The sequence below is a fragment of the Camellia sinensis genome, chromosome 11 (assembly GCF_055761805.1).
Source record: "Camellia sinensis isolate YWXY chromosome 11, ASM5576180v1, whole genome shotgun sequence".
In the NCBI taxonomy this organism is placed as follows: domain Eukaryota; kingdom Viridiplantae; phylum Streptophyta; class Magnoliopsida; order Ericales; family Theaceae; genus Camellia; species Camellia sinensis.
Genome location: NC_138971.1, coordinates 121887925 through 121960013, shown reverse-complemented (window position 1 = coordinate 121960013; position 72089 = coordinate 121887925). Strand labels below are relative to the sequence as shown.

The 72089-nt window shown below is 36.2% G+C and overlaps 4 protein-coding genes across 5 annotated transcripts; 1 reads left to right on the top strand and 3 right to left on the bottom strand.

Moving 5' to 3' along the window:
• The first annotated feature begins 40148 nt into the window (after window positions 1-40148).
• LOC114308089 (Ubiquitin-like superfamily protein) lies at window positions 40149-44376 on the top strand. Its single transcript, XM_028253582.2, has 5 exons — window positions 40149-40777; window positions 41029-41128; window positions 41953-42052; window positions 43037-43125; window positions 43882-44376. Exons 1-5 carry the CDS (start codon window positions 40534-40536, stop codon window positions 44174-44176), a joined length of 828 nt encoding a protein of 275 aa, XP_028109383.2. The 5' UTR covers window positions 40149-40533; the 3' UTR covers window positions 44177-44376.
• A 2481-nt stretch (window positions 44377-46857) lies between these two features.
• On the bottom strand, window positions 46858-52688 carry LOC114308095 (Myosin heavy chain-related protein). Of its 2 annotated transcripts, none has more exons than XM_028253588.2 (2): window positions 52326-52688; window positions 46858-49312 (listed from the first exon to the last, which is right to left on the bottom strand). In XM_028253588.2, the coding sequence occupies exons 1-2, from the start codon at window positions 52374-52376 to the stop codon at window positions 47063-47065; spliced, it is 2301 nt and encodes a 766-aa protein (XP_028109389.2). In that variant the 5' UTR covers window positions 52377-52688; the 3' UTR covers window positions 46858-47062. The 2 variants fall into 2 exon arrangements, with proteins under 2 accessions (XP_028109389.2, XP_082750739.1); XM_082894613.1 differs by having other exon boundaries at window positions 51985-52566.
• Window positions 52689-60846: 8158 nt separating this feature from the next.
• Window positions 60847-61302, bottom strand: LOC145802595 (uncharacterized). The gene has a single exon (XM_082895331.1). The coding sequence runs from the start codon at window positions 61300-61302 to the stop codon at window positions 60847-60849; it is 456 nt and encodes a 151-aa protein (XP_082751457.1).
• Window positions 61303-61441: 139 nt separating this feature from the next.
• On the bottom strand, window positions 61442-62783 carry LOC114308100 (uncharacterized). Its single transcript, XM_082895330.1, has 3 exons — window positions 62228-62783; window positions 61947-62036; window positions 61442-61539 (listed from the first exon to the last, which is right to left on the bottom strand). The coding sequence occupies exons 1-3, from the start codon at window positions 62781-62783 to the stop codon at window positions 61442-61444; spliced, it is 744 nt and encodes a 247-aa protein (XP_082751456.1).
• Window positions 62784-72089: the final 9306 nt, after the last annotated feature.

The window sequence follows — 72089 nt, the reverse complement described above, 5'->3', positions numbered from 1 at the left end:
TGTATTTCGTATACGCCGGCTTGAGAAACCTTTTGATCAAGATGTGTGTTTTGTATGCATGTTACGTCGGCAACGAGGATGTCGGCAATCTGGCAGACTATGTTCCTTGACCTGTAGTTCGTGCATTTTGTTTATGTCGGCTTGTGAAGCCCTTTGGTTGAAATGTAATATGTATTTTGGACCTTACTTTAATTGCATTCGAGTTGTAAAGCTATGTAAAGATGTATGCCATTCCATTTGTCTTATGCACTGCTCTTATGGACCACTTGTATTTTATATTATTGTTTCCTCACTTGGGAGCCCCATATATTTATACTCTGATTGTGTGTGAATTTTGAAAGTTGGCCTTCGGTAATCTCGGATTACTGGCCATCATGGCACCAAACTACTAGGGGCAGTTTGGGGTCGTGACAAAAACAGCCCTTTGTTTGGTACTTCTCTTCATTAGTGGACTCGATCTTCATTATTAATTGACTAATGAATGGAAAGGTAATTAAAATGAAGTAATAAAATTGGGACTAAAATGGAATGAGATAATAATATGGTTTAGGGTTCAACCGGACGTTAGTTGAACCCATTGAGTCTTAGGCCATTTCATACTTATTAGTGATGATAATGGTTTGAGAATCAAATATCAATCGCTTCCCTTGATCCATCTCATGATAAGGAGGAGGTTTTGTTGGTCATTTGGTTTCCCTCATTGAGCTTTTATCTAATCGAGCCATAGATCATCATGCAACAACTTTGCAATTGTTGATGATTTGTGAGTCGATTCTACCCCTCCTTTGAGCAATTTCATGATAGGGAGAGGTAGAGAGAATGAATATCCCCTGGGAACACCCTGTTTCTGTTGTTCATTTTCTGTTGCAGTAGGGCCATATTTACATTAGTGGCCAACCGGCCACTATTTGTAGTTGGTCATCCACTACTTCTGGCCGGTCGGCCACTTTTGTGTTAGCAGGCAGTGTTGTTTTCTTGCAAGGCAAAGCAGAAGCAAGGGCAAGACATGAGCTTTTTTTGCAGGCAGAACAATCCTGGTAGCAAAACAGAAGTGTTTCCGGGAGGATGTTCGCGTTGGCATGCACAGTTCACTACCCCACTCGAGTTCAATTAGTTGTTAATTTGTTAATTAAATTAGTTGATCCTACGTGTAATAATTAGTGAATTCCCATTTGTAACTAATTAGTTAGTGTAATTAATTAGTGTAGACCGCCCGAACTCTCTCCGTGCGCCCCCCTTTCGGAGAGGGCGCAGATTTGGTTCTAGCTACTACAGTTCGGACTCCTGTCACGGTTCTGAATCTAATCTCACAAAGTGCAATGTAAGACTGATAAATCACCAAAGAGTCCAAATCCGGCAAATCATTTTGGAAAATCGATTTTAATCAAAAAGCGCCAAACATGGACTGCTTTGCCAGATTTCAGAGTCGCCACCTAAATATTTTATTTTGGGAAATTTAGGAAACCCTGACTCGTGCCTAAGGCCACATGTCTGTTATCACCAAAGTTACCTTGGCTCGAGAATTTGGGCATGAGAGGGGAAGGTCTTGAAATGAGCACCCCCGCTCGCCCGACCAAAGGATCGGCCTCTACTAAGCATGATATGTTGTTTTTGAAAACACATGTGTTCTTATTCTAATTGTTAGCTAACTTACTATGTGATGCGCACAACACACATGTATAGACTAAATCACTCAATTTGAAACAAAACATCTCATGTTTGTTTTTTGAAAATGGTTTGAAAGTGCTACCCTCGAGTAGGCTAAAGTGTGGATTTGCCACCCTCAAGTGGGCTTAAAACATGATGATTTGCCATTTCACAAAGTAGGCTTAAAACTCACATTTTGATGAATTGTTCCAATTCAAGCAATGAAGCCTTCATCCACAGGCATTCATGCAGTTATAGTAATTAAGCAAATAGCCTCATGGCAAGCATGTTAACATGGCAACACTCACACTCATGCAAGATGCTAAAGCATAAACACTTACAGTGTACTCCGAGCCAAAACAGAAAACTAGTTAGAAATCATGCATGATCCTAGTTATGTCAAGATGCCTAATGCAACGCATGCAAAAATGCAACTAAGTGGGCTCGGCTATCTAAGATGGCATAAGAATGCAACACTCGATAATATGCTTTGAAACACGTATTCAAGTAAGCGGATTGAAATACGATGCAGTTTGAATGATGCGCCGAGCCCGGTGCATGCAAGACAAATGAATGATGCACGCATGCAAGCATAAGGTATGCTAATTGAAAATATGCCCTAAACTAACCATCAAAAGCTGGTAAATAAAATGGAGAAAGACGTGGGGTTGGAAGAAATTCACACACTCACGCACACTTATTACAACATTTGCCCTTTCGACGGAGGGTTCGAATGAATTTAGCTAACTAGCTACGCTAATTAAACTAATTAACTATGCTAAGCTAATTAATTATTACAAAACTTTGACTAATTAATCAAATTAATTAAGTTACAAAACTAACTAAGTATGAAAAGCATCTAAATTAGGCTGCCACAACTCTGCCTTAAACAATGAAGGATGCATGCTCGGTTTCCGCCCCGAAAAGCTCTCTAGTTTGCTCTTTAGAGGCTCTGTTTGCAGGGTTTCTCCAAGAACTTGCTGCTGAACCTTACCAAATCATTGTTGGGGAATGCACCAGTGGCCTGCCGGCCATGAATGGTGATTGCCGACCCTTCTGCTGGCCAAGAATGTGCAGTGCCAGCCATGGATGAAGAGGTGCCAGCCATCAATAAGGCACTGTTGGCCACTGATGTACTGAAACTCTATTCTGCAACAGAGCTCAAAAGAGAGGAAATTGAGGGTCTCCCAAGGACATGTATGTACCATACCCCTCCATATCACCTCAAAACACCAAGGGAGAGGCACCGTTGGATCCAAAACCATCAATCAAGTATCTCAATGCATGATGGCCAAAGATCCAACATGTACAAATTCAATAAATGCATGACAAACAAGACACTTAGACCATCTCCTTATCATGAGAGATCAAAGGCAATGGAGACCAAGGGAGATTGGCTCACTTCATCACTTCAAGTATGAAATGAACTAATCCACCTTGTGTTCAACACAACATCCAATTGAACACAATGCAAAGCAAGCAACATGACATGCAAACAACATGCTAATCTTGGCATGAAATGAAAGACTCTAACATGCAAACACTCATGCACAACATACTAGAACACTTAAGCATTAAAAGCTAGTGAAGGACACAACACTAGAATCATGCAAAGCAGTGCTCGATGGACTAAACCAACACCAAACAGACCCCATGCATGCCAAAACAGTGGCCAAATCCTGCTGGAAATGAAGCACCAAAAGCTACAACAACATGCTCATGCATTGGCTCGCAAGCTAGGCATTAAACACAACTCTCAAAAGCTCTCAAGGAATGAAAGAAATAAGAACATGACACACGTATACGCTCTAAAATAACATGTTAAACAATGCCCAAACATGCAATCATCACAAACATAGCATACTACGGTGCTCAAAACTCAAGACTAGCTAAGGTACTTTCACCATAGCCATATCAAGCAAGCCCCGAAGGACCAAGATTACTCAAAGTAGTCCTAAGGCAGGCCAAAAAAATGTTATAAACATGATGAAGTGTAGCCAAAACAAGCTAGAATGGGAGGCATGAAGCATGATGCATGCAAGGCCAATGAGTGGGATTACACTCCACATTCCAAAACCAAGTAAGAGGTGACTCTACCAACAAAAATCAGAGTTGTAACATGGCAAAGTAACACCAAAAACATGCTGAGATGGTAGCCCCAAAGCTTAGGCAAGCATGCATACATATTGGCTTATAAGTGAAGCATAAGGCTCAACCATAAAGCATAACAAAAGGGTGATAAATGCAAGAATATGGTAGAGGTATATGATCTGAAATAACATGCCAAATGATGCCATGCCATGCCAAATGATGCCATGCCATGCCATGCAAAAAGCTCAAATATGACATACTAGAGGTCTCAAAGCTTAAGGCTAGCAAGGCCAATCACACTAGAGCCATACAAAGCAAGGCATGCACGACCAAAACCATTCAAATCAGACCTAAAGCATGTTAAATCAAAGTCAAAAATGTGCTGGAGTAGAGCATACACATGCTAGATCAATAGGCTAAAACACCAAACATGCTAGGCTAGTAAACAAGATTGCACTACAAGTACATGAGGCATGCAAGTGGCAACCAAATCAACCCAAAATAGAGTTATAACATGTTAAAATAAGGCCTAAAACATGCTGAGATAAAGCCTCAAGAAGGTAGAAAAACATGCCAAAGTGTTGAGCCAACAACACATGCAAACAAAGCACAAAAGAGGGGGACCACCCCCATCCATTTTGGGTCTCAAAACCCACTTTCCACCACTGAAATTTCTCTTGAATTCAGTGATGGAAAGGCTAAACAAAGGTGAACTCAAGGGCCTAAAGGGATGGCACCAAACCTAAGCAAATAAGGCACATAAGAGGGTAGAACATCCTTAACACCAAAGAGGCCTCAAACTACCATTCTAAGCACTTAAAAATAGAACTTTTTGTAGTTAACAACCAAGCCTAAAACAGCATGCAAGGAGGGCTAACATGGTATACAAAAATATGCCTAAAAGAGGAACGTGCTCACCCTTGAAGTACAACAGCAAGACAGGTCTTTTTCTAAGCCAAAACCAACCTTTTGAGTTCCAAACACACCTCCAAAAGTCTCAGCTCCAAGGTAATGGTGTTTGACTAGGTGTTCCTTTGCAAAAATGTGAAGAAAACACACTTTAAGGCACTATTGCGCACAATATAGAGAGAAAGAGTGAGAATTCTAGAGAGAAAGAGATTTTGTCTCTAAAAATCTGAACCTCTGGAAATGGGGAGGAGCCTCCCCTTATATAGAGCAATGCAATGCAAAGCTTGCTTGAAAAGCTTGAAATGGCCTTCATCCCTCCATACACGCATGGAGGATGGCTCTGTGAAAAACAACTGGCTCAAAAGATCAAAAATAATATCTGCTGAAACAAGGTGTCCTACCGGCCATCAGTGGTGGCCGGCAGTGCCTCATTGATGGCCGACAGGCCTTATCAATGGCCGGTAGGGCCAAATCCATGGTCGTCCGCCCCTTCCCCATGGCCGGTAGGCCATCACAAACATCAATATGGAGGGACCAAGGCATGGTCCAAAAATGAGACATAATGGAAATAGGGTTTAGAAAGAGCAAACCTGGCATTCTGTCGCGAAAGTTGAGCGCTCAACGAGCAATCAAACTTGTAATTGGATGTACCTGCAAGCACATCCAAGTCTTGAGGACGGTCAAAAATGAGGTGTCTACAATTAGTTAATTTCAATTTGTAATAGTTAGCTAGCGTAATTAGTTTATTTCATTTGGTTTTTAATAGCTAGTTAATTAGCTTAGCTAGACTACTTATTCGGACCCTCCTGCGCGGGGGTAAACTTGTAATAATGTGTATGTCTTCTAACCCCACGTCTTTCTCCCTTTTATTTACCCGCTTATGATAGATAGTTTAGAGCATCACATTTCGTTTAGTATTTTCCATGATTTGCATCCATGTGTCTTACATGCATTACACTCGGTTCATCATGCTAGCAAGCATTGTCATTTAAATACTTCTTTGAAAATGTGCTTAAGCCGCATGCTATCAAATTGATTAACATGCTATATTTGTAGTCGAGCCTATCAATTGCATTTTGCATGTTTTACATTAGTCATTTTGCATCATTAGGATCATGCATTTTTCTTAACTATTTTATCTCTTTTTGGCTTGCCATGGAGTACTAGGTGAGCACTTATTGCTTTAGCATATTCCATGAGTGTTAGTGTTGCCATGTCAAGCATAATTACCATGAGGCTAAGTGCTTAAGTGATATATCTCTTGAATGTCTGTGGCTGAAGGCTAATTGCTTAAATTGGGATGATTTGATCAAATGTACATATGAGATCACTTTTTCCAAGTGGTACATATTCGAAACAATTTTCAAACAAACATGAAATCAAAGTGTTCCAATTTTTCCAAATTAGTCTATACTTGTGTGTGTCACATAGTAATGCTAACCTAAAAAATCGGAACAAGAGCATATATTGTAAATAAGAATCACATCATGATTAGTAGAGGCCGATCTATGATTGAGCGAGTGGGGTGCTCCATTCATGACCTTTCCCTCTTGTACCTAAGTTCTAGAGCCAAGACACTTCGGTGATGACGGATAAGTGGCCTTTGGCACGAGTCTTGGGTTTCCTAAATTTTTCAAAAATATTTAGATGGCGACTCTGTATTTGGAAAAGCAATCTATTTTTGACATTTTGATTCAAAATAGATTTTTCAAAAGATTTGTCTGATTTGGACTCTTTTGTGTTTATCTATTTCACATTGCACTTGTGAGATCAAATTTAGAACCATGGGAGTTTGAACAGTAGGGCTACAGGCATGAAGCGGGATGTCGCCTTATTTACATCGAAATGCCTTACTTGTCAACAAGTGAAAGCCGAACACCAAAAGCCAGCGGGTTTGCTATAACCCTTACCAATAGCCGAGTGGAAATGGGAGCATGTTACCATGGATTTTGTAGTAGGGCTTCCTAGAACTCAGCAGGGCAATGATGCCGTTTGGGTGATTATTGATAGGTTAACTAAGTCTGCACATTTCATCTTGATGCACACCGATGACTCAGTTGAGCATTTGGCAAAGTTGTACATTAGAGAGATAGTTTGACTTCATGGGATCCCTGTGACCATTGTATCGGATAGAGATCCTCGTTTTACCGCCCGATTATGGCAAAGCCTTCAAGCGGCGTTGGTAAGTTGACCTGTGGCACCGCTTACCACTCTCAAACCGATGGGCAGTCGAAGCGTACCATTCAAATTTTGGAGAACATACTTAGAGTTTGCGTCCTTGATTTCAAAGGGTCTTAGGAGAGACGCCAACCATTGATTAAGTTTGCTTATAATAATAGTTATCAAGCTAGCATTAAGATGGCACCCTTTAAGGCCTTGTATGGCAGACCTTGTAGATCACCGGTTTGCTGGGCCGAGGTGGGTGATGCACCGTTGTTGGGTCCAGAGATTGTTAGAGAGACAACCGAGAAAGTTTCTCTCATTCAAAAGAGGTTAGCTACGGTTCAAAGCTGACAGAAAAGTTATGCTGATAGGAAGAGACGACCCTTAGCTTTCGGGGTTGGTGACCATGTGTTCCTTAGAATCTCACCAAGAGAGGGGTTTGATGAGATTTGGTGAGAGTAGTAAGTTGCCTCCAAGGTTCATTGGGCCTTTTGAGATATTAGAGAAAATTAGGGAAGTGATATACCGGTTAGCTTTACCGCCACAGTTTTCAAGGGTTCATAACGTGTTTCATGTACCCATGCTTAGAAAGTATGAGCCCGACCCTTCTCATGTATTTGATTGGGTTGATTTGGAAGTAGTCGAGGATGCCTCATGCAAAGAGTGACCGGTTCAAATTTTAGACACCCAGGAACAAGTGTTGAGGGAAAAAACTATACCATTGGTAAAGGTGTTGTGGAGACACCATCGGGTTTTGGAAGCAACTTGGGAACAAAAGGCGATGGTCTGCTCCAAGTATCCAGATTTGTTTGAAAATGCTTAGTTGTCTTAATTGTAATGTTTCCTTGCATTTGAGTGAAATGTGTTAAATTGTTAACCACGTGTTGTTATGTGTATTGTTATTTTAAGCATGAGGTTACTATGAATTGCCATTATTGTTGTTGGAAAGGTTCATGCATATATGGTATCACGAACCGTTGTTGTTAACATTGTGACTGAGGCACTTGGAAACCATGATGATAATGGTGAATTTTGGTTGAGAATTGATATTGTGATTTGAAATTATGATAGTGTGGTTTTGATCGCTTGAAGCCCCTTTTGTTTGAGTAGTTTGATTTAATTTCGGGGACGAAATTTCCTATGGTGGGGAGGTTGTGATGCCAAGGTAGTTAACTCATCTCTTTCTCCTTGAATTTTGTTTATCTTGCTTGTAGTAGAAGTGTCGAGAATTAATCTAAGGTCTCGTCCACCGTTTAGGTTTATCGTTCTTGAAAACCCTCTTCGGATTCTCTTTTCTTGGTCCTATTTTTCCCAGGGTTGAGTTCTACTTGTCTCAGAGGGCGTGAAATTTGATCTGGGGTGTCCGGGACTCACTGGCATAGTTTTGGGGGCAAAAAGGCAAAATTGCACATACGGGGGGCAAGTGCGGAAATGGGGCTGCATGTGCGGGAAGTGAGGCCATAAGTTCGATGAGGTGAGGCTGGTGATGAGTAGAGGCTTCTTAAATTGCACGTGCGGAAGGAGGTGAGAGAGAGAGTGCCGCGCGTGTGGGGGTGAGTGCTGCACGTGTGCAAAACGGGGTGCATGTGCGGGAAAGCACTAAGTCTGAATTTTTTTTCTTTTCTTCTTCTTAGGCAGAGTGTATCTCACTTTTACACATCTCTCTCTCTCTCTCTCTTTAAAAACAATTTTCTCTTCCTTCTCTCTACACTTCCTGCACCAAACTAGATTAAATCTTTGATTTCTTCAAATCCATTAGAGTTTTGGTCCTAGTCCCCTTATCAAAGTTGGAGAGCTTCTCGAGGGCTACGTTTTGTGCAGTGGAGATCAAGTTTCAACACCATTGATTTTGGGGGTTTCATCTCACTTCTTCTTCAAAATTTGAGGCAGGGATTTTCTTAAAGGTATATATATCTATTTTTGCAAGATTATGTTGATTTGGAACTCTTTTGGGTAGTATAGAAAATTTTATTTTGGCTCATGTGTGTTGATGATTTTAAAAGTAGGTTTACACCTTGTTTTAAATATATATAAAAAAAATAAAAAAATAAAAAAACTTTCTTGAGAGCTTAAACTACATTGTGAGGAAAGATACTTTGGAGAGATTCTTTCAAAAAGATGACTATAGACACCCCATTTTTTACTGCCCTTATGACCTGGACGTCATCGCTTGCACACTCGATGATGAGTGTATGTGCTTGTCAAGTGCTTAAAGTCCTCAGCAGAATGCCACAGTTTTGAACCTTTCAAACCCTGCACCCCTGTTGCCTTGTTTTGGACCAAACCTAGAGATCTTCAAGCCTGCAACCTTTGGTGGCCTGCCGGTTACCTCTATGGGCTGTCGGCCATCACTTTTGGTTGTTAGCCACTAATGTCTTTTGTAGATATTTTGTGACAGCTATGCTAGCTGTTTGCACAAATGCATGCATCTGCTCCCACATGTATGGTTTGATGTTTTTGAGGGAGTGGCTTGGTTTTCTATATATAGATGACCTCCCTCTCATGTTTAGAGGTTAGAAAAATTTTGGAGCAAAATTTTTCCTCTCTCTCTCTACAATTCCCTTTCTCTCTTGTAAATTTCTTAACCTTTGCCTACATATCCTTCACCTTTGCCTATACACTCTCAACCAAACCTCTCCATCTTTGAGTTAAGGTACCTTTGAACCTTGTTTGAGCTCATGAGGGTGTGTTTGCTTTGGTTTATTGCTTGAAATTGGGTCTTCTTTTCAAGAGGCATAAAGCTTTGCCTCTTTACTTGTTGTATTCACTATTTTTATTACTATTTTCCAACTCTTTTTGGGCTGTAAAAACTCTATATTTTTTTGTTGAAACTTGGATTTTAAGGCCAATAAAGGTTGAGGGGTGGTTCACCCTTCTTTACCCCTTTGTTTTAAGGCATTTACCCTTGTATTACCCACATTTGCACTATCTTTTTTTGAGCTTTTAAACACTGATTTTCAGAGTTATTTTAGTGGCTAAAATCATGTTTTGAAGTCCAAAATTTGAGAAATTAGCCTCTCCTCCTTGTGTTTTCTTTATTAGCCTAGCATGCTCTATGTTTTAGCCTATTATTGTAGCTTTTGTTAGCTTAATTACAACATGCTTTAGGATTGTATTAGACTTGTGTTAGCACTATTTTTAAGTTTTTATTACATTTGAGCTTTGTTTTGCATGCTTGTAGTGTAATTGTCCTCATGAGTTTGGTGTTTTAGGCATTAGACACCATCTTATTTGAGTTGATAGTGTTTATTTATGACTTTCCATACTTGTGATCACTCTTACTCACCTCTGCAACCTCCCTCCTTTCTTGGCTTTTGTTTTACTTTGAAAGTGGTTTCAAACTACTTGTTTGTTTAAGCATGAGATTGAAATGGCATGCTAAATGGTTTAATCCCTTTGGGGGTTCATTACCAACGGTATGATGTCTCTTTCATGCCCAAAGCAACTCTTGGTTTGAGCCCTCTTTCCATTAGAGGACTTAAATTCACCCTTTAGACTCAATTGATTAAAAGAATGGATGGTAATCTAAAATGAAGTAATAAAATTGAGGCTAAAAAAAAGTGCAAGATAATAACTTGTTTTTGGTTTAAATCAGACGTTAATTGAACCCTTGAGTCTTGAGTCATTTCATACTCTTTAGTGATGAAAACGATTTAAGATTCATTGTCAACTACTTCCCTTGATCTTTCATGATAGGGAGGTGGTTTTGAGAGTCTTTTTTTGTTGCATTTATTGAATTTGCACACTTGGTTCACAAGTCGTCATGTAATGAAATTGCATCCATTGGTGGTTTGTCAATCAAAATTACTACTCCTTTGAGCTGTTCAAATGATAAGGAGAGGTGAATTGTGCAAACAAACCCTTGAGAATACACTGTCTTTGCTCTATTTGCTCTCTGTTGCAGTAGGGAAGCCCAGTCATCAGTGGCCAACAGGCCACTATTGGTGGCCAACAGGCCATCATCAGTGGACGGCAGGTCCTCTGCCGGCCACCAATACAAAATCAAGCAGTGTACTCCCCTAGCAGAACAGAGCTAGTCTAGAGGCGGAAATCAGTGCAAGTGTCCTACTGGGTAACAGAGACATTCAGCAGTAAAAACAGTGCCTTTTCTGGGTGGAAACCGCATTCATGCATGAGCCCTCCATCGATCCTCAGAATTTGTATTGTACATATTAGCGTTGTGATTAAAATAGTGGCTTTATACTTAATTAGTTAGAATAGCTAATTCATCTTGTGTTGTAATTATTTTAATTAGTTAATTAATTAGTTCATTCGGTTTGTAATAAATTAGTTAAGTAGTTTAGCTAAATTATTCATTTGTTGTTGTAATAGTTAATTAATTAGCTTAGCTTTAATTAGTTAGTTAGATAGTTCATTCGGACCCTCATGTGTGAGGGCCTAAATGTTGTAATAACGTGTATGTCTTCTAACCCCACGTCTTTCTCATTTTTATTTACTAGCTTATGATGGTTAGTTTAGGGACATCATGTTTTGTTTAGCATTACTCATGCTTGCATCCATTTGTATTACGCGCACCGAGGCTCGGTTCATCATTCTTACTTGCATTGTTAGTTTAATATTCTTTGAAATACGTTCTTAGACTGCATGCTATCAAATCAATTCGCATGATATGTTAAGTAGCCGAGCCTATTTAGATTGCATATCGCATGTGTTGCATTAGTCATATCACATAGTTAGGAGTCATGCATTTTTCTAACTCATTTCTCTTTTGGCTTGGAGTACTAGGTGAGCCTTTACTCGCTTTAGCATATCACGTGTTGATGTTGCCATGTCTAGCATGCTTGCCATGAGGCTAAGTGCTTAAATGCTATAACTATTTGAATGCCTACTGTGAGACCATGAAATATCCCCTCACATGGATGTTGTAGAGATCCAACGAAGAGATGAACTTTGTCCATGTATGTCTGCAAAGATAAGCACAATCAACGCCACCCAACCAAGGTTGCCGGCCGGAGACACTCCGATGCTAAAGTTAGTCATTTGATTGAAAGAATAAAGTTAAGGAAATCAAGAGTGTTTATGTGTAATGTAGGGAGAGAGCACCTGCCTTTCCTTCTAGGATGCCCTCCTTTATACAGATAGGGGGGTGTGATATTTGTTTGGGCTGGACCCATTGTAGGCCTTGTTTGGGTTAGCCCCAATAAGCGGATATATATTTTTTTTCTGGCTCCCACAATTGCCCCAAAACTTTCATTGTCTGCAGTAGAAGGAATGAGAGTTTTTCTTGCCAAGTTATGCTGTTCAAATAGCTGTTAGGTTTTTTGATAAAGAACACTTTGGATAAATGAATAAAATGTATGAATGAATGACTGCATGTATGCTTGAATGTATGCATAAATGTACGTATGTCTTGAATGTATGTATAAATATACATATGTCTATCATAAGATGAAATTATATCACATGAGTTCCAAACAAATCATAATGATAGGCCACGGTATTGTTACCTCCAGGCAAGGGCTGTAGGCCGCGGTACTATGACCGTCGAGCGAGGGTGTAGTATATTGTCAAGTGCAAAGAGCACTTCAAAATATGGACTTTCATGCCGAGCTAGTGATATTTCTATGTACCAAGCACGGAAATAATCGCCTAAACCAAATAATGTAGATTAAATAAGGTAGATATATCAGCCAAAAAATGGACCATGGTATAATTACCCCCGCGCGAGGGTGTAGACCTGCGGTATTCTAACCCCCGGGGATGAGTGTAGGCCTGTGGTATTTTAACCCTCGGGCATGGATGTAGGCGCCTGTGGTATTCTAACCCCTGGGCATGGGTGTAGGCCTTGGCTGATGGCGCTCCGTGCCGAGTGCGAAGATTAAGCTGTACTCAGAGACTTTTGCTGATTTTACGTTGTACTTGGGCCAACTATTTAATTGCCGAGTTGCTTAGTCTAAGGTAGACTTGCTCCATTGCTTTTGAATGACAGGTGTTAGTCGGAAGGAATGCAGATTCCCATTGCCCTATGTTGTAGGGAAAATTTGGCTTTGGTAAAATGACGGAGCACAAAAATATGCAAACTGCCAACTGCCAAGTGCTAACGGCCGACTACCAAGTGTGTAATGTATTGCCCCAAAACTGGCGCTTGCATAGAGCAGTGTGAAAAGGAGCGAGAGTGTGTAACTCAAGTAAATGTCGTTGCAATGTTTGTACCAAGTTGGCCGAGTATGCATACATATCAGAGGTGCCAATAAGATGATTGGCTGATGTGCCCCAATTAGAAAGCGAAAAATTGACTAAGATGTCCCAGTGGGCAATTGTTTTGCCGAATAATGTTGTTAGGCGAATAAAGTTACCGAATACTGTGGCCAATGTTGCTTCATAAAGTTGACAATGCATAAAGTTGACAAATAATGTTAGTTAGCTGAATAAAGTTGATGCACGGCCGAATAATGATCATGCATAATGTTGAATTAATAATGGTGCCGAATAATCTTGCCGAGTAAAGTTGATGCACTGCCGAGTAACTAGTGTCAAAACATTGGTGTCCATTTTATATATAATGTGATTTTGCCGAAAAGTTGGCCAGCTACACTTGGGTTGGTGATTGTGCCGATCATTTGGTCGGCAATTTTTTTTAGCTTCACGGTGTGTCGGGATCCCTTCGGAGTTGGATTTGCTAAGAAATTGGTTGGCAATGGTTGCCAATTTATTGAAGTTAAGTTTCTTGTCCAACGTATATTTGCCCCCATTGCTTCTGAATAAGATTTGTGATTCGAAAGGAATAAAATTGACTTGGGCCAAAATTGCCGAGTAGGCCGATAACAATTTGAAACTGATTCCGTGACCCTATTCGGTGCCGTGGCGATATCGAAATGGAGCCAAGACAAAGTAGGGTGCATGGTGATATGCGAAGTGAGAGCCATTGCGCTCGATGCTTTGAATAAAATTTGCATTCTTTCTTTCTTTTTTTTTTTGAAGTTGAATTTGAAAATTTTGTCCGTATGAATGGGCCCAGAATGCATCAAATAGCTAGAAACGAATATCGGATCATTGGAATCGGACCCCTGAGGGCATAGTTTTATCCAAAACGGATATGAGGGTTCAGATTAACAGGGTGTAAGGCAACTGGGAAGCACAGGATTATTTCTTCATTGCTTGCTGGGTTGTCTTCTCCAGCGAAAGAATTCATTTTCTGGGCAAACTTTGATCGGCCCGTACGACTTCGTTTTAGCACTGATTTTGATGCGGTTTGTTGCGTTGGATTCGTCTCAATGAGTACTTCACATTAGGATCGTTGGGTAGCTTTGTAGCTTTGCCGAGCAGTGTGCTATGAGTCGCAGCAGTGCCGAAATGCAAATATATGGTCTCACTGTAACACTGTCGTGCAACCTCGTTGAATTGCCGAACAGCTCTATTATTCATGAACTTATGATCAGCAAGTCCGTAATGGCATTTGTGCGAATTCAACATGTTGGTAGCTGTTCAGCATGACCGTGGCATTGCCGAATAACCAATGAGTTGCCGAGGGCGATAGTGTTGTGGAGCGGTTGCACATTCAAGGTGGTAGCTACTCAGCATTACCGCGACATTGCCGACTGACCGGTGCTGGTGTGGCCAAGTAATGATGTTTCGCTGAATAATGATGTTGCCGAATTGTGGGTTATATTGCTAAATAATATGAATTAATAGTGGCCCAAATGGTACAAAGCCGAATTCTTCGTGCTACAGGTCATGAAATGCAGAATTTTCGATTCAAACTCCTAACTTTGAGCCCTTGTATCTCCCTTGTTTGAAGTCCGATTGGCCTCATTATTGCAGCGTTGGATTCACCATTCGACCTAGTGTTCATTCCACTATTCATACGCATCATTCCGCCTCAAATTAGATGCCGTTGGACCTCCGAAAGTTGACCAAAAATAAGATTGGTCTACTCTTCTTTTTTTTTCTTTTTTTTTTTTTTTTGTGTGTTCGACTCTTCAATGTTGCGGAGTAAGTAGTGAGCATGGCTGCGCAATGAAAGTAACTCAGCAAACTCCAAATCTAACTCGGCTCCTTGGTTGGCAGCGTTTTTATTTTATTTTATTTATTTATTATTATTATTATTATTATTATTATTATTATTATTATTAGCTTGCCAATTTGTGATCGGCGCCAAGAAGAGGCTAGCTTGTTATAGGTGCTAAAGGGTTGTCGAGATTTTGATCGGCATCAACATGAGCCATTCATGACAATTGAAGTTGCCTCCATATCAGACTGTTTGAATTTATATGCAAAGATATATATATATATGGCCAGCCGACTACCACAATTAATTAAATAAGAATAATAATTTGTTTTTATCATAACTTATGGTCCATTCTAGAGAGAGGAAAATTGAAGACCCAGCCTTGGATTCTACAGAAAGCTTTAGCATAGGTACATGTGCACACATGTTAAGAATCAACTTTAAGCTAAGTTTTGAGAAACAAAGAATAAATAAATAAATGGACAAACCCACGTATGAATTTAGCCGAGCAACTTTATTGAATTGCCGAAAAGATGTTTGCACCAAGAAAGGTGTGAAACCAATTTTTAGAGAGAGAAAACAGCTACTAACTTCATTTTGTTTTGACAACCTTTCTAAGCAATATTAATATTCAACAAGGGTTTGATCAAATCTGTGAGCATAAATAGATACATACATAGACGTGTATATATATATATATATGTATACCTGAACTTTAGCAAAAAACAAAATCAGAATGAAAGAAGCCAAAAACCCAACTATGGGTCTCCTTTTTTAGAAAGAGAATGGTTAACCTTAGTGCTCACTAGTCCGAGTACCTTGGGTGTCGTATTGATTCTTTTCTTCGTTGAATTCTTTAGCTCTTTCCCACAAACGGCGCCAATTGTGAGACCATGAAATATCCTCTCACGTGATGTCGTAGAGATCCAACGAAGAGATGAACTTTGTCCCTGTACGTCTGCAAAGATGAGCACGATCGGCGCCACCCAACCGAGGTTGCCGGCCGGAGACACTCCGATGCTAAAGTTAGTCCTTTGATTGAAAGAATAAAGCTAAGGAAATCAAGAGTATTTCTGTGTAATGTAGGGAGAGAGCACCTGCCTTTCCTTTTGGGATGCCCCCTTTATATAGATGGGGGGTGTGATATTTGTTTGGGCTGGACCCATTGTAGGACTTGTTTGGGTTAACCCCAATAAGCATATATATATATATATAATTTTTTTTTCTAGCTCCCACACCTGCGGATGAAGGCTAATTGCTTGAATTGGAATAATTTGAGTAGTGTTCATATGCGATCACTTTTTCAAGTGGTACATATTTGAAACAATTTTCAAAACAAACATGAATCGAAATGTTCCAATTCTTGCAAGTTAGTCTATACTTGTGTTTGTGCACATCACAGAGTAATGCTAGCCTGATAAACCAGAACAAGAGCATATAATGTAAATAAGATTCATATCATGATTAGTAGAGGCCGATATTTGATCGAGCGAGCAGGGGTGCTCAATTCATGACCTTCCCCTCTCGTACCTAAGTTCTCGAGCCAAGACAATCTTGGTGATGACGGACACATGGCCTTTCGCACGAGTCATGGGTTTCCTAAATTTCTCAAAAATATTTAGGTGGCGACTTTGTATCTGGCAAGGCAGTCCATTTTTGGCATTTTTTGTTTAAAATTGATTTTCTAAAAGATTTTCCGGATTAGAACTCTTTGGTGTTTATCTATTTCACATTGCACTTGTGAGATCAGATTTAAAACTGCGGGAGTCCGATACTATAGGGCTTATTCATCTCCCGAAAGGGGGCGCAAAAAAGCAGAGCTACAATGAGGAAATGTCTAGTTTGGTGAATACCTAGAAATTTGGAAATTCTTGATAGAAATTGAAAACTTATAAATTTTTGCTGTATAAAGTGTTAAAATGAATAGATGATTGGGAAATTCTTATTGTTGTATATAAATGACAAATTCTATTGAATGTGTGAAATGGTTAGTGTTGAGATGTGTTGTTCAAAATGTTAATATAGTCATGAAATGATAAAGTTGATGAAAATGCATGAAATGTGGAAATATTGTTGCTCCTCGATAGAGGTTGAAGAGTATATGTTTATCTTGTGAAATTGCATTGGAAACAGAGATAAGAATTGTGATCACAATAGAAAAATTGTGTGGAAGAATATTATAATGCATTGATATATGTTGCATTGACATTTTAATTCATTTGGTTACTACAAGTTTTGAATTGAGAATTGAAAATTTGCTTTGAAAAGGGCAATGTTTGTGAAACAAGTTTTCATTGAATTGTTTTGGGGTAAATACGTTGGTAAGTCCGGATAGGGGGTATAGATGAAATTGATTAAGTTAGCCTGAGTGTCCAGAGTGAAAGACTGAAAACACGCGCGGAGAAGGTACCACGTGCCTTTCGGTTAGCTACCGGTAAAGTAGGGTTTTGATAGTGCTAGTTATGCCTATTTGCAGACACCAACCTAGGGATTACCTGATTCGTATTTACCGCCCCTCGAATTTGATTTAAAATTATTAAGTTGTTGAATTTTCAAGATTTCATTGTGCATGATAGTTTTCAAAAAGATGAAGGTGCGATCTTCTTTTAAAAGCATGGCATGACATATGCGTTTCATCTTATGAGAATTGTATAAAATGTATATACTTTGTTAAAAAATTCCTACTGGGTTTTATGCTCACCCCATGAGATTTTGTGCAGGAAAAGATGTGGTGATCCCGCCTTACTAAGGGCGTGGATGTGTGTGTTGAGAGCACAAGGCTCTTGTTTTGTTGTGACTATATATATTTTTGCAAGCTAAAGGCTATATTTGTATGGGTTCGAGCAACCATTTTGTGTAACCGGACTTAAGCCTTGGACTTTGTAGCTCTTGAGGGTATTTATTTATGTTGGATTGGATGTTTTACATGCTATAGATTCATGTACTAAAGTCGTTGAATGTATATTCGCATGTGGAACTATTTTGTAAATCTCATATGTTTATGTATGCAAGTGTTGGGGATTTATTTCGGTTTACCGTAAGGAGCAGTGGTTAGTATACTTTTATTATAAAACCAAACATATTTTTAAATTATTTATATTTATATATATAAATATACATAAATTATTTACCTAAAAATTATAAAATATTGGCCATGTTTGGTTTGTATTTTATAATAATAAAAATTCAATTTTTTTGAAAAATTAGAAATTAATTTGATAAAAATAAATATCAAAAAAATAATTTTTAATTTGTAAACATTATTTCTAACCTCCCAAAAGATAAAATTATATAAAAATGATAAATATTTTTTTATTTTTTTTTATTTCTTTCACCAAATTAATTTTTAATTTTTTAAAAATAAAATTTTTAAAAACCAAATCAACATGGCCATTATTTTTTTAAAGAAATTATTCACTGCTTAACGTACCAAACTTGTTACAATATTTCTCTTACACTAACTCTCTTAAAATTTAGAAAAAATAAAAATAAGACCTACAATTTTAGCATAATTATATTAATTTCTTTTTTAGTATAATCGAATAAGCTGAAATCAATACGAATGGTATGAAAATATAAAATTGTATAAGAAAAAAATTATACATTTCAGTATAAAGGAGATAGCATCATTTTTTTTTTTAAATCCATTTGGCTGACGAATTATAGATGAAAATGGACTAAGTACTAAATAAATTAAAACCTTAATATTGTGTTTGGAATATGAATTTAGATAAGAATTTAAAACATAAAATAAAATAATAAGAGAAATGTACATGAAATATAAATTAATTGTTTTTGAATAAATTACAAATCAGTAAAACAATGAAAAAGTAATGGCACGCTATAGATGGAATCTTTTACACCATAGGAAAATATACACCACCATAAAAATGCAAATATTCTTTTACTAGCCCATTGATTTGCAATTTCTCCAAATTTTTTCTTCATTTTCTAATTCACTGCCAAATCTTTAGCCAAATTCATGATCTACAAAGAATAAATTATACTAAAGTCCTTCAAGATTTGAAAAAAAATATAATAAGGTACCGCTTGGCAACATTCACAATTTATTTTTTTAGTTCTCATTTGGGAGCAGGCTTTCTTAGTAACTTTTTGAATTTTTAGCTAAAATATGATGTAAAAAAAAACTAGTATATTTGTGATAACTTCTTGATTTTTTATGAAAAGATGTGTAAAAAGTAAAAAAAAAAATGCAATCTTTGACTTTTTAGTATATATTGTTGACTTTTTAATTTTTTTAGTGATTTTTTGACTTTTAGGCTAAAAAATAATGTTGCCAAACAAGGAGGTAATGTTGGCTTTTAGGTAACTTATATTCATTTATATTTCAATTTTGTATGTGTATTTCTTTCCAAATCTATAATGCGAGGACAAGCACACATAGGCCATGTTTGTTTACCAACGTGGGAGGGAGGATTGGAGTCCTATGACTGTGGATCCTACTTATAATTTGTTTGGTAGTGTTTTGGGAGAGGAGTAATAGTCCGACGGGCTTAGTAATTTCCTAAGTAGGGATTAGCTTAGCTAGATTTTGAATGGAATTAAAAAAATAGTGAGCAGATTGAGTCTATTTTATATAAAAAAATTTATTTTCATTTTTATTTTTATTTTAAGTTCACTTGTTTGTTTTGGTTTTTTTTTTTTATATAGAAATAATTTTTTTATTTATTTCATATAAAAATAATTTAACAATCTCATCACTAATCATCTCTCACACTATCATCATAATAAACACACTTTTACTTAATCCTCTCACCAACAATCCTCACATTAACAATCTCTTCACTAACCATCCTCTCACTAACAATCTCATCTAACCTAATCTGCCAAACAAACATGGCTTCAGTGTTTTAATGGAAATTTTTTGTTTTCTATCAAATTATTGATCGATCCGGAGAATGACTAAATCGATGTCCAGCTGATCAATCGATTTTGTATAAATTGACCAGAACCTAAACGACAATTTTCTAAGAAAGATGTTGTCTAAGAGAACAATCGGCCGATCATCCAGTGTACCATTGAAGGCATTCTCAATTTGATAAAAAAACTCAAGACATTTTCAATTTAATATGGCTTCGTTTGGGATGTGGGTTGGCTTTTTGGTTTTGTGATTCTTTTAGTTTAGGACTAAAAAGTATCGTTTGAGATAGATTTTTTGACTTTTATAGGAGAAAAAATGAAATAATTATGATTTGGATGTGACATTTTTTAGTCTGGGACTAAAAAATTTATTTTGACTTTTTATAACTATTTTAGCCCCAATCCAACTTCCCAACCTAGTGCCGTAAATTTGATGTCATGATTAGAATAGCAAATGTCAATTTATTTCATCAAATTTAAATTTACTGCCGTAAATTTGATGTCATGATTAGAATAGCAAATGTCAATTTATTTCATCAAATTTAAATTTACTAAAAAGAAATAATAAGCGTTTGGAGATGGTCTTAAAAAGATAAAATAGTTTTATTAAACCTATTTTGTTTAATTTGTTGTTAGTGCATCACCAGTTATTTTAATAATTCTTTATTATTTAGTAGTTACAAAAAGTTTTCTTACACATATAATCATTAAAATTTATAAGCGAATTACACTAACAGTTCCTATAATTTGGAACTTGTGTCACTTTGGTCCCTAACTTTTCAATTGTGACACATTTGACCCTGAACTTTGAATCTTTTTTAGAATAAGGACAATAGAAAATATCATTGCTTAATTTCAAGGAAAAAATTGTCAATTTGATAAAATATAAACTAATTTGACAAAAATAAATGTCAAAAAAATATTTTTGAATTTTTAAAAATTAATTCTACCTACTAAAGATAAAATTATGTAAACAATAAAAAAGACTGGGTTTTGGACTTTTAGTATAATATAAAATTAATAAATTTGGTGCTTTATTTTGGGCCAAAATTTGGGGGCCCTAGGCACAAGTCTTAGTGGCCTTAGCCCAAGGTCAACCCTGATTATAAGTCATTTTAATGGTCTTATGGTTTAAATTGATAAAATTAATACTTGCCACATCATTTTGTAATGATTTTATATATGGGTATATATTTTTGGAGAAATTTCAATTCAAGTTAAATTCTAAAAATTAATAGAGATAAATAGTAAATTTTATAAATATTAATTAGGGCAAAATCTATTTTATCTCCTTGTGTTATTGCCTTGGAGCACTTCAACCCCCTCACATTTAAAAATAGCCAAGAACCTCTCTTATGATTTTAGCCATTTTGCACCTCAACTCTCCGCGGTCTTAAATTCCATTTAATTTAATATAGAGTAGGTCTCATCTCTCTCATTTGAGAGTTGGCTTGAAAAAAAATTCAAAGTAAAGTCAAAATATATAATGTGAAATAACAAATGTGCCCTTGTCTTCATCTTCTTTCCCAAACTAATATGAAAACTCTAATCCTAACCCTTTTTCCTCTCTTCCCTTCCGGATACCTACATTGCTCAACAAACAACATAAATATTCACTATTTTAAGTGGTAATTTTTGCAAAAAAAAAAAAATTTAAAAAAAATTGTGAACCATGCCTTATTTTCTATTTGTTTTATCTAAACCAGTAGCATTTTGTGAGGCAATAAAGCAATCACCTTTATGCATCTAAACATCCCAGTGATTTGCTTGGAAGCAAAACCCTGTACTGGTTTGTTAAAATAACAAAATATATATGTGTATATATATATATATATATATGTTAAGTTAGAAATCTACATTATATATATAAATATAAAGTTATATATGTATCAATTTTTAAAATGTAATACTTTAAGATCTTTGTGCAAATTCAAAGGGCATGGAAGGACAATCGACAATCATTATCGATTTCATTTTCATTCCTACTGTTTCTATTGTTAATTGGTTGAGATGCTTCTACTACCCTTGAGCTTTCATTTCTATATGCCTTCTCATTTTTGGTTCAGAATTTCTATATAACTATTCTTTCCACTTGATACATGTATGTCTATGTATATATGTATGTATATATGCGTATATATAACCACATATGTATACAAAGCAGATGTAACGCCCCCAAAATACACAATAGATATAACACAAAACATATATTAATAATCGCATAAATCAGAGTAAATAGTCCTTTCATAACATGAAGTTAACGATACAAAAGAGTTTGACAAAAAAATAAACGCCCTATTGGCTTACACTTTTCCAAGCCTTGACTCGGTTACAACAAAAGTGAGCTTCGCTCATTACATCTTAAGCCCTTGGCTTTACAAAAATATACAATCAAAATAAGAAGCTCTTGCTCCCTAAAATCTCTCCCACGCTATTGCCTTGGTGGAGGCATTCCATTATTACCTGAAAATATTTTCCCAAATAGGGTGAGCCATGGCCCAGTAGGAAACATCTAACACAATATATGAGGTTTAGCAGAGATATAAGTACAATGTGCATATACAATACTTGGGATAAAACTTTAACGAATGTATATACTCATAAGATATCAAATTTGAGTCTTAATCCACTTTCTTTAAATTCATTTGCCGATCAATTACCTTTCTCAATTCATGAGTCAATCTCATTATTTCTCAACAACCAAACCGAGGTTACAACTCAATGGTTCTCAAATCATACAACACATACACATAAACACTTCAAACTTTCATTTCACGGATATTTCGTCCGCGTGCAGCCGTCAAACGGGACCCATGTAAACGCAGGCTATACAAGCACTACAATTGCCATTTTACAGATATTTTGTCCGCAGGCTAGGCACCCATGTATAATTTTGGGACTTTCACCCAGGACACTCCGGCCAACTTAATTATAATGGAGTCCATTCTCTTTCTCCTCCCAAACAATCATTCATACATATGCAATGTATATAAACACAAAATCAAACAATGGAGTACATCCTCTTTCCACTCCCAAATAATCATACATGTACAATGTATATAGACATGACCATATTCAATGACAATCACCAAAAGATTAGTTTCAATTCGCCTAATCCACATGCCATTTCTACAACAATCAAAGCTATCCTCCACCAATAGCCTAATACAGTTATCTCTAAACAGATATTCAATCTCAAACAAATAGTTTATTCAAAACTTCCAAAGGTGTGAAATAATACATGTTCCATTCTATAGCGATCCCGGTTTTTCCTTCCTTTGTATACTGTATTCTGGACTTGGTTCTGTGGACTTGTTTTTGTATCATTATCACTTCTAGCCTTTCCTCTTTGTATTTGAATCTTGGGTTGTGATGGGCATGTTTGAAACAGGTTGGTTGCACTTTGAAACCAAAAGGTGATGTCCAGATTTTGGCCTTCACGCTCGAGCGAAAGTTTTAACGCTCAAGCGGGCTCTTCGTTGTTGCTTATCCGCTCGAGCGGGAGTTTTGACGCTCGAGCGTGTTTTTCCATCTCCCAGTACTTTACTCTGTAGTCCCTCCGCTCGAGCGGAGAGTTTGGCGCTCGAGCGGGTACCATCGCCTGCAAAACTTCTGGAAGTGTGCAATCGACGCTCGAGCGGCTCTTTTCACGCTCAAGTGTGAGTCTGTGTCTGACGCTCGAGCGGGGATTTTCACGCTCGAGCGGGGAGTCGACTACATCAGTCCGAGATTTCACTTTTTGGATCACTTTTTGACCTACTTTTCTTTCTTAACTTTTAGAAAACCGCCCCTTGAGAGTCTCTCTCTCTTTCTCTCTCTCTAAACCTGCCTTCTCTCTAAAAATTGATCTACCTAGGGTGAGTATCTAACCTTGGTCCTTTATTAAAAAGATAGAGTGAGTCAAGGGCTTTCATTCAATCTGAACGTTTGGTGGTTTGGAGCACTTTGGAATTTGGGTATTCATCTTCGTCTTCTCCATTCAGGTTATTTTCTTCGAGGTAGGGATTTCCTACTCCATCCTATAAGTTTTGTTCTAAGTTTTGGTATTTTGATATGTTGGGAGTACTTTGGTAATTTTGGGAAAAACCCTAGTTGTATTAATAAATTAATTTGTATAATTAATTTAAGGAAATTGGGGAAATTGGTTAAATGCATGAAATTGAGGAATTCATTGATTAAATGGTGTAGTTGGATAATTAAAATCACTCGCCTATTGAATTGTTGATATATTTATTTCCAGTCTAGAAATAACTGTTTTGGGCTATCGGTGGAGGATAGTCGTGTTTGTTGTAGACATTGCATGTGGATTAGGGAAAATTGAAACTAATCAATTTGCTTAAGTCATAAATTTAGACTATTGAATTAATACAGAAAATACATGTATTGATTGAGCATTGCATATGCATATTGTTTGGGAGGAGATAGGGGATGTACTCCACGGTTTAGGGGAAGATAGGGGATGGACCTCTAAACCGGATTTTTTGTTTGGGAGGAGATAGGGGATGGACTCCATTAGCATCACTATTATGTGTGCTTATTATATTGAAGTGTTTTTACATGTTATTGATACAGCACTAAAATGTGTATCAAATGAGAAGTACGAAGTGTTTTGATATGAGCCTGAGTCTCATCTGTGTTGTTGATATTGGAAGTAATGTGAATGTGATATATAGTTCACTGTTGTAAGTTTGGCCAGGTTCTGAGTCATATTGATAATAATGGGAATTGAAACATGTCATAGACATTAGTGTCATGAGACAGTATCAAGTTATAATTGATTATCTTGGTTAACCATCTATTGAATGCTATAGCTTTATCCAATGCTTATATTTGGTTTAGTATTTTTCTACTGGGCTGTGGCTCACCCTTTATGGGAACATCATTTTCAGGTTCAGGTGATAAGCTACCTCCAAGGACTTAGCTTGGAAGGAATTGGAGTTGAAGACTCTGTTTAGTTTAGTTGTTATTTATTTATTTGATATTACATGTAAACATTCAAGCCTAGGGCTTTGTTTGTATTTGAGTTAGAACTCATATTCTGTGTCCAAGTGTTGGCTTGGAAAGATGTTAGCCCGTAGGGCATTTAATTTGATGTTACATGTAACGCTTTTATTTAATAATACTCTGATGAATGAATTAATGAATTGTTTTCTTTAAATATTGCATGTCAATGATATATATATATAATGGATTAATTTTGAGGGCGTTACACATTCCACCATTTACATCAAAGATCGTCCAATTTCACATTTTCAATGAAAAATTCAATTATTTAAACAAAATAACAATTTGACCCAATCAGGGCAAAAACCTCTTTTTCCAACTATCAACCCATGTATCAAAATCTGCCATTTAGACACAGCATGAACATGTTTTCAATCCCTAAGCTCATTTACTTCATATTCACCAAAAACCCCTCTTTTTTTTCTTTTTTCTTTTTTTTTCATTTCACCCCCCAAACCTAGGTTTGATCAAATTACTCCCAAAAATCCCAACATTGTTACACAATCACAAATAACTAAGCTAAAAATCATATGAGAATGTAGAAAAATCCCTACCTCAAAGGAAGAAGATGAGTCAAGCAAGAATGAGACTCCAAGAAAGACGAAACCCACTTTTAATCGGATCAAAATGAAGATCTTGATGCACTCTATCTTTTTCTCAAAGTCATTTAGGTGGAAATCCCAACGGATCTAGATGAAATCTTAGAGAGAATGTGAGTTTTAGAGAGAGAATGTGTAGATCTAGGTTTTTGGAAAGTTTTAGAGCGAGAGAGAGAAGAAAAAGTGATTCAAAATGTCATCTTTACGTACTGATATACACGCAGTCCACTCAAGCGTGGAAAGTGACGCTCGAGTGTCAGACACAAACATCCGCTCGAGTGCAAGAAGCGAAACTCGAGCGTAGAATACACATTTCCAAAAGTTTTGCAGATAAAGGACCCCGCTCGAGCGTGAGCATGGACGCTTGAGTGTCCAATGCACTCTCTCAGTATTTACAGAACTGCAAAAATACTGAAAGTTGATGACTTCCGCTCGAGTGCAAGAATGGCCGCTCAAGCGAAGGAGCAAAATTTGTGAGGCCCGCTCGAGCGCAAGAATTCTCGCTGGAACAAAGCAACCAAAGTCTGGGCAACAAAGGTTTGAAAAAAACAAACAACCAACCTGTTCCAAATGTACTACTATAACCCGATAACCAAAATATAGGAGAAATAAGGGAAGCAATATATGAATAACTATTCTAAATCATACCAACCCGAGTCTAGAATACAATAGATAACGGGTCAAAACCGGAATTGTTATAGCAGAGAGAATGAAAATAAAGAAGGTAAATAGGCATTAACGTCATTTTACATTTATTATTTACGACGTTAGTATTACTTTTTAGTCTAAACGTAAGAGAGGTTTTAGCTATTTTTAAATGTAAGGGAGGTTAAATACTCCAAGACAATACTACAATAAGGTAAAATAGATTTTACCCTGTTAATTATTAAAATTATAATTTTTAAGGAAATTGTAATCATTTTTTAAAAGTATCACCGTGTGACAATTTTGTTTATATATATATATATATATATTTGTATGGTATTACTCAAACTAATAGCTTTCCATTTGTCTATATAAAAAATTTTCTTCATAACATCACCTAAGTTGGAATTCTATTTTTTTTATTTTTTCTCAATCAATTAGAGATTAACTATTAATATTGACAAGAAAAATACACTATACTGAATAACCAACAATATGTACCCGCAATAATCTTAACACCAACAGCTACTATCTATCTTAAAGTGTGTGGATATTATCTGTGTAAATCCTAATCCTCTCCATACTCCTAGAGTACAATCACTTGGTGTTTCAGAATATTATGATTGGTGGAGAAGGTGAGACTTATGATTTTGTGTTGAGTGATTAAGGAACACGAGAGGGCATGGTGAATGATGATAAGTGAAGGAGTATAAACATGTAATATTCCGAGAATACCCAACAATTTTCCTTCATAATTATAATGAAAGATTTTTATTACATATGACTACAAATTAAACATGTAAAAATCTATCATTATTTAAATTAATAAAAAAATCATTACATTGATTGAGGTGATTTTTTCACAATCTTTGACACATAATTGTAATAAATATGTGAGCAAATCATAATTACATAATGAAGAAATGGAGGAATAAATGTGAAGAAATGTAGGAATAAATTCAACTTATCATAAATTGTTCAACATTAATCTGCCCATGATTTTTCGAAACATAACTTGAACAAACATAATATCTAGTAAATAAATATATTGTTCAACATGTAACAAGTATAAAATTCCCATCAAAAAAATATTTTGTTGTGGTAACAACAATTACAAACTAAAATTATGCTAAATAATTAAAAAAAAAATAGCAAGAATATTAGCAAGATCAGTAACAACTCATCATATATAAGAGCATAGGATTGTATGCATCATGGTGTACAGTATGTATATGGTTTAAGTTACATACAGTTCGATTCAGATCTAACTAGGCATGTGGAATAGTTGTGTGTTATGGTACTTGCATGCTTCAAAATTGTACATTATAATACCCCAAAAAAAAAAATCCTACGCTCTTTTTTTTATTATTATTATTATTATAATGCACAATTTTGAAGCATGCAGGTGCCATAACACACAGCTATTCCACATGCTTGGCTAGAACCGAATTAGACTGTATGTAACTTAAACCATATACATACCATACACCATGATGCATACAATCCTACGCTCTTACATATGATGAGTTGCTCCTAGTCTTGGTGATATTCTTGTTTTTTTTTTTAATTATTTAGCATAATTTTAGTTTTGTAATTGTTGTTACTACAACAAAATATTTGTTTGATGGGAATTTTATACTTGTTACATGTTAAACAATATATTTATTTCCTAGATATTATGTTGGTTTAGGTTATGTTTCGAAAAATCGTGGGCAGATTAATGTTGAACAATTTATGATAAGTTGAATTTATTCCTCCATTTCTTCATATTTATTCCTCCATTTCTTCATTATGTAATTAGGATTTGCTCACACATTTATTACAATTATGTGTCAAAGATTGTGAAAAAATCACCTCAATCAATGTAATGATTTTTTTATTAATTTAAAATAATGACAGATTTTTACATGTTTAATTTGTAGTCATATGTAATAAAAATCTTTCATTATAATTATGAAGGAAAATTATTGGGTATTCTCAGAATATTACGTGTTTATACTCCTTCACTTATCATCATTCACCATGCCCCCTCATGTTCCTTAATCACTCAACACAAAATCACAAGTCTCACCTTCTCCACCAATCATAATATTCTGAAACACCACGTGACCGTACTCTAGGAGAACAGAGAGAATTAGGATTTACATAGATAATATCCACACACTTTAAGATAGATAGTAGCTGTTGGTTTTAAGATTATTGCGAGTGTATATCATTGATTATTCAGTATTGTGTAATATTCTGTCAATATTAATATTTAACCTCTAATTGATTGAAAAAAATAAAATTCCAACTTAAGTGATGTTATGAAGAAAAATTTTTATATAGACAAATGGAAAGCTATTAGTTTGAGTAATACCATACAAATATATATATATATATATATATAAACAAAATTGTCACACGGTGATACTTTTAAAAAATGATTACAATTTCATGTTAAAAATTATAATTTTAATAATTAATAGGGTAAAACCTATTTTACCTTATTGTAGTATTGACTTGGAGTATTTAACCTCCCTTACATTTAAAAATAGCTAAAAACCTCTCTTACATTTTAGACTAAAGTGTAATACTAACGTCGTTAATAATAAATATAAAATGACGTTAATGCCTATTCACCATCTTTATTTTCATTCTCTCTGATTTGTATACATATGTGGTTATATATACGCATATATACATACACATACACACAGACATACATGTATCAAGTGGAAAAAACCGTTATATAGAAATTCTAAACCAAAAATGAGAAGGTATATGGAAATGAAGGCACAAGGGTAGTAGAAGCAGCTCAACCAATTAACACCTGCATGCTTCAAAATTGTGCATTATAATACACACAAACACACACGCAAAAAAAGGAAAAAAAAAAAAGACGTAGTTTCTTTAGACCATTATAAATAGGAGTGGACCATTCATTCTTACGTTGCTCATTCTTACATTCTCTCCCTCTCTCTAACCTCCATTTGCCCTCTATCCTCCACCTATCCCTTCTCTGTATTACAGACATAGAAAATGTTTTCCAAAGTCTTTCCTATTTTTTTTCATAGTGCTTCACTTCACTTGCGAGGTTTTCAAGGAAGTGAAGTCCAAAGTATTTAACCTATTTTTCAAAGTGTGTCACTTCACCTGCGAAGTTTTTGAGAAAATGATGTCCACAGTGTTTCACATGGTTTTATAGTGTTATGCTTCACCAACAAAGTTTTCAAGAAATTGAAGTTCAAAGTGTTTAAGTTTTTTGAGGAACAACAATTAGATTTTTACTTTGCTGCCTTCAATGTCTTGCTAGAATTTGCAAGTGACACAATGGAACAAGTTGGAAATGAAAAAAAATATAATATACTCTTACGTGGGACTTGGTTTTGCGGTGGTTGCTGTGACTTTTGCAATTCTAGAAGTTGTATGGCTCAAGAAAAACAAAAAGCCTATTACATTTTTAGAAGTTTTTTTTTCTTATTTCTACTTTAGGCCAGCTTATGGCATCTATTTTGGAAATAATACTTATTCTATACAAAAAAGAGTGAAGGCTTAAGTTTTCCATCTTCTCAGCTATGTTTTCCACGTCTACACTTGCTCTCAAGGTTTTTTCGAAAACGACTATTTCTAATTTTGTACATTGCGATTATTACGATAAAATGCGGATAATTGAGGTGGAACAGAAGAATATGAAGTCAAGAGAGAAGTTATTTCGTTGTTATGTCTGCACTCTTCATGACCATCCCAACCACTGGAATTTCTATTGGCTCGATAGTGCTGCCAATGATGATCATAAGCTTTTTAACGGTGTTGGTACTGCTCATGATCAAGAAGTTTCTATTGGTCTGCCTCTCTTGCCCTGTCATCCTACTCCGTACTGTGAGATATGAGTGATGAAACTTCATACCACAAAATATAAAGGAAGAATCGTATATACTTTTACAAACTCATAGTTACTTGAATCTAGCCATGTATATGATACTTGCAGGATTTTGAACATATATATAGAGTATAGGATTTGAGAAGTATATATATTACATTGGTTGTATGGTTATAGGATTTTGAACATATGTGTGGTGTAAGGAAATTATTGTCATGAAAACACTTCTAATGCAAACAAACAATCAAAAACCGAAAATCATTTCAAATCGTCAGAATCTCACCCAAAAAAAAAATCAAATCAAATCAAATCAAAATCATTCAAATCGAGAAAAACCACAACAATAAAAGAAACACAGTTAGGCAATATATAGAATGTGTCCCTGTAAACATTCATGAGCTTATGGATGCAAATATTTTACCTTAAAATCAACATATCTCTCTTCAATCCTTGTTTCGCATATAGCCCCTCAAATCTGTCAATTCCTTGAATTCAGCTTCAAAGAATCAAGCTAAGATACCACCGATTCGATTGATCAATCAATCAAGTCGGTGGCATCAATCGAGATTTAGGGATTCGCTCGATCAATCGAATCGATGGTATCTTAGCTTGATTCTTTGAAGTTGAATTCAAGGGATTGACAGATTTGAAGGGCTATGTACGTAACAAGGATTGAAGAGAGATAGGTCGATTTTAAGGTAAAATATTTGCATCCATAAGCTCATGAATGTTTACAGGACACATTCTATATTGTGCTTAACTGCGTTTCTGTTATTGTTGTGGTTTTGCTCAATTTGAATGATTTTGATTTTTTTTTTTTTTTTTTTTTTTTTTGCGAGATTCTGATGATTTGAAATGATTTACGATTTTTAATTGTTTGTTTGCATTAGAAGTGTTTTCATTACAGTAATTTCCTTACACCACATATATGTTCAAAATCCTATAACCATACACCATGATGCATACAATCCTACGCTCTTGTATATGATGACCTGCTATTGATCTTGCTGATATTCTTGTTATTTTTTTTAATTATTTAGCATAATTTTAGTTTTGTAATTGTTGTTATCACAACAAAATATTTGTTTGATTGGAATTTTATACTTGTTTCATGTTGAACAATATGTTTATTTACTAGATATTATGTTTGTTTAAGCTATGTTTCGAAAAATCATGGGCATATTAATGTTGAACAATTTGTGATAAGTTGAATTTATTCCTCCGCTTCTTCACATTCATTCCTCTATTTCTTCATTATGTAATTATGATTTGCTCACACATTTCTTACAATAATTTGTCAAAGATTGTAAAAAAATCACCTCAATCACTATAATCATTTTTTTATTAATTTAAAATAATGACAGATTCTTACATGTTTAATTTGTAGTCATATGTAATAAAAATCTTTCATTATAATTATGAAGGAAAATTATTTGGTATTCTAGGAATATTACGTTTTTATACTCCTTCACTTATCATCATTCACCATGCCCCCTCGTGTTCCTTAATCACTCAACATAAAATCATAAGTCTCACCTTCTCCACCAATCATAATATTCTGAAACACAACGTGACTGTATTCTAGGAGTACGGAGAGAGTTAGGATTTGCACAGATAATATCCACACACTTTAAGATAGATAGTAGTTGTTGGTGTTAAGATTGTTGCTGGTATATATTGTTGATTATTCAATATTGTGTAATATCCTGTCAATATTAATATTTAATCTCTAATTGATTGAAAAAAATAAAATAAATAAAATTCCAACTTAAGTGATGTTATGAAGAAAATTTTTTACATAAACAAATGAAAACTATTAGTTTAAGTAATACCATACAAACAAATATATATATATATATATATACAAAATTATCACACGGTGATACTTTTAAAAAATGATTACAATTTCATGTTAAAGATTATAATTTTAATAATTAATAGGGTAAAATCTATTTTACCTTATTGTAGTATTGACTTGGATTATTTAATCTCCCTTACATTTAAAAAGAGCTAAAAACCACTCTTACATTTTAGACTAAAGTGCAATACTAACGTTGTTAATAATAAGTATAAAATGATGGTAATGCCCATTTACCTTCTTCATTGTCATTCTCTCTGCTTTGTTTACATATGTGGTTATATATACACATATATACATACTGTGGGGATATATTTTCTGAGTACCAACACGTGGCAAGGTGACGCCGACGTATCAGCCGAGGTGCCACGTGTCCTGGTCGTGACGCCGAGGTGATCTCGGCAAGGCAGAGGTTATCTCCGAAGATATCGGAATCCGAGATAAGTGGATAAGGGACAAGAGTCCTAGAATGAAAAGGGAACTCAACCTGGATGAGGGACAAGAGTCCTAGAATGAGAGAAGACTTCAGTTTGTATTAAGATAAGACTCTTAGAGAGTTTATCCTAATCTTACTGGGAGTCCAAGATTAGCAGTAATTCTGAGTCCATAGAAGTCAGGCTTCTATTGGGACTAGGTTTATGTTGGCTATAAAAGAGAGGCACCCCCATGGGTCTAAGGTATGCTTTTTAGGCTCAAGCTTGTGAGTTGAATAATTGATTATCTTTGAGAGATATACTCACTTGATCGTCGGAGTGCCCCCGGGTGGACGAACCACCGCGGGATTCTTATATTTCTGTTGCAGGTCAGTCCAGTGTCATCTATTCTGCCAGTGCTCTCTAGCTGAATTACTGAGTTGGCAGTGTGGTCGGAAAATTTCCCACACAATTTGGCGCCATCTATGGGAAAGAAAGAAGAATAGATGGCCAATAAAAGAAAGAAGAATAGATGGCCAATGACGGACAGAAGGATCAGACTGGAGACAACGCTCCTGCTGGGAATGGGAGATCTATCAACCTCGACGTTGAAGGGGACAATAGCAACGTAGAAACTCGTGACCAGAGTCACAGAGTGAAAGACGCCGGCCAAGAAGGTAACGCACCAAAGACAACAGATCGAAGCAGATACTACAACGAAGATGACCTCCAGGTATGGAAGGATAGATACCTGCGGAGGAACGAAGACCCTTCCAGAAAGGATGCAAAGACAGGGGGCATGAGCGCTCCCAAGGAGATAACATTCAAGTATAGAAGAACTCATCCTGAGTGAGCAGATCCCGGATTCCAGATCCTGGATCTCGGATCCGAGAAGACATGATCTCAGCCTAGACAAGTAGGCCTGAGAAGACGAGAGCTCAACCTAAGTGAGCAGATCCCGGAGCCTAGAAGGCATGATCTCGGCCTAGATGAGTAGGTCCAAGAAGAGAAGAGCTCAACCTGAGTGAGCAGATCCAAGACTCTAGCAGACAAGATCTCGGTACTTAAGTTCGAAAAGAGAAGAGCTCAATGAGCAAATCTCAGATTCTAGAAGATAAAAAAGAAAACACACAAGGTTGGACTGCAGTTAGCCAGGTTGAAGACCTTTTATAAGGTTCGCAAAGGAGTATGTGGAAGCCATGCAGGGGGCAGAGAGAAGAAGAATATGTTTACCACTTGTTAAAATTTGTAGCAATTTTCAAGTTGGTTAAACCAATTTGATGTTTACCACTTGTTGAAATTTGTAGCAATTTACAAGTTGGTTAAACCGATATGATGTTTACCACTTGTTGAAATTTGTAGCAATTTACAAGTTGGTTAAACCGAGAATATGTTTACCACTTGTTGAAATTTGTAGCAATTTACAGGTTGGTTAAACCGATATGATGTTTACCACTTGTTGAAATTTGTAGCAATTTACCAGTTGGTTAAACCGATATGATGTTTACCACTTGTTGAAATTTGTAGCAATTTCCAAGTTGGTTAAACTGAGATGATGTTTACCACTTGTTGAAATTTGTAGCAATTTACAAGTTGGTTAAACCGATATGATGTTTACCACTTGTTGAAATTTGTAGCAATTTACAAGTTGGTTAAACCGAGATTATGTTTAGCACTTGTTGAAATTCTGTGTGAATTTACAAGTTGAAGTTAAACCGAGATCATATTTAACACTTGTTGAAATTTTGTATGAATTTACAAGTTGAAGTTAAACCGAGATGATGTTTACCACTAGTTAAAATTTGTAGCAATTTACAAGTTGGTTAAACCGAGATGATGTTTAGCACTTATTGAAATTCTGTGTGAATTTACAAGTTGAAGTTAAAGCGAGATCATATTTAACACTTGTTGAAATTCTGTGTGAATTTACAAGTTGAAGTTAAATCGATGTGATATTTAACACTTGTTGAAATTCTGTGTGAATTTACAAGTTGAAGTTAAACCGATGTGATATTTAAACACTTGTTGAAATTTTGTGTGAATTTACAAGTTAAAGTTAAACCCAGGTCATGTTTAACACTTGTTGAAATTCTGTGTGAATTTACAAGTTGAAGTTAAACCAAGATGATGTTTAACACTTGTTGAAATTCTGTGTGAATTTACAAGTTGAAGTTAAACTGATATGATATTTAACACTTGTTGAAATTCTGTGTGAATTTACAAGTTGAAGTTAAACCGAGATGATGTTTAACACTTGTTGAAATTCTGTGTGAATTTACAAGTTGAAGTTAAACTGATGTGATATTTAACACTTGTTGAAATTCTGTGTGAATTTACAAGTTGAAGTTAAACCGAGGTCGTATCGGAAGAAGATTGGTTTAAACACTTGTTGAAATTCTGTGTGAATTTACAAGTTATAATTAAACCGAGGTTATGATAAAGGAAGATGGTTTAACACTTGTTGAAATTTTGAGAAAAATTTACAAGTTGAAGTTAAGCCGAGGTTATGATAAAGGATGATGGTTAAACACTTGTTGAAATTTTTGAGAAAAATTTACAAGTTAAAGTCAAGTTCAAGCAATATCTGCGTACTTGCCGAGACTACCAGGTTGTCAAAACTTGAAATATGAAAAACTGAAGTCTTGATAGAAGACATTGAAAAGGTGACAAGTCCTAAGCAACACTTGTGAAAATATCTGTTACAATATTTTCAAGTGTTAGGACAAGGCCGAGATGAGCAAGATTAAAAGTTGTGACAGAGGTATTTTACCTGAAGAGATTGCACAGTCAAGGTGTACTTTGAAGACATGCAAATTATTCTAAGTATATAATCATACAAGAGCAAAAAAAGAAAACATACATTCAAAGAAGAAATCAGATAAATGCATTTAAAGAAGAAAGAAGGCACTTCGGCCTGAATATTGAAAAATAAATTATTCAGACTACAAAAATGGCACGTCGGCCGGATTAAAAGCATACAAAGACGGACAAAGTACGAGGTACAAGGTACAAGGAGTAAAAGAAGGAAACAAAACTACTCGGCATCAATGGAAGGATATAGAACATAGTTGGGAAGACTTCTCAGCAGCCTTCTCGGCCTCGAGCTTAGCATCGATCTCCCGAAGAGTTTGATCAAGGCTCTTCTCGGCGATTGGCACCTCAGAGTTTGAAGGCAAGGATTGAAAGCAAGAATCTGGAAAAAGACACAGAAAACAGAAACAAGAATGTAATTCGTAATCAAGAATGGTGATGAAGCTATCAGGAAATCAAGACAAAAAGATTGCACAAGTGTGTCAAGCCAAGAACGGTGGCAGAAATCAACAGATGTGTGAACAGTGTGTATTCAAGAAGATGATTTGGAAACAATGGGTAAAACAGCAATGGTAATTAACAATGAAGCAGAGCTTCTTAGAAAGTAACAAGAAATAAAACCAGGAGGAACAGTGGCTTACCAGAAAGAGGGAAGCCGGAATGAGAATTGCCGAAGTCTGACGACAATGACAGAATGACGTAAACTTCACCGGAGGAGAGGAACGAAGACAGTTGCAGAAGCTTGAAAGCTTGGAACAATGACGGATTTAAGCAAAAGAGCTAGAAAGAGAAAAAGCCAGAGGATTGAATGAAAAAAGAGAAAAATAGTCAAGAAAATGACAAAGTTCAAGAATAAAGCCAAGTGCACAGGCACTAAGTAAGTATGTGAAGAACAAGAAAGTAATAACCCAAACACGATGCTACCAACAGAAAGCGGATATGACAAGAACAGTGCCAGGCATTCAAACAATTCAAAACTTGAAGACAGACGAAAATAGAAGGCAACAGATGGCAAGTAAACAGATTCAAAAGAGTTATGAAAGATTGAGCTTAATAGCAAGTAAAGAGTTTATGAACCTACAAAGTGAAATGAAAGCCGATATGATAAATCACCGGAGTCAAATAAATGACTGGAAATCGGGAACTCACCAGAGAGTGTGAGTGGAGCAGTTACAAAGCTCTTGGAGTTTGCGAATTAATGGAATCAAAACCTCGGCTAGGAGGTGCGATTTCAAGCAGCTTGGAAAGCATGAAACTTGATTCTTGACACCAGTGGACAGTAAAGTCCAGGGAACTTTGAGGTCGGCGAGTTTGATCTCGGACAGAGGGGCACAGATGAACGAACAGTGTAGGTTCCATCACCTCAGAATGCCGAGGTAATAGAACCTAGGGGGCAGTTGTGGGGATATATTTTCTGAGTACCAACACGTGGCAAGGTGATGCCGACGTGTCAGCCGAGGTGCCACGTGTCCTGGTCATGACGCCGAGGTGATCTCAGCAAGGCCGAGGTTATCTCCGAAGATATCGAAATCCGAGATAAGTGGATAAGGGACAAGAGTCCTAGAATGAAAAGGGAACTCAACCTGGATGAGGGACAAGAGTCCTAGAATGAGAGAAGACTTCAGTTTGTATTAAGATAAGACTCTTAGAGAGTTTATCCTAATCTTACTGGGAGTCCAAGATTAGCAGTAATCCTGAGTCCATAGAAGGCAGGCTTCTATTGGGACTAGGTTTATGTTGGCTATAAAAGAGAGGCACCCCCATGAGTCTAAGGTATGCTTTTTAGGCTCAAGCTTGTGAGTTGAATAATTGATTATCTTTGAAAGATATACTGACTTGATCGTCGGAGTGCCCCCGGGTGGACGAACCACCGCGGGATTCTTATATTTCTGTTGTAGGCCAGTCAGGTGCCATCTATTCTGCCAATGCTCTCTAGCTGAATTACTGAGTTGGCAATGTGGTCGGAAAATTTCCCATACACATACACATATACACAGTCATACATGTATCAAGTGGAAAGAATCGTTATATAGAAATTCTAAACCAAAAATGAGAAGGTATATAGAAATGAAGGCTCAAGGGTAGTAGAAGCAGTTAACAATAGAAACAGCAGAAATGAAAATGAAATCGATAATGATTGACGATTGTCCTTCACCTGCCCTTTAAATTTGCACAAAGATCTTAAAGTATTACATTTTAAAAATTGATACATATATAACTTTATATTTATATATAATGTAGATTTCTAACTTAACATATATATATATATATATATATATATTTACACATATATTTTGTTATTTTAACAAATCAGTACAGGGTTTTGCTTCCAAGCAAATCACGGGGTCGTTTAGATGCATAAAGGTGATTGCTTTATTGCCTCACAAAATGCTATTGGTTTAGATAAAACAAATAGAAATTAGGGAGTGGTTCATAGTCTCTCTTTTTTTTTTTCAAAAATTACCACCTAAAATAGTGAATATTTCTATTGTTTGTTGAGCAATGTAGGTATCCAAAAGGGAAGAGTGGAAAAAGGGTTAGGATTAGAGTTTTCATATTAGTTTGGGAAAGAAGATGATGATAAGGGCACATTTGTTATTTCACATTATATATTTTGACTTCACTTTGAATTTTTTTTCAAGCCAACTCTCAAATGAGAGAGATGAGACCTACTCTCTGTTAAATTAAATGGAATTTAAGACCGCGGAGAGTCGAGGTGCAAAATGGTTAAAATCATAAGAGAGGTTCTTGGCTATTTTTAAACGTGAGGGGGTTGAAGTGCTCCAAGACAATAACACAAGGAGATAAAATAGATTTTGCCCTAATTAATATTTATAAAATTTACTATTTATCTCTATTAATTTTTAGAATTTAAGTTGAATTGAAATTTCTCCAAAAATATATACCCATGTATAAAATCATCACAAAATGATGTGGCAAGTATTAATTTTATCAATTTAAACCATAAGACCATTAAAATGACTTATAATCAGGGTTGAACGTGGGCTAAGGCCACTAAGACTTGTGCCTAGGGCCCCCAAATTTTGGCCCAAAATAAAGCCCCAAATTTATTAATTTTATATTATACTGGAAGTCCAAAACCTAGTCTTTTTATTGTTTACATAATTTTATTTTTAGTGTGTAAAATTAATTTTTAAAAATTTTAAAATATTTTTTTGACATTTATTTTTGTCAAATTAGTTTATATTTTATCAAATTGACAATTGTTCCCTTGAAATTAAGTAATGATATTTTCTGTTGTCCTTATTCAAAACAAGATTCAAAGTTCAGGGTCAAATGTGTCATAATTGAAAAGTTAGGGACCAAAGTAACACAAGTCCCAAATTATATGAGCTGTTAGTATAATTCAGTCATAAATTTTAATGATTATATGTGTAAGGAAACTTTTTGTAGCTACTAAATAATAATTAAAAAAATTATTAAAATAACTGGTGATGTACTAACAACAAATTAAACAAAATAGGTTTAATAAAACTATTTTTTCTTTTTAAGACCATCTCCAAACACTTATTATTTCTTTTTAGTAAATTTAAATTTGATGAAACAAATTAACATTTGCTATTCTAATCATGACATCAAATTTATAGCACTAGGTTGGGAAGTTGGATTGGGACTAAAATAGTTATAAAAAGACAAAATAAATTTTTTAGTCCCGGATTAAAAAATATCACATCCAAACCATAATTATTTCTTTTTTTCTCTCATAAAAGTCAAAAAAATCTATCACAAACGATACTTTTTAGTCCCAAACTAAAACAATCACAAAGCTAAAAAGCCAATCCACATCCCAAACGAAGCTATATTAAATTGAGAATGTCTTGAGTTTTTTATCAAATTGAGAATGCTTTCAATGGTATACTAGACGATCGGCCGATTGTTCTCTTAGACAACCTCTTTCTTACAAAATTATCGTTTAGGTTTTGATCAATTTATACAAAATCGATTGATCTACTGGACATCGATTTAGTCGTCCTCCCGATCGATCAATAATTTGATAAAAAATAAAAAATAAAAATTCCATTAAAACACTCGGGCCATGTTTGTTTGGCAGAGTAAGTTGAATGGGATTGTTAGTGAGAGGATGGTTAGTAAAAAGATTGTTAATGTGAGGATTGTTAGTGAGAGGATTAAGTAAAAGTGTGTTTATTATGATGATAGCGTGAGAGATGATTAGTGATGAAATTGTTAAATTATTTTTATATAAAATAAATAAATAAATTATTTCTATATTAAAAAAAACTAAAACAAACAGGTGCACTTGATTAAAAAAAAACAAAAATAAAAATTAATTTTGTATATAAAATAGACTTAATCCGCTCTTTATTTTTCTAATTCTATTCAAAATCCAACTAAGCTAATCCCTACTTAGGAAATTACTAAGTTCATCGGACTATTACTCCTCTCCCAAAACACCACCAAACAAATTATAAATAGGATCCACAATCATAGGACTCCAATCCCTCCCACGTCGGTAAACAAACATGGCCATAGGGACTACGAATTGCTGATGTGAGGTGTCTTGGGGATTTTTTTTGGGACTTATTTTGGCCTTTTTTGGTTTTAAACTTATTTTAAGTTATATTATCTCTTTATTTTTTTATATATATTTTTTAAAAAATTAAAAAATCAACTTTTAACCTACTTTTCAAAAAAAAACCCTTTGATAATTGAAACTGTTTAAATTATGCTTATGTTTGGGAAGAAAAAGCCCAGGCTTTTTTGGCTAAAATAGCCACAAAAAACAAAATAGGCTATTTTAGCCACAAAAAACAAAACATCAAATCCAATCCATAATCATTACAATCCTCTCTCACAAAAAAAGTCAAAAAAGCCAAAAAGCCAAAAAGCCCTTCCCAAACCAGGCTAAAATAGCCCAGGCTAAAATAGCCAAAAAGCCAAAAAGCCAACCCACTTCCCAAACGGAGGCTATATAGTTTGTCGAATATATCATTCATATAAAAAAATCAAATTAATTGGACATACATAACTCCATAATCAAGTCTAATTATTTTTAAAAAATTATTAAAATCATATTAATTGTTTACTATTTTTTTACAAAAAATGTACTTTTAGTATAGAGTTACAAATATTCAATTAATTTAATTTTTTACATAAATAATTTATCTTATCATATAAACAATTCAAATCATAAAAAAATTAAAAAATTAAAAAATAATAATAATAATTGTAGACAGAAAGCCATGAATGTGCAGTTGGGTCCCACCTGATAACGGCTGAGATATAACCGAATGTTCAACGAGACCGTTAGCCCCTCCATTCCAAAACCAACTGTCATCTCATCTCTCCCCCAAAAAACACACACAGCAAACACAGACAGACAGACAGAGATACAAAGAAACAAAGAAACAAAGAAAGAAGAGAGAACACATTTCCCTCTCTTCTTTCTCTCTCTACAAATCTCCCGAACAACACAAGCTTCAAAATAGTTTCCCACAAACAAAAACAAAAAGCCAAACTCTAATTCCAAAATCTCCATTGCTGGAAAAGAATTGCGTGTTGTCTTCCAATCAAGAATCTTCATGAAAAACCCTCTATAAAAAACATATATATATATATATAGACCCTCCATTGATTGATCATAGAGCAATGGGCTGAATTTGATAATCACAAAACCGAATTCTGAGGCTATATATATTATTATGCAAGTCCTTTCGTACGACGACAGTTTTCTCCCTAGGGTTTCGGTCTCGGTCGATTCTCAGAATCATCAACAACAACGTCGTCGTCGTCGTGGTCAAAATCGTCGCGCTTCTTCGTGTTGTGGTTTCCCTATCTCTCCCATTTTCCGCTTTGATGGCCTCTCCAGAGAGATTTCTTCTTATGACAAGCTTCCCCAGTTCCCCTTCAAACTCACCATTCACAAACTCGATGGCTCCTCCTTCGGTATTCTCTCTGTCTCTCTCTCTCTCTCTCTAATGCACACATGATGATTCTGCAAATGTATGAAGAACATGAATAATAGTTTGAAATTTTGAGTATTTGAATCGATTTTATCAACCGGGTAGTTTTCAATTTTTTGTGGGTATTTAAGGAAAAGCAAAATGTTTGACAAATCTGCACTTATATAATAGTATAGATATAGGAATTATGTATGTATATGTTTTGAATTGATTGATATATGTTTGACTGTGCAGATGTTGAGGTTGCCAAGACGGCAACAGTGGCGGAGATGAAGCAGGCGGTGGAGGCTGCCTTCAGTCATTTACCAAGTAAAGGACCTGGCAAGATTTCATGGTATTTTTTTTTTTTTTTTTTTTTGAATTAGGAACAAGCTAGAGCGTGATTGGTTATTTGATTGAAAATTGGGTAGTTACATTGCTTTTTGTTTGTTAAATTATCACAATGAACTATGAACATGTGAAACAGGGGGATTAAATTCTAAAATTTTACCAATAGATTCATTTGCATTACCAGCTCTAATCTTCTATATGGATTGACCCATTCAAGGTATTGTAAATGGTATGAAACTGCAATGGAGGATGAGGTGGTATTATTAATCCTTGGACAATAATGTTGTTTGGATGCAGTACAAGGGGATAGTGGATAAGGTATTCAGTTCTATGCCTGGTTTGGTTCAGGGACAGGACATAGGAATATAAGGATTACATACCAAATGGACAATATGCCCCTTCTCCATTCTAATAACTCAAAGCCAGTCTTGACTACATTGGATTGTTAAAAATACCCTCAAGGAGAAGGGCACATTGTTATTTTAACCCTAATCCCAGTTAGTCTAGACCTTATTGGACACCCCAAACATGGGATGACTAATAGTCTTATTCTACCCTTTTAGTGTACGGGAAACAAATCATTTTGTTGACTTGATTTGTTGTAATTTGCTAGTTAAGTTGATAATAAGGTATAGTCATAAATTGTCTTATTCAAATTGATTTTTTTAATACAAAACTGATATGTATTCATCACTAAGTGCTTGTAGGATATATTTTTTAAAGTTGGTTTGTTTCCAAGGCTATTGATAATCTACTAAATTGCTTGTTTCAATACTCTCTTGTACATGTAAGACTAACTTGAATTTTTTATTTTAATTGTTCCTGAAGGTCACATGTGTGGGGGCGATTTTGCTTATGCTATGATGGTTGGAAGCTACTTGCAGATAGTGAACCTATCAGCGATTACGGGATCAACGATGGAGATCAGGTAGCATTATCTTTTCCTGAGTTGTTTTGTCAAAGAATGAACTATTTCATGTTGAAGCAGCCTGTTGTCTTATATGCACTTCTGCATTATGTAGAAATCCTATCTTGTTACATCTGATGCAAGGAAGCATAGAAAAAAGAATAAGAGAAAGCTCTGCTCTTTCTCCAATTTTTTTAAAAATGCACCAAATAACCACAAGGCTGGCAACTATCTATAATAATTCTTGTAGAAAGAAGTACCAACAAAGTACGAAACCTAATAATTTTAGGCTCTTCTGTACTAGATTGATAGTCAAATATTAATTCTCAAATAATGAAAATAAACACGTTTGCATCATCGTCCTCACCTTGAGAAAATTTGTCTTCTAGTTTTTATTGCTCGAAATGAAATTAAACACATGCACTTATCTGCATCCAGTTAATATTCAAGATTAATTTTTTCGAACATGAATTTTAAAGACTAGACTTCCAAAAGAACATTCTCCATTATAACACCTAATTAATCATTCCATAAGAATCTGAGATATTAACCTCAGGTTAGTTCAAACACTATTAACCCATGCGTTACTGGCATGATGTCATCGAGTGGACAAAATCAATTATTACCACATGATATAACCTGTGATGCCCCATTATTCCAACCATGCAATCATTGATCCCCAATTCCTTGACATCTTTAGTTATTTTCTCCAATGCCAAGACTTCACCAAAATTAATATGAAGAAGCATATCTTCCACTTGGTGGAGGCATATTATTCACCAAAAACATCTCATATTCTCATGAATAATGAAATTACAGGGATTCAAGTATTTTAGTTTGGCTTGATGCTCATTGTGGAAGTAGAGTTTACAATTTATTCTTCCTAATCCAATAATTTTGTACTTCTGGATTCATGGATCTCACTCCCTCCCTCTTTACACACAATGTTTGTTGTCTGTTGCCCATTTCTTTTTGTTTGCTAATAGTCCTTTACGACACATGCAGCTTCGTTTTGTTCGCCATGTCTCGATTAACTACAATCTAACAAGGACGCGATCGAAATATAAATTGTTTGCTTCACAACAACCCAGGATGTAAGGCTCCCTATTTAGCTTTTCTTTTTGTTGTTTATCCATAATTTCTTTTGCTAGTTTACATAAAAATTCAGACTTATTGGTTACCTATCTATAGCCTTTGTGTTTGTCATTATAGATTGTATGTGCTTCTAAGTTTACATGAGAATGCAATTAATGGTTATTATCTACCCAGATAACAGTGACCCTTGGACTGTCTATTTGACTGATTTTTTGGGAGCCAAGCCTTAGGGTCTATCATTCCTTATGTTTTCTGGGGACAGTCTTTCAGTCTGTTAATTGGGCTATGCGATCTTGACCTGATACCTGGAAGCACAACACCCGTCATCTTGACTGAAATAAATGAAAGTTTTCTGAACTATAGGTTTTTGTTTGGAAGTTGATTTTCGAACCATATGTAGTTTTGTTTGGAAGTTGATTTCGGAACAAAGTACTGTGTGAACTAAGAGAAAGTGGTCTACGAAAATAGAACCTTCCCTTAGTTATCTCTCCAAAATACCATCATATCAATGTTTGAATTATTTGCATTTATTTTTCACATTTTTAATGCCAGAGGAAATCGGATCACTAAGAGGAAAATCTTTCATTGAATAGTTGTGAGCAAGGAAAAAAAAAGGTTTGGCTTTAGGGCTTTAAAGGTCTGCTGGGTTATGTGTTTGATTTCAATAGGTACAGAATTTGGTACAATCTAGACATCATTATTCTTGTTGAAACCGTAGATTATGTATTGGGACTAACTTCATGTTCCAAATGCAGATTGGATGACAGCTCTGATGATGACCAAGAGAATTCACAGCAGCAGTACGAGCAGCATTATGATGATAGGGATGAGAGCATCAAGAGACGCTGCGAACTTAAATTGGCTCAGTTGCTTGGAGGATTCTTCTCATACCGGAGACTGGGAAGTAGTAGTTCAGGAAGGAGATCTAAGAGCAATAACATTTTGTCTTCAAAATTCGCAGGTGGTTTCTTGAGGAGTTTTAGAAGTATTGTTCGGCTTTGTAGGAGTAACAAACAATATTCTCAAAGAGATCCTTTGGAAGAGGTCTAGTGATATACTATCTACATGCATATGCAATAGCTCCAAATATGTATAAAATTTCCAATAATCACAAAGAAGTAGATATGCCGGAGGTTAGCTATAATTGAAATGGGATCATGGAGGACGGTTTCCATGTTTAGTTAGTTACTCAAAAATGTTATGGGAACTATTGATATTGGAACAGTGAATACACTTTTGTTCTTATTGCCTTTTCTTGAGTTTAAAAATTAGTCAATCATAAATTCTTTGTAAAAAAGCAAGATGTCCACAAAAAAAAAAAAAGGGATTGTGTGACAAAAAGGTGTGTGTGGCTCAAAGGCAGTGTGAACATCAATTTTTTTATTTTTTTTAAGTCAGCAAAAATATTCTTAGATCCAAATATAACAATTTGAAGTATTCTAAAACCACATAATTTTGCAAAAAATTTAAGTAAAAAATGACACTGATGTGTTCTTAACAAGAAAGCTAAAAATGCCACAACTATTTTGTGGATGTATATTTTTGTTTTCCTATGGAATATAAAACTCTTATCAGTAATTTACTACTAACAAAGATTGTAACAAGGAAAGAAGGAAAAAAAGAAAGAAAGAAATCGCACTCTTGCCACGCCTTTCACTCCACTCGCTTGAGTCGGACTCCTTCACTCTTTTTGTTTGGAGGATCATTCGTTCTCCACTCTCTTGCATTATTACCCACAGGGAGCGCAGCAACCAAGGTGCATATTATCATATCATATAGAAAGAAGCGAAGCGTAGCGATCCATAAGACCATTATATGAATGAAAATACCAAAGTGATCCAATCGGAATCTCATTTTAAATTTTGCTTTCGTTATTTCACTACAACGTATAAGAGTTTTAGAGATTAAATATTTTGGTCTTTAAAAGTAAAAATTTTGTAACAAAAAATATTTAGAGACCAATTTCTATCATCACGAGGATAGTCGCTAAAAAGTCATCCGAAAAGTCAAAAACAAGACTTTTAGTGACAAAATTTTAAAAATGTCACTACTAAATAGACTTTTAGGGACAAAATAATTTGGTCTCAAGATAATTTTTTTTTGACAAAAATTTGATCCCAAAATGATAATAATTTATCATTAATGTCTAATTTTTGTTACTAAAAATATAATAACGATACTTTTCACAACAAAAATATTTGGTCTCTAAAATCTTAATTTTTTGTAGTGTTTGGATGCATTTGAGATTTTTTATTTTTTTATTCTTTTAGGAGGAAAAATTACAAATAAGTGATGGAGGAAACAAATTACATTGAAGTTTTCAAAATATAAAATAAAATACAAGTGGGAAGATCAAAATAATTACAAATATATATATGTGAAATTTGAATTTTTTTGATACAAAAATGCTTCTCCCATCCCACTTTCTCTCACTTTACCTTTCTCATTCTCTATCTTCCATGATGCTGTTGGTGGTGGTGGTAACAAGGCAACATGATCATAGTAATGAAGTTATAGTAGTAATTGGTAATCCAAAAGAAGTTATAGTAGTAATTGTGGTGGTGTGATAATGGTGGTGACAATAGCGATTGTGGTTGTGGTTGTGATGGTGTGATAGTGGTAATGGTGGCAATAATGATTGTTGCATTGGTGGTGATGTGGTGAGATAGTTGTGATAACAGTGGTGATAGAGGTGAAGGGGTAGTGGTGTTGGTGATGGTTGTAGAGTGATGGTGATAATGGTAATGGCATTGGTGGGGTGATTGTGATATACTTCAACGATGACATACATAATCCTAACAAACTAAAATTTTAACATTCAAAATTAATCACTTTGTTTGGTTATTTTTTTAATATTTTTTAAGAATATTAAGATTAAGTGAATCTAAAAAGTTTATTAAAAAATTACTAAAAATACAACAATATGAATTGAAAACTCCAAAAGCTGTTTTTGAAAATTCCAAACTAAACAAATTGTGACTTAAATTTTTTTATCTATTTTAAGAGATGGTTAAAATTTAAAGTGATACAAACTATAATTATTAAACGAATTTATTTGACACTAGGCTTTTCGTATAAACATAAGCTTGGTCTAAATTGATTATGCGTCAGACAACGAATCAATCACCTAAAATAATTCAACAATTTATAACTTTTCAAAACAAAAATTGTTTTAGATGTTTGATAACGTTCATAATTTTTTATTTATAAAAATCATATTTGGCATACCTTTAAAAATGTGTTTGTGAATTCAAGTGGGGTAGCTGGAGGAGATTTACTAGCCAGATGATTGTCGACAGTAAAGTATTGGAGACTCACCAAAGGGGATTAGGAAGTGGTCGAGGAGAGAATGAAAAAATATTTACAAAACAATGAAAAACATTTTTTCCCCATATACTTTGAAAACTATTTTCATTTTCTGGAAACAAAAATAGATATTAAACAAATTTTTGTTACCATTTTTCAAAAAATTTATGAACATAGGAAACCATAAACATAAATGTTACTAAACAAGTGTAACTTGGTATTTAGCTTTCTGATTTTTTTAGTTTTTGTGATTGATTTATACAAATTTAGCTTCTTATACTGTAAATTACAATGCCATAGTGGTGGTGACTTCAGGTTACGTCGCATTTTTGGCCAGTTTTAATCCCAAGGATTGTTTGTCCCCTTAGACAATTTATGGCAACATGAGAGAGAGAGAGAGAGAGCTTGTTGATTACCCTAAAATGTGAAAAGGTTAAAAACATGGAAATAAAATTGCACAACACAAATGATACACTAACAAACACAGGTTCCACACCTAGACATTTTATGGCAAACATGTTGGTACATTCTAGCACTACAACAACACAAACAAGCATCTCCTAAATAATCAGCAACTATAGTAAAAAAAAGTCAGTCAGAGATATCTGTACAAAAATGTAGTCAATATCTTCAAATTACCTCAACTAGGTTCACATCACCAATAATCCCAGCTTCTTTCACCAGCCGCTCAGTCAAATCCGAAAGCCGAGCAACTTCTGTTTTGAATTCGCTAAAACACTCATCGTTAACCACACTTAACTGCACGTCAGTATCAGAATCAGCCTCGACACTCAAGCTAGCTTTATGCAGAAGCTCTTGACTCATCTCAGCGAGTTTATGGAGAGCACTAGTTGCAGCTTCAACTTCCAATTGAGCTGCCTCCAACTGGAGCTTCTCAATACCCAGTTCACCTATACTTCTCTCACCAATTCTTTCTTGTGCCAAAGTGTAAAGCTGCCTTAGATCATTAGCATCTTGAATCATCTCTTCTTTCATCTTCTTTAGTTCACTCTCTCTTGCTTCTAATCTTTCAAGGACCATTTTTAGCTCTTCATCTTTGATTGTGAGGGCTCTCTGTGCAGCAACAACTTCCATTTCCTTCATTCTCAGGCTCACTCTAGTTAACTCAAGCTCAGATTCAAGCTGTTTCTTTTGCCACTTAAAATTGTCGGTAGGCTTCTTTAACAATGGACTCGACAACTTGTTCTCCATTTCATCATATTCGTTCAATCCTTCATAATCTTCGTCATTTACAGAAATAACCAGTTTGTTAGTGAGCTCGACAATCCGTTCAACCACAGTTTCAGCTACGGAGAATTTTAGCTTTGTATCGTTTAGCTCGTGTCGCATTGTCTCAACATGTTCCTCTTTCTGCTTTAGCATGTTTGTAGCTTGCAAGAGCTGGTCTTCTCTGCTGTTCACAAGGGTCCTAAACTCAATTATCTCCTCATTTACTTCCTCTAAGCTCTTCCTCACATTAAAGAGTTCTGAATCTTTCTCCTCCAAAACAAGCTCGAGAGAAGCCCGCTCAGACTTCAAGCGCTGTATCTCTAGTCTGGCTTCTACCAATTCTGACTCTTTAACCTGAAGAAGATTTTGTGTTTCTCCAAATTTGGTACTTTCTCGGTCTAGCTCCTCCTGGAGAAACGACTTCTCTTGAATGGCCTGTTTCAGAGAAGATCTCTCTTTATCTAGTTCCTCCTGCAACTGTTCAATAAGCTCCTTTTCCATGGATAGATCCCGCTCAAGCTCCTTGTTTCGAGCCTCTGCAACCCGAAGCTTCACTCTCTCACTCTCTATGTCTATTTGGGCATCTTTCAAACTTTTCATGTAAGACGTGATGCTTATCTTTTGTTCTTCAAGTTCTATGAGTTGGGCCTGTAACAGCTGTTCCTGGTATTCCATTTTCTGTCTAGAGGAAGCCAAAGCTTTCTGAGATGAAACTAATTCAGACCTCACATCAGCAAGAAGCTTCTTCACTCTTCTAAAGTCTTCCAAAGTTTCAGTAGCTTCTCCATTCCTCTTAGATGCTTCCTCTGCCAGTTTCTTTAGCTCGGTCTGTGTTAAAAGCCACTCCATTGCCTTCTTTTCCAAACTGGCCTCGGCAACTCTTAGCTTCTCCTCTTCAAGTTCCCTCAATGTCACAGAAACTTCTAGTTCTTCTTCTTTCTCTTGAATTGCTTCTCGAAGTTGTTGAAGTTCAACTTCTTGTTTCCTCACAATTTCATTGGTTTCATCCAGAAGATGAGCCTTGGATTTTAGTTCAAATTCAGTAGCGACAGCTTCATCACTCTTCATCATCAATTCATTTTTCATTTTATTCATTTCCTCTTCTTTCAAAGCTAGCGCAGATTGTGCAGCAGAAATTTCATCAACCCGCTCTTTGATTTGAAGCTTTAGATCTTCAATTTGCATGCTTTGAGAAGCTAATTTAAGATTAGCCAGCTTTAGCTCCTCTTTTAATTTTTCATGCTTAGAACAAGCGGCTGCTATCGCTTCCTCTCGATGCACCAACTCATCCTTGGCACGATTTAGTTCTATCTGTTCCAATAACACTTCCTTTTCCGCATCTTGTAGTTGTTCTTCCTTCTTATTCAGGGCAAACAGAGCAGCTTGAAGATTCTCCAGGATTCCAAGATTAAACCCTACCTGATCATCCAGAGGGAGATGAGAATCTTTACCCATTTCTTCTAGTTTCTGTGTCTCAGCAAACAACTTCTCCAAAAGAATCCTTGCAGGTTCGGTTGCCCCATTATCATTGACACTAGATTGTTTGTTGTCCAACACAGATTTAATAACCCACGAGGGATGACTCTTTTTTGGGGGGACTATAACGAGTGCTAACCTCTTCTGCTCCACATTAAGCCAGAGAGAGCAAAACTGCAGAAAAAATTTCAACCGTTTAAATGATCATAATCAACAACAAAAGAAAAAAAAAATCAAGTTAAATGCATGAGCATTTACTTATTATTTTCTCACTATTCTTTTGATCAATATTGGGATATTTTTGTGAACTATTATGAAGGCCAAAAAGGGACTTATCCAGGGGCAATAAAGAGTCTAATCACCAGAAAAACGGATAAAAAATTGAGGACATGAAATTAAAGATAACTCAGAGATCTACAAATAGTTCTTCAATATTTTCCTCCTAACAAGGCAAGGCGGTGGAAACAAATCAAGCTTGACATCAACACATAGAATTGTTTGCAGTATTAATTTCTAAAAAGGTTTTGTTAATGAGTGCCCTTACGGCACTTAATAAGAAGCTTAAAATGCTTGTACATAATGTATGAGAGTGTGTCTAATATGTAATGTACAATCAATTTAAACATTGTTAACCAATGCCCTTAGGGTACCCGTTAACCAAACCCTTTCTAAAAAGTGCCACAGTGGTAAAATGGCTGGCATCTTGCATTCACTTTTAAAAACTTTGATCTGAAGTATTCTTATGGTTGGTTGCGTTTGGTAAAGTTTTAAAATTATGATTTGAGAATAGAATTGTATTTTGAGTTTATGAGTTTTGAAATTATGATTTGAGTGTGGAAAATTTGTTTGATTATGAGTTTTGAAAAAAGTTTTGAATTGAGTTTGGAATAATTGATGTGACATATAATATTTGATTAAAAAACTTACAACTCATAACCAAACACACAACCCAAAATTCTATTCAAAGCTCATAAAAAAAACTTAAAAATTCGAAAAATATTTTTTATTTAATACAGAAAAAATAACAAGTGTCAATTACCCCAAAAAAAAAAAATTACACTGTTCCAGTCAACCGGCCGGATGACCGGGTAGGTCAAATTTCAAAATTCAAATCCCGCTTGAAATGAGTTTTCAAAAGTGGTGTGGAATTAATTTTTGAAAATTGTAACCAAACACCATACTCAAATATGAGTGTGGAATCATGATTACAACTCCTTTCCAAACACAGCCTTTATTCTGCTACATGATTTCTATAGAGTGAGGCAATTTGCAAGAAGTTTTCATGCTTCTTTAGGGTTTATTGGTATCTATATAAAGGGCCCCCTTGCTGCAACACAAATTTAGGGTTGAGTGAAACTTTTTCCTGGTTAAATATGTATTTAAACTCTTCTAATAGTTTCAGTGTGGATCTCAAACAACCACTTTGTAGCTAAATTTCTATCTTTCAAGTTTATTTGCAGCACTTCAACACTCAAAATCAGAATAAAAGTACTAACACCCATTGGTTTGCAAACCCCAACCTTATACCCCTTGTTTCCCTCTCTAAACCCACCACTTTTCCTTAATAATACAGCCTTAGAATACAAAAAAATAGGGTTTCCTGCATCAACCGCACACCAAAATAACTGTGGTCTTATGACAAGGAATTTGGGAGAAGTTAGGGAGATCAGAACTCCGGGTACAGTCACCAATAGGCTTTGATTTAAGCCAGTGACTCCCGTGTGTGTGTGTGTGTGTGTGTGTGTGTGTGAGAGAGAGAGAGAGATTGAATGTTCAAAAAATATATATAATTGAGAAAAGGCATGGAAGAAAGTAGCAGGTCCCAAACTCCATCTGCTGAACCCTTGATGTCTTATACAAAGATGACTTCAAGCTATATGAACCACCAAGAACCTAGAACAAAAAATGGAGCAATTTCTCAAATATTATTTGAACTTCTACAATCATTGAATCCCACAAAGTTGTCCTGATGTTGTGTTTGGTTGGAGGATTTGGAGAGGGATTTGGAAAGGGAAAGGAAAAAAGGTGTGTGAAACTATGTGAAATTTAGGCATATTTTATTCTCATTTCACCTACTTTTTCCATTTCCCTTTCCAAATCTCTCTTCAAATTCCCCAACCAAACACAACATGAAGGTGTTTACTATTGAGCCAGAACAAGTTATTTTGGGGTATTGAAAAAATCCATCAAATCACCTATGTGATCAATAATAATAGCCGAAATTGTCACCCAAAAAAGAAAAGTTTTAAACTCTGAAGGGATCCAGCTCCACAAGCCTTCAAATTACTCATCTTTGTAGTTTTTATTTTTCCATTTTTTTTTTTTAACCGGGTGTTCAAGTTAGTTTGCACGCACCTCAACTATTCCGAGGCCCTCGAGTTAATCACCGGAAAACCCCCAGTATCCAAAATTTTGGATCTTATCATCAAATCTTTACCGACCAGCCAATCCCTTGGGGGTTTACTCATCCTTGTAGTTTAGGAATAAACAATTTAGCTTTTGTTTGACATGCTAAACTTTTTGACTTTTTAGCTATTTTAGTCACAAAAAGACAAAATAAATTTTTTAACTCAATAAAACAAAACATCACACCCAAACTATAATCATTTCATTTTTTCTCTCACAAAAAGTCAAAAAGCCATTCCCAAATAAGGCTTTTTAGTCCTGTGCTAAAATAGCCAAAAAGCCATAAAGCCAAAAAAACCAATCCACGTCCCAAACCAACCCTCAGTCCAATTCAAATTCAAATACTGAAATATTAATCTAAACAAGCCCCTAAATATTTTTCATCTAACTGAAGAAGAATATATCAACAATTTACTACTACTTAAACAAGTAAACCTCACATTGCTCATGGAATTTTTGTTTCAGCTGGATGTGGCTCATGACTTGAAAAGGAGATTTTCAAGACCATATCCATACGCAACCTCCTCTCCAGCTTAGGGCTTACAATCAATGAAATAAATGTTGTAATCCACCAAATCGATTTCCAAGGATACGAACAAACTCGAAATTTTCACCAAAACTCCACAATTTAAGGAAATAGCACGAAAATTTACCATTTGCTCTACACAAAAACAGTTCATTAACAAAAAAAAGGAATTTAATACAAACAGTTACTAACATCAATACATTTATAAGTCTCTTCATACACATACATAGCGAGAGAGAGAGAGAGAGAGAGTACCTTGGATCGTTGGTGAGAAGAGGACAGAGAAAGATTGGCGCGCAACGCCATCGTTCAGCTATGAAGCACATTCGAATGTGTCTCCCTTACTCTTCATCATCATCATCATCATCATATACAATCTGATAAATCGTTCGTAATATTAAGCAGAGTCGAACATATACAATCTGATAAATCGTTCGTAATATTAAGCAGAGTCGAAGAAGAAAAAGTAGAGAGAGAGAGAGAGAGACTTGAAGGTGAGGGAAGGGATTGGAGGGAAACAAGGGGGCGAGAAGGGATGAGAGGCTCACGCTAGCATCATTGTTCACGAGGGGTTAAGTTGAGCCGCGTATGCGGCTTATTTTACCGAAGATAAGCGTTGTCCGACGCGTACTCTGGAAGAGGTTATAGGGTGGTACTGCTGCTTACTGAGGGCAATCGGCTCTAGCTGGTGATTTTTTAGAGGTATGCTAGATTGACGGTCCTGATGTGCTTACAAGATTGTTGTTGGTTGATAAGAGAAAGATTCGTGAGTGAGCGGGGGTGTTTGAGAAGTTATTGGTTAAGATAGTCAATAAAAGAAAAATAGATTAAAATAATTAATAATATAAAATATTATATATAAATTATAATTTTTTTTTCTTATTACCATTATATTAGTTATAAAAAAAATTTAATTAGTATCTCAAATACTCCCTCCGTCCCATAATATTAGTCTCTTATTCCATTTTTTATTGTCCCAAAATATTAGTCCCTCTTCAAAAATCAAGTACAAAAATAATATAAATTTCCTATTTTGCCTTTCTTTTAAATTCATAAATAATATAAAAAGTACAATTATGATATTGATATTCCCAAAAAAGTGTACTATCAAAGGGTAATTTTGGAAAACTAACTTTTTAAAAGTACAATAATTGTACTACTAAAAAAAGTTAGATTCTCCAAAAGAGACCATTATTTTGGGACGGAAGGACTATAATTTTTTAAAAAATTAATTACAATAACTAACTTTTTAAAGGAGACTTTATTTTTTGTCATTGAAAAATATTTTAAACTTCTAATTCAACATTATTAATACAATATTAATGAGGTGACACCATATAAACCTTATATGTGATGTAATAGTTTGATTTTTTTTCTTTTTCATTATCAATTTACTAGAATTGGCATTAATATTACTATTTTAGTGGTCTATTATCACCACTATTTTTTGTCATAGAGGGGCGAGAATCTTCTGAAAGGCGGACCAGTTGCATGGCGGGTTGTGGTATAAACTTCACCGGCTAACACGTGCAATTGATTAGCTAATGTGGCTGGTTCCATATTTGGTGGGACACTTGGCATGTATTAAAAAAAAATAAAAAAATTATATATATATATATATACACTTATTTAAGTCATATTAATTACCATCTATTAATCTCTTTCTTTACTTTTTTAAATATTTTTTTTATAAAAAGTTAAAAAGTATATTTATTTAGAACATTCCAAACCACTCCTTAAATGCATGCTTGATTTGTAATAGGATTTGACCTAAGGCCCTTTTAGGAGTTAAAGTTGGGATTGGGATTGAGATAAAGGTGGAATTCACTATATGTTGTGTTTGTTTTAAGAGATGGAGAGGAAATTCCTAATCTCTTGAGATCAAGATGGGCTTTGGAGAGAAGATTAGGATGGAAGCTTGGGACTTGGTATTAGAAAAATAATCTATCGGACTATTTTTATTTTTTATATATTTTTTACACGTTGGGCATTTTTTTTTAATATTAATGTTTAATTTTTTGCATTTTTTGTTAAGTAAAAATCATTGTTTTATTTGCTTTTTAATTTATTTTTTACATATTGGACATTTTTTTTAAGAGCGCATTTTCAGTAAATCCATTATCTAAGAGTCTTATTCCATAAGACCCATAGTGTTTTATAATATTCCATTAAGTCTCATTTCATACTAAAAGACCAAAAAAACCCTCAAACAAACGCGCGCATTTCCTTTCTTTAAATCAAATAATCGTCTCTCTCTTCCGCTCTCTTCTTGCAAGAAATCACGCATAGTATCTCCACCATTCCAAAAATCCAAAGTCGTATTCCAAATCCTCTCAACGCCCAAAAGACTCTTATTGTTCCATCATCGCATCGTCGCATTGTCTCATCATCTTCTTCGTCATCCCTACGCCGTCGATCGCCGAAATCGTGGAATCACCATTGTTGAACATCCGTAAGGTCTATCTTCATCAAAATCACCTTCGACAATAATTTGTGACAACGCAACCGTCGAAATGGGCAAAAAACGTAAATAATCTAATCATTCTTGTATCTAAACCCTAAATCTCTTTTTCAACAAACAATATTGTGAACTTTCACAAATATTCCCTATTTCTATTCATACAATATATAGGAGTCCATATTATTCATGCCTTAATCTTTAATCTGAACCTCTCAATCGTAATCTCTAATTATATGAATTTTTTCACTCAAAACATTACAGTTGCCATTATGTTGTGTTCATAACTGTGAACATTCAAATGGTTTGGAAGAATGTTGGCCAAACTAAATTGTTTCTGTTGTTGTTGTTGTTGTTGTTGAAAGTTGTGAACATTCACATAGATTGAAAATGTTTGGACAATCAAATTATTTCAAATATTATTGTTGTTATTGTTGAAACTTGTGAACATTCACATCAATGGTTTCAAACCCGGACAGGACCGACCGGTCAAACCGGGCCTTGTTCCGATCCGGTCAACCCCCTAAATCCAGAGTGGCGCCAAAACTGGGAAAAACCGGTGACCCGGACCGATTCAAGAGGGTCAGACCGGTCTTTTTTTTTCGGTTTTACTTTTTTTTTATTTTCTTTCTTTCTTTCTTATATATTATATATATAAATATATTTTAAAATTTTGACTAAAAATTCTTATTTCAAGAGTCTCCTCTCATAAGAAAGAGTCTCATTGAAAGCTTGAGAAGATTATGAAAGTCTATTCCTATTTATAGGAAAAGATTTTTGAAAGAGAACCTACAAAATTCTATGTGGGATTCAATCAAATTATTTGAAACATATTGATTGGAGGGAGAGTTGAAAATTTCATTTCCCTCCAAAATTAAATCTAGCATTCAATCAATGTATTTGGAGGGAATATTTAAATAATTTAATTTCTTTAAAATAAGTGACTTTTTTTAATCAATTATGACTTTATTAAATATTATTAATAAATACTATGCAACAATTTTTATTTTTATTTGATTATTTATATATATTTTTATTTATTTATAATTTATAATTATATTTTTTAATTATATAATATAAATTATGACGTCACGGTTCAACCGCTTTGACCCGACGGTTGAACCGGTGACCCGTCTACCCGGTCCCTTTTCCAGTTCGCTCACCGGTCCGGTTTTGAAAACATTGATTCACATGGCTTGAAAATGTTTGGCCAATCATTATTTTGTAATATTGTAGTTATTTTTTTCCCCTTTTGTGAATGTTTGCCTTGTTGGTATTGTTGATTGTTAATGGTGATCCAATAACTTGAACCTTCAATTCTTGATTATTTTCCATGAATGTGGCATGAAATATGATCCCTGCAAATATTGACACTATCCTCTCCCCCTCTATCAAATTGTTGTTATTAACCGTAGTGAACATTCACATTTAAAATTTCTTGTGTCAGATGTTGTTATGATACATAATTATGTTGTGAACATTCATTACATGTGTAAATTAATTAGACACTTTGTGAACATTAACCACTGTGTTTAGAGGAAATATATCACTTTTGTTATCCCATGTTTGAAATTGTATTTCAATTTTGAGGTTGTATTATAAGATTGGCATTACATGATTGTAGTAAGAATGTGCATTGCCATACAAATTAGTATTGTAAATGTTCACAACATCCTTTTATATGTTTGTGTTAACATCCACATGTTCTTGAATGTTGTTCATGGTTGTATAAACATACATTGTTTTTACACACTCACACACTATGCACATTGTGTTTGTGCTGACATAATCAACATTCACATCTATGTACAGATGTGGATATTCACATCCATGCACAAAAATGTGGACATTCACACCCATGCACACAACTGTGAACATTCACATCTATGGCAATGCTGTGAATGTTCACATCTGTTCCACTATGCTAATCACATGAGCCTTGTCTTAATTTTTTTTTTAATGCTCTATTTTGCATATATTGCACAGAAGAAAACCTCAAAGAGAAAAAGAGATGAATACCATGTCAAGGAAGAAAGCCCACGAGCAAATACTAGCAGCAATGTTGACGTGTGACGTGTCAGCTACAGATCTAACATGATCGAACTGGTAAAATTAATGAAAAGCACTAAATTCACACAAGCACAACTCGGCTGCCTGCGGCAAACACCTTTCTGGCATTTATTAGATGCATTGAGAAACGGTGAGATCGACCTTGACAAATGCATGAAGTACGATGATGTTGTTGTGCATGACCCACAAATGTATAAAGCTTCAAAATATGCCTCCTACATTGGGGAGAAGAAGATAAACATATACGACAACGACATAAGCTGATTTTTGGTGGGGATTGTGGCACCAAGCCAATGGACATATCATTTAGTGCGAAACCAAAGACTGGCATTATAAACAAAATGTGCAAAAATGTCAACCGGTTGACTTCAAACTGGATACGCAACCTTTTGACCGAGGCATTGAAAGGCAAAAAGAAAGATGACAACGAAGAAGTCGCCCAACTAGTCTGCATGTATGCTTGCCAAAAACCTTTTTTCTCGACAAGCGATGAGACAATAGGATGGGGCTACTACGCACATATGGTCCCATTGGAAAGCATGCAAGAATATGATTAGGCCAAGCAAATTAGAACAACGTTGACATCCTCCATTTCCCAAAACAACAAAAAACCAGCAAAAGTCACCGGCTGTGTCATGTTATTAATGGTAAGTACCCATATTCTCAAATAATAACATTCACATGTCCTTGAGTGTTGTTCATCTATGCCAACTGTGAACATTCACATCTGTGCCACTGATGTGAATGTCCACATGCACTTATGTTTTACAGATATGAATGTTTACATCTGTACCACTGATGTGAATGTTCATATTCACTCATGATATACTGTTGTGAATGTTCACAACAGTGCCACTGTTGTGAATATTCACATATGTTGACATTACTCTGCAAAGGTTAAATAACATATGTCTTTGTTATTTTGTTGAAGTATTGGTTGTGTGAGCACACAACCATCCTACAATCTCACAAGACCAATGCCATTCCTCGCTGTGTCAAGTGGAATCTGACTGCTTTACAGAAGAAGATGAAATCCACCTCTTTGGCCAATATTGCTTTTAATGAGGTATGACCTTCAACTGTTGATCAAAACATTCGCATTATGACACTACCCAAATATATACGTTAAGTAACATAACTTTTTCATTTCAGATTCATGCTAGCGAACTCTTTGCAACCCCAACAGAGTTACAAAAGTTCAGGCGTACAACATTGAAGATGGAGCCCAAAATTTATGAACCAGCCACCACATCTCCCAACCTCTCTAACATCATGGAAGAACAACACAGTGGCAACAACTGTCAATTTTCTGGGGATGGAGTTGAGCTAAATAACAGTGATGAAGACATTCACATTCTCTTTAACAGCCCACATGATGAGAGAGCTATTGTTATAGCAAACACAAGCCAACCCAACACCATCGATATGTTTGTCAAAGAAAATCGGAAGGCTTGGGGCATCATAAGGCAGTGGGAAGCAACATGCAAACACCTTCAATTCTCATGGAAGTTAAGGGCAAGAGTCATAGCTGATCTTGAAGATAAATTGTTCGACCAGTCAAGCCCACCCAACATGAATACTGAAATAAAAAAGTGCATAGAGCAAAAGGATAAAGAAATTAAGCACTTAACACAGATGGTCATCGACTTAGAATGCGAGAAAACAATTCTTCAGGACCTTTATGATGATCAGTCAGTCCACATTGTCACACAGGCTGAGGCACAGAAGCAACCCCCTGCCCCAATGCAACACAATCTCAGCCCACCTTCTAGAGTGAAGCGTATCAAGGAGAAAGATCGAAAAGAGCATCACTTGCCTGACTTCCAGCACCCAAACTTACCTAGCCAAAAAAAGAAGCATGATCAACGTCCAAAATAGCCCCATACAATTGACATTGTTGAAGATGTAGACAAACACCCACCAGCGAAGCACTAAAAAAAATTATTGACCTTGACCAACAAGTTCGAAGTCTGGAGCAAGATGTCCAGACACGACAAGCAAAAGGTCCACACTTTACAAAAGAGTGGAGACGATGAGTAAGTGATCATACGAACACCTAATGTCAACATTCACATTCCATAATTGTGAATATTCCCCACTGTGCTTATTTATTTTATTTGTTCAAAACTGTTCAATGTTAATATTCATATTGATTTGTTTAAAATGCACAGGCTGCTTGTGTGGAAAGGAGACTTGAAGTCTACATACGTGTATTTTGATGACATTGTGAATCTTATCAAGGAGGAATCGATACACAACAATGTATACCATTACGAAGGTGAGTCACTGTTCATGGATATACACACAGACATACACACCCACAGCCACAGGCACACATTATTCACCCACCACAAATAATATAATATGACCCTATGTTTGTGCAGCTCATAGATGCATATGCCGAATTATTACATGAATAACAAGAGGTGGTCAACCCAACTTCAGATGAAGTGTCATTCATCTTCACGAGCATGTGTTTGGTAAAATCTAACATTCTATTTTCGCTAATGTGAATTTGAAACTTCACAGTCTATTAATTATTTGTCCAATGTGTACAGAAAGTGATACAAGAGTACCATCCTCGCAAAAAAAGTAAACACATTGATGCACATGTGAAAAACTACCAAGGAGAGAGATACCTACTATTCTTATTGCACCATGACTTCCACAGATTATAGTTGTATGTGATGCTAAAGACAATTTGTGGAGGCATTATAACTCACTGCGCCCAAGAACAGGCATACATGACCTGCATATCGACCAAGCATAGGAAGTTGTAAGTGGCTCTTATTGTACACAAATATGAATTGTTGTCATGTGTTAAATTCCAAAAATGAATGTACACACACATATGTTCGTTGGTGCCTAATGTGAAATTCCCTACACAGAGGAAGTACATCGAAAACGTTATGCACGTTATTGGCGAGTCATCACCACTATGGACTAAGTTAGCGAGCCAATATCCGTCACAACCAATCATATCAGTTGATGTCTGTCCTCGGTAGGGCGACGACTCGTAAGCCTTACTACATTTTTTACAAATCCTCCATAACCATTATGCAAACATACATGTCAAGTGCTAATCATAACCATTTTGCATTTATAGGGTGGACTTCAAGCCTGTAGTATGTTATATCATGCGGGCGCACATATACTATGAAGAAATTATTGGTAGCCTCACTAGTTCTGAATGGTGTGGACTACGAGACTTATTAGTACATAATTTTTTAAATCATAAGAAAACAGAGCGTTATTAAAATCTATAAGTGGGGGATGTCCACCTATAAACTAGCCAACACTCAATGTGAATGTTAATATCAATTGCTTTGACATTTTGACACAATAATTGATTGTAAATTAGTGACATGACATCTATTAATGGGGAAAAAAAAGCCACTTGTGAATTTTAATCTACCTTTGGTGTTGTTATGTTAATTTATGTGATTGTTTGAACCTAATTGTTCTATAATACACATATTTTGTACAGGAATGTTCACATTGTCTATATGACATCATTACTGATAACATACACAAGTATGAATATTCATATTTGTTCTTATTCATAACAGTTGTGAATACTATTCAACTCTGCTAAATGTGAACATTCACATCTGTACCACTAATGTGAATGTTCATATGTACTTATATTTTACAGATGTGAATGTTCACAGTTGTACCACTAATGTGAATGTTCATATTCACTTATGATATACAGCTATGTTGTTATGTTAATTTATGCGATTGTTTAAACCCGATTGTTCTATAATACACATATTTTGTGCAAGAATGTTCACATTGTCTATATGACATCATTACAGATAACATACACAGGTGTGAATATTCACATTTATTCTTGTTCATAACAATTGTGAATGTTCACACCATGTCAATCTGTATGCATGTGAAAGTTCACATCACAGTTTATATTCATGTGAACATTGACAATAATAATGTAAAAAAGTTCAACTCATGTGCGAGTATGCACATAATATGATTCTTTTACACAAATGTGAATGTCCACATCATGTTTTCATCATTAAAACATCAACAAAATATCAGTTTGGTACCCAACAAAAAAAAAAAAGAAAAACACAAATCAAATACTAAGTTTACCAAACCATTATTATGTTTGCCAACACAACGTAATCTTATTGCAATACAATGTTTGCCAACACAACACAATCTTATTTCAAAAATCAACATAAGAATCCCATGTAAAACATAATGTTGAAATGAAAAATGTACACCCTATATCGGCTTCTTGCATGATTTTCGATTATGGCTTCCCAACTTATCACATCTCCCGCACCTTATTTGCTTCAGTTTCTCACCCCTTGATGGGATTCTATTCTTTTTCGGCCTTCTGGGTGGTTTTTTCATAGTTGGTGGGTATATAGTGAAGTCTGTGGGATCAAAAAGCAGCTTTTCCACCGATGATATAGGAAATATGGCACCCGAGTAGGCTGCACGATATGTCTCTACATGAAAGTAATATTCCACACAATCATTGAGATTATAGCGGCTCTTCTGAATAGCAATCACAGCATGGTCACATGGGAATCCGTTGATTTGCCATTTGAAACGAGAACACGTACACCTTGCAATATCAACTATAACAGACGGTATCAAATGAACTTCAAACACATCCTTATTGGCTTTGCTAACTTGCCAAGACCTGCTGTTGTTGAACGAATCAAGAAGCATTTTTTCAAATGTAGGACAAATAAACTCATTCCACTTGTTTGTTTGGTCACGTCATGCAGACATTTGCCGCATCAACTAAGTACGAATTGTGTCCATCATTTGAGTGATAGGAAGATTGCGTGCTTCTTTAATCCAATTATTAAATGACTCCGCCGCATTGGATGTCATCTCCCCATAACGCATGCCCTTGCACAACATCACAAACATTGTACAATACTGAATTTAATTTCTTTGAAACTGAATATGAAATTTCACATTGCCACAAAACATAACTGAAAATTCACATCGCTACCATTCTAAACTTGACAAATGGAATACATTAGGAAACTACTATTACCTGAAGTATGAATTTGTCTAGTGCTCAGGTGCCAAGTCCTTGAAAAAATTATGTGTTCGTTGCTTACCCTCCTCTTTAAATTTCTCAAGTTTTTCATGGAACCCTACCACAGTTGGCTCGTAAGCATAGTCACCCAAACTACTAACTAGGTGATCCCTAAATCCATTATCAATTCCTTTCATCCGGTCTCTTAAATTGTTCTTCAAGTGTTGTAAACAATAACCGTGGTGAGCCGATGGAAACACCTTTGGCATAGCTTCCAATAGACTGGGATTACGATCCGAAATAAAAGTAATCTGGCACTTACCATCAATACCCTTCCCAAGTTCATGCAAGAACCATGACCAATTGACCGTGGTCTCTGAATCAACAATCGCAAATGCAACAGGGAATAGATCTACAACACAACACCATTAAACAACTGATCACAATATTCCAATGTGAATATTAACACAAGTAGTTTACAGAAACATTATAAAGCAACCAGGTCATGCGAATGTTCACGCTGTGTAATGGTCAGTCATATATCTATACTGTGCCACTCAATATGAATATTTACATAGATACACAGCTAAAAAAAATACTAACCATTGTTTCCATCTTTCGCCGTTGCCGCAAGTAGCTGACCTTTGTATTTTCCTTTAAGGAATGTTCCATCTAGGAATAGCAAAGGCCGACAAGAATTGTAACCAAAAATACACGCAATGAATGATACAAAGAAACAACAAAACTGCTGACTACTCACATCGTAATCAATATTGACATAACTCTCCGGATTGTAACGCATCACAGCATCCGAATACCACCGCATAATAGCCTTTGTTTTCTCCACGCCCAACCATACCACGTGGTAACTCCTATCTAGACCATAATCCCTCTTCAAAATAGTCACCACCTCACATGGCCGAGTCAACGACTTGTCCCTTACAATTTCAAAAATAGTACTCGACACTAAATCAGAACTAACTCTCTGATTCTTTGATGTTCGGACATCCGTACCACAACTATGCACATCACTGAACCTCTTGATATAGAAAAAACCAATTGCTCGTTGTGCTCTACAATATATAGACCACAAGCAACCTCTCTCCTCGTGCATCGCATATACCTCAATAACCCTTGTTGTCTCGTTCTTGACATACATAAATTGAAACCCGTATTGGATTGCATACTTACATAAAATATCACGAAATTATTGTGCACCTCCAACAAACCGTTGTCCCACATGCGTAATACCATTTGCCCAAGGGGCTGACAATAACACCTTCTCCTTATGGTGGCAAAATCTCTGGAGTACATCAATTTCTTCTTCACCCCCCACATACAACAACCCATAGCAACTCAACTGACTAATTTCACGTTTCAAATCAACGACAACCTCTACATGGTGTAACCCCATTGATTTGGCAAGCAATAACATGTTCTGAAATCCTTCGTCATTGTCCAAATCACACCGATTAATCCCAGGCAGTCGACAGAACAAGCAAACAACTCGTCCCTTTTTCACACAACCGCTCTACCAAACGCGAATAACACAATGCACGAACCACATTTATTACAGTTGTACTGCAACCATATGTGCACACCAACATCATAAAGGTATCCATCTCCTATAAAAACGCAACAAAACAAAAGTCAACAACCACGTAACAACCATACGAACAACAATACATATAATAATCCATACTATATGAACATTCACATTGTGCAAACTAAATGTCTATGTGTACAGTTCCACTTCTAAATCCATAGTGAAAACTACCACCACCATCCTTGCACAACATAAAATATTTTACAAGTTCAAAATCACAACACCACAATAAGGTGACATTACACAACATGCAAGCAACCCTCCATAACCTCATATTAACAAGATGTGAACATTCACATTATTACATATACTCTAAATTATCTCTCCCACACAAAGTCTCATTATGCAAACATCAAAGTAAAATGAGAACATCTACATTCTTTACATAATCGGAATGACCTCCCCTTCACATGCCCACGTAAAATGCATATAATTAAACAAACAGAGCATCCGATCCATATTAATCAAAAAACAGAGCATCTCATCCATCATACAAATCAAAACATAAACTGAAAATATATTCATAACCAAAATAATACTAACCTTAATCATGCAATCCTACACAAGTCCTGTAACTCGAAAACAACTTATTTAAACTAGTTATACTCCAAAAAATGTCACAACCGAACACCGTCCAATCCGTCGTTATAGACATCCCCGAACGTCCCGGGAGAGAAATCCCCGTTTCGTTCATATGGGCTCACTACAGTTCAGGACTCAATGTCACGGTCCTGTATCTAATCTCGCAGAGTGCAATGCAAGACCGATGAATCATCAAATAGTCCAAATCTGGCAAATTATTTTGGAAAACAGATTTTTTTGAAAGAAGTGCCAAAAATGGACTGCTTTGCCAGATACAGAGTCGCCACCTAAATATTTTATTTTTTGAGAATTTAGAAAATCCTGACTCGTGCCTAAGGCCACGTATTCGTCATCACCAAAGTTGCCTCGGCTCGGGAACTTGGGTACGATTGGGGAAGGTCACTTCGTGAGCACCCCCGCTCGCCCAATCAAAAATCGGCCTTTACTAACCATGATATCTAGTTTTGAAAATATTATGCGTTCTTATTCCGGTTATTAGCCTAGATTTACTATGTGATGCGCACAACATACAACTATAGACTGGATCGCCTGAATTGGAACAAAACATTTCATGTTTGTTTTTTAAAGCGGTTTGCTACGCACAAGTAGGCTTAAAATGAAGATTTTGCCACCCTCGGGTGGGCTTAGAAAACGTGGTTTTGCCACTATCTAGTGGGCTTAAAACTCACAGTCAATGCATTTATTCCAATTCAGATAATCCAACCTTCACCTATAGGCATTCAGGCAGGTATATCACATAAGCAAATAGCCTCATGGTAAGCGTGCTATCATGGCAGTCACTCACACGCATACAAGGATGCTAAAACATAAACACTTACCAAGTACTCTAAACCAAAACAGAAGCTATGTTAGAAATCCATGCATGATCCTAACTATGCTGAAATGCCTAATGCAACACATGCAAAAATGCAACTACAATAGGCTCGGCTATTCTATAATGGCATGTGAAATGCTGCAACTAACATGTATTCAACTCGGAATTGAAGTACAATGCAGTTAGTATGATGCGCCGAGCCTGGTGCATGCAAGACAGATGAATGAATGCAAACATGTGAGCATAAGTATGCTAATTGAAACATGTCCTAATCTAACCATCATAAGCTGGTAAATAAAAGGGAGAAAGAAGTGGGGTTGGAAGACATACATCACACTCACGCACACTTATTATAACATTGCCCTCGCTCAGAGGGTCCGAATAAATAATACAGTCTGAATAAATAATTACAGTTCGAATGAATGATTAAATATTCCAAAACCCTAATTAATTAACAAATTAACTAGGAAAGCAAATAAACTAGCATGCAAATTCATGGACCGCCTCAGTTTTGTTCCGAATGATGAAAGATGCATACTCGAGTTGCCTTGCGCAAAAATCCATTGCGATGCCCCTATTCGCCTCTGTTTGCAATTAAGCCCAGAATGCTGTACAAGGCCTTAGAAGGTTACTGATTTCTGACTTGCTGCAGCAGAGAGCAAGAAAGGGGCATGGCAAAGTATTTTCACATATGTATGCACACCTCGATCCTTGTGCCACCAATCACGCGTATCGATGCACGATGGCCGAGGAGTCGAATTGCACGACTCGATGTGAAATGAATGCACATATAAACACAACAAGGCCTAGACTCCATCATGGTTAATCCGGAGTGTCGGCGACCGGGAATTGAGACACGTTCCGTCACTTGGAGTACGAAATGTCCCTCGTTTCCCGTGCTTGGACTAACTACTATCCCAAACATAATGCAAATGAGATGGCATACATAATGCGACTAATATGTAACCTAGCATACGCAATGCTATGGACTAAAATGGCATACACAATGCACGTGATGTAACATGGCATACAAAATGCTCTAGCATGCAACCAAGCATACGCAATGCTATAGACTGAAATGGCATACACAATGCATGATGGACTTACACCAACATGAGTGGACCTCAGCCACACTCACGTCAGTGGCCATATGATGGAAATGAGACAACCGAAACACATACAAACATGCACGATGTAAGGAATCGATCCTAAGGCATCAAATACCACTCTACCAAAGCATGGAAAAGGATGCAATAGGGCATACAAACACACAAATTCCAGCTCTGAAACATGATACAAAATGGTCCCGAAACATGCAAACATGGCACACAATGCAAGCTAGGGGGCCCATGTACCGAAACTAGTGAAGTGCGTTACTCTAGAGGTACCCAAAACAATGCACTAATGGAAAAATCAACCCCAAACAGACCCTAGGCAGGTCTGAAATAGTGGGAAAATGGCCTAAAATGATGGCTAGGAATGCAACGAAATGGAGCTCATTCAATGGTCGGTAAACGAGGCATACAAGCCCGACTCTCAAACGCATTTAAAGAGTACAAATCATGACAATATGGCATTCGAACAAGCTCTAAAATATGATGTATAATGGCCCCAAAACAAGGAAATGCCTCAGCATATACATGTAATGGACCTCGAAACTCAAAGCTAGGCAAGTGTATTGAACTACAAGCATGCAAAACAAACATCATTCGACCATGAGACCCAAAAACAGACCTAGGGCAGTCCAAAATATGCACAAAATCAGTTTAAGGCAAGGACAAAATGTGCTAGAATCAAGGGTCAACAAAGCATGCAAAGAAAGCTAGTGAACCATGATTTACACTATCGCTATATGAAGCACATGAGGGCTCACCGAACCAGCCAAAAACAGAAGTATTCCATGCTAAAATATGCCCGAATAATCACTGAAACTCAGTCAATGCATGCAAAAATGATAGGCTCCTTTGGAGGGCCATGCAAGGGGTTGTTCAACACATACAAGATAGACATGCAAAATGGCAAAACCACCTCTGGAAATCAGTTATGAGGGCCCTAAAACTCACCAAAAAGGCCCTGAAATTAGCCTAGGAAACATCCAAGTGAAAGCCCCTTTGAAAGGCCTTGAATAGGATTGCTCTACACATGCAAAATAGACACTTCATATGGCAAAATGGGCTCTGGATAGAGCCAAGGCAGACCTTAAAACTCACCAAATAGGGCCTGAAATGTGACTTCACAACATGCAAGTAGAAGCCCCTTTGGAAGGCCAAAAGGGCAAACAAACAAGACAAGGAGAGAGGGGGGCACCCCCCCTGATTTTGGCTCTCAAAACAGTGTGTTAGCCACTGAAAATCCATTGGATTTCAGTGGCTAGGAGGCCAAACAACATGAAACAAAAGCCTAGATGTAAGGCCCAAAACAAGATGTAAACAAGCATACAAGGGGGTAGATGACCCCCAACAGAAAAATGCCCTTAATCAAAATTGAAGAGGAGATCAGAATAAGACTCTTTTCAGTTTATGAAAAATCTCAAAAATGCTTGCAAGTAAGGCTAAGATAGGAAGCAAAATAAGCCTACAAAGAGGGATGGAGCATACAAGGAGGTAGATGACCTCAAACAGAAAAGTATCCTTAAACAAACTTCAAGAGGAGCTCAAAATAAGACACTTTTAAGTTTAAGATGAAACCCAGAAATGCTTTCAAATAAGGCTAAAGAATGAAGCAAAACAATGTCAAAATTGGGGAAATAGAGACTCACCCTTGTAGAGAAGACCTCCAGCAACTTCTGGACCAAGATGGTGAGCCTTCAACCTCTGCAAATCAGTTCCAAGATGCTTAGATGGATGATGGAGGTGGTAGGCTATGAGTGGTAGTGTAATCGGGCAAGAACAATGGAGTTTTTGAGCACAAAAGAGAGATATGGAGGAGAGTGTATCTATGAGCTTCAAACAAATTCTCAACCCTTGCCAAGGAAGGAGAAGGCTTCCTTTATAGAGGAGAGGGTCTAAGTCTTCTCCAAGAAGCTTCAATTCTAGGTTAAACATCCTTCATATGTATGGAGGATGCAGCAAATGCCTTCCAGCTGGCACAGCTGGAACACACTCAGGGAGATAAAAAAGTTGGGAGCTGGCCGACCAGTTCAAGTGGTCGGCCGACCAGGGGTCAAAAGGTTCAAGCTCAAAAGCTGGTCATCCATGAAGCCCTTGAAGTTATCTTTCCAATGCCATAAACCTTGCATTAAAATTCCTCCTATGCAAAAAGTTATGCCTATTTTGGTGAAGCCGCGCAGATTCGATCCAACCGGATTGATGCCCTACTTCAACCGACCATATCTCCCCCACCCGGACTTGGATTTAGGAGATTCTTGAGTGCAAAATGAAGCCCCGGAAGTAAGATTTCCAACGGTGGTGGCCTCATATCTTAAATCCAAGTATGCAAATGAATAAGCCTGATTTAGCGAGGACCGCTCGACTTTTTCTCTCCTACCCGGATTCATGCCGAACTTCTCCCAAACTAATTTTCCTCTCTCTTCTCCTCTTTTCTTCAACTCCAAACCCCTACACAAGGTGTTTTGAAAGATTTTTCAAAGATTTCATCTCTCTTTCATTCATTTCCACTTTGTCCTTGCTCGGTTTACCGAAAAGCACAACATTTAACAAAATGCGAGCCTCAAAACATCGTAAAAGCTTTATTTCAAAAAAAATTTGAAAGAGAGGGTTTTAAGGTCTAAAGTCTTTTGATCAAGATTGTTTTGGTCCAAAAAGGGGTATGAAGTTGAGATTTGACTCTCTCCTTGCTGAAGAAACTGAACCTTTTCCCTGCACACCTTTCTCCACCATATAAACCATCAGTCGCGTCCAAGTCTTAAGGGCGGTCAAAAATGGGGTGTCTACAGTTGCCCCTCTTTGACAGAACTCGGAAGTCAAGAAGTGACGGGAGTGAATGTCAAAGCCCAGAGACGACCCATTTTTGACAAGGTCGAAGACTTGGACAAATAAACAAAGTACAAAAAAATAAATGGTTACGCCCGCTGGCTGCCTACGTATTCCTCTACAACGAATCAAACCAGCGTAGTTCAGGGACAGGATGCAAAATGATATGCAGAAAGATTTTGACAATTGGACTTATACGCTACGCGAAGCCGGTTTGAAAATTGGACTTATACGCTACCTGAAGCCGGTTTGATAATTGGACTTATACGCTACACGAAGCCTGTCTGATAATTGGACTTATACGCTACGCGAAACCGGTTTGAAAATTGGACTTATACGCTACGCAAAGCCGGTTTTGAAAATTGGACTTATACGCTACGCGAAGCCGGTTTGAAAATTCAAGATTTATGTAATGCACTGTAATAACTAAAATGCAATGTGATAGCTAGGAAAAGGGAGGTACCTTATAGGGGCAATTGGCAATGACTTACCTCGGCAATGTCCTACCTCATGCTGATGTGGGAATCTTTCTCTTCTTCTCAGTTGAACCACAGGTACTATTTTTCTCCCTGGCCATGGTCGCAGCTTTCCCTATTCTCCAATAGGGTGACAGACTAGGTTGATTCGGTATCCAGAATTGAGGCGCATACACATGTTATCTCAATCTATGGGGCTGCCATACAGATTTCAAGCCGAGGATATACCCCTGGGTATTTAAACCAGACTTTAGTCTCGGAAATCCCGAACCTTTGCGTTCTAGGCACGAGCCATTCGAACTCTAGTTTCCACCGTCTCAGTTGGTCTCTTAGGAACTCACCGCTAACACAGGTAGGTGGCTATACCAGACCACTAGAAGTCATTCGGGCACGACAAACACCAAAGGATTTGCACCTTTAGAGGATTTAAGGTCTCCTAGACCGGAGGGTGCACAAGACAGTGCGAATAAAGATGCAGGATTTAAGGTCTCCTAGACCAGAGGATTTAAGGTCTCCTGGACCAGGGAGTGCATAAGGCAGTGCGGATAATACAAAAATACAATGTGCACAAGATAGTATGATGCAGAGTGAATGCACAAAACAGTGCTAAACAGATGCACAAAATAGTGCGATGCTAAAAGTGTACAAAACAGTACGAGCAGGGTGAATGCACAAAATCAGTGCAATACAGATATGGTGCGCAAGATAGCGCGATACAATGCACTAACAAGTGCAGGTAAGGTGTGCAAGATAGCGCGATGTGATATGCAAAGCACAAGACAGTGCGATTGAGGTGCGCAAAATAGCGCGAATGATAAACTGCACAAAACAGTGCGATGCATAAAATAGCGCGAATGTAAACTGCACAAAACAGTGCGATTGAGGTGCGCAAAATAGCATGAATGATAAACTGCACAAAACAGTGCAATGCGCAAAATAGCGCGAATGTAAACTGCACAAAACAGTGCGATGCGCAAAATAGCGCGAATGATTTGAAATGCACTAAACAGTGTGATACGCTAAACAACGCGAGTGATTTGAAATGCACTAAACAGTGCGATACTCTAAACAGTGCGAGTGATTTGAAATGCACAAAACAGTGCAAGTGAGATACAACCACAAGATGTACAAGACAATGCTAGTGAGATACAAAGTGTAAGTGCACAAGACAGTGCGATAAAATGCATCTTCTATGCAAGTATGGGGGCATTTTCTACACAAAAGATACGAGCATTTTCTATGCAAGTATGGAAGCACATTCTATGCAATATTGAAAGCATATTATATGTATGAGACAAGCAAAGCATATTCTATGCGGAATCAAAAGCAAGCATATTCTATGCATGAATCATAACGATACGTGGCACACATGCAACAACAGTGTATATGAAAGTTCACATTCTATGCAATAGAGGAGTATCAAATATGTACTCTGGTGCCTCTGATTTGCCTCTTAGAGGACTTCGCAACACACTCAACTCAAAAAGGGCACACCCTATTCATATTGGCGAGAGATAACATCTGCATGTGAAACCCTCGGGTGCTGCTTGGACTGCCATTTTGACTTAAAGCAGGCTTACACTTGGGGTCGAAATACACTCATACTCCAGAGGAAGGTGAGCCCTGACAAGATGCACCTGGAATGCAGTCTCGGATTTTGCTAAAGTTGAAACATGCTAAGATGCTCCAAATTTTCCCTCTTTTCTTTTGCTTTGCAGTCCGGAACCTAAATAGCTTCAGATAGCCCCTTGTTTTACTATTCTGACATGACCTGGGTTGAACCCTGCGGCTTTATGAAAGAACCAATCCTGTTTTCCACAAATGTGGAGAACGACACGGCACTCTGAGCACAAAATGATTTTTGAAATTGAAATGAGAAAAGGGTTCTCAACCGGGTATTGAGCCTACAACTGACCACAGCCAAAACGACTCAACAACGGAAAACAAAGGTAGAACAACCTAAACACAACTCAACAAAAGAAAAACAAGGTAAAACAACCTAAACACATCTATTGACAATCAAACGACTCAAAACAAGAATCGAGACAAACAAAACACACAAACATAACACTCAGCTGTGTTACAAAGGCAAGAGACCTCTCGGTGCACGAGGAGTCAGTTTCTCCGGGTATTGTTTCCCACCCTTTCTTATTTGTGATTCTCATATCACTCGGCCCTCAGGCTTGGCTTTTCTCACAAAACCCTTTTCCTCACTTTTTCTCTCAGCGCACATCTCTCTATTCTTTAATCTCTCATTTTTTTATCCCTTCCCTGGGTGGTTGATGGATAAACAAGAAATTGCGAGCTCCTGCCCCTAGCATGCTGTTAGATTCTCTTTCCTCTGCGCACAACTAATGAATTTTTCCACAAAGGAGTTGCGCTACAACTGGGTGTGTAGCAAATCTGTAGCTAACATCGGTTGACGATGCTCTGCTAGGGAGTTTGGACGTGATTAGATCTATCCAGATGAGGGAGTGGAATATCTTGATCTATTCCAGTTCGTGCTTCGCACTTGATTTGATACCTCATTGCTCGGAGGATGTGAGAGCTTTCAGCCCTTTGTTGTTAGTTTCTGTTGTGCCCTTTCTGGCGAATACAGTGCCCTTTCTGGCAAGTGCGTTGATAAAGGGGAAAAGAAAGAAAACCTGACTCAACTGTACCCCTAGTTTATCATTTTGACCATTTTTTGTTTTGGTTTTCCACTAAAACAATTTTGACCAATATGAGAGTTAGATTAACATGTTTGTTCAACTTTTTGATTTAAAATCATGCAAGTTAAGTTATGAGCACTGAAAATTTTCCTTTTTGGATCCAAGAAATGGTCCAGTTTTGGAAAAGTAATTTTCGAGAGAATCAGTCAACCTCAGTAAAAATTCTCAAAAATTGTTTTTGCAAACGGCCACTTGCTCAACGAGCTCGGAACCTACTCTTGATATGCACAACCTCAGATCCGAAGGAAAATTACCCCTTGCTTGAAGAGAGCTACATGGCAACGAAGAGCTACCCCATGTTTGAACGGCACCGCAGCGCATTG

What these genes read in the sequence shown, in the direction of transcription:
- LOC114308095 (XM_028253588.2), bottom strand. Translation starts at nt 52,376, where the DNA reads ATGGCGTTGCGCGCCAATCTTTCTCTGTCCTCTTCTCACCAACGATCC. An exon ending in CTTCTCACCAACGATCCAAG is followed by an intron (nt 49,313 to 52,325) that starts GTACTCTCTCTC and finishes TTTTTTCTGCAG; the next exon opens with TTTTGCTCTCTCTGGCTTAA.
- LOC114308089 (XM_028253582.2), top strand. Translation starts at nt 40,534, where the DNA reads ATGCAAGTCCTTTCGTACGACGACAGTTTTCTCCCTAGGGTTTCGGTC. An exon ending in GGACCTGGCAAGATTTCATG is followed by an intron (nt 41,129 to 41,952) that starts GTATTTTTTTTT and finishes TTGTTCCTGAAG; the next exon opens with GTCACATGTGTGGGGGCGAT. An exon ending in GGATCAACGATGGAGATCAG is followed by an intron (nt 42,053 to 43,036) that starts GTAGCATTATCT and finishes CGACACATGCAG; the next exon opens with CTTCGTTTTGTTCGCCATGT.
- LOC145802595 (XM_082895331.1), bottom strand. Translation starts at nt 61,302, where the DNA reads ATGCTTCTTGATTCGTTCAACAACAGCAGGTCTTGGCAAGTTAGCAAA.
- LOC114308100 (XM_082895330.1), bottom strand. Translation starts at nt 62,783, where the DNA reads ATGTATGTCAAGAACGAGACAACAAGGGTTATTGAGGTATATGCGATG. An exon ending in GGCGAAAGATGGAAACAATG is followed by an intron (nt 62,037 to 62,227) that starts GTTAGTATTTTT and finishes GTTGTGTTGTAG; the next exon opens with ATCTATTCCCTGTTGCATTT. An exon ending in ACTTGGGAAGGGTATTGATG is followed by an intron (nt 61,540 to 61,946) that starts GTAAGTGCCAGA and finishes TTTCATATTCAG; the next exon opens with TTTCAAAGAAATTAAATTCA.